Source organism: Emydura macquarii, unplaced genomic scaffold (genome assembly GCF_026122565.2).
Source record: "Emydura macquarii macquarii isolate MOO-44397 ecotype Brisbane River unplaced genomic scaffold, CSIRO-AGI_Emac_v2 contig_2422, whole genome shotgun sequence".
Taxonomy (NCBI): domain Eukaryota; kingdom Metazoa; phylum Chordata; order Testudines; family Chelidae; genus Emydura; species Emydura macquarii.
Window position 1 is genome coordinate 34,557,228 of NW_027132559.1, and position 72,089 is coordinate 34,629,316.

A 72,089-nucleotide genomic window follows, 5' to 3' on the forward strand; every position below is an offset into this window, starting at 1 on the left:
TCTGCAGGCTCTTGGAGGAGCCCTGCACCATGGAAAATCTCTCCAAGGCTGTAGACCAGGCCATATCATGTGCCCAACACTGGAAAAACCTATGACTGTGGTGAAAGGACCCAAAAAGCAGCAAAAATAAACACCAAATTTAGTGTAAGAGCTCTCTTTTGTTGCAAATCAACAAGTTTTAATGGTTACCAACAGTGAGAATCAACATCTCTCTGGGAAAAATAATACATGTACAGATGCACAACGTGATTAAAATCAAGTATTTAAATTAAGATTTCTTGCTCATTTAATTCATGATTAAAATTTGGTACTTTAAAATCATTTTGATTTAACTCAAACCTGCCTGATTGAAAGGAGTTTTGTGTTCTACTTTTGGAAGGGGTATGTGGTGCTTCTAAATGTATTGTGGGGAGGGTGGCCCCTTCTGCCCTTCAGTAGGTCCTGCACACTCTTTGGCTATGTGGTGATATGGCTGGGTGGGAGCAGGGGGGGAGCCTGGTCCCGCCCTCTGCCCCAAGCCCCTTGTGAGGAGTAGCCTCAACTGCTTAGTCTGTGAGCTACTGCCTTCCCTGGGTTGCCTGTCCTTGGTCCCACTGCTCACAGTCTGCCTCCTGGAACATGGGCTGGGGGAGTGCTCCTCCCTCAGGCCTCTGTGCCTAGAATCCCTAGCTATGCCCCCCTTGCCTCCAGTACTTTTGGGTTGTAGTAGCAACAGCAATTGCTCCCTGCCTTGTACTCCATAACTCCCTTTCAGCTACTGCCAGCTGCCTGGCCAGGAGGCTTTTAACTGCTGGGGCCAGCTCCCTGATTGGCCTCAGCTGACCTAATTGCTCTGGAGTAGTCACAGCTGAATCACCCAGGGAACAACAATTTGTTAATCCTGGGGCTAATATAGATACCCTCCACTACTCTCCTGTAGCCATCAGGTTTGGCCCTATCACAGTATTTGTGGTACAAGGAGAGACTGAGAAAGATATAGCTTGGAGGAAGTAGGTCCCCTCTACTGAAAGGTCATTGATTTTGATTGGAGAGGGAATTCAGATTGAATAAGTAGAAATAAGGGGCTTTGCCATAAAAGCAATGAATCTCTTAAGGGCTAGTCTTTGGTTTTGATTTCCAACCCAGAGATCCTGAAGCTTCCCTAGAGCTCACTGGTGGTGCTAGCAGAAGTTAGTGGACTGGGAAGCTGCAGGATGCAGGTTTTGTTATGTTATGGTTGGAGCTATTTAGTCTTTATGAGACAGTCTAACTGGAAATGTGATTCATTGAAATACAAAATGTATTGTTACATTTTAAGTTTGCTAATGTGTCTTTAATTTGGAAGATGCCTAGAGCTCTGGATAGCACCCGAGAAATAGGATAAATAAATTGCGTACACTTCATGGGAAATACATATGAGAAATCACTCAGTTAGATCACTTTTTAGTGGTGTGCTGTATAGAATTCATCTATAATGCTCATTTGCAGACTTTTCAAATGTATTTAATAGTAGACTGTGAGGCAGTGCATCAGTGTGATGGCGCCTCCCCTCTGACCGAGGATAGCATAGCCCCTGACTGCATGCAGCCCAACGGGGTGTCAGTCCATTCTTAGTGCACAGGCGTCCGATGTCCTTCCTTTACTCTCCAGTCCCTCAGGGGTTGGTAGGGCAACCCAGGCCCGCCCATTCCACTGTACTCCTGCTCAGGACCCTCAAATTAAATAAGCAGGGTTGGAACAGGGGGTTCAACTGTGCCAGTGCCCTGAGCTTCTTCCTCCTCAATCTCTGTATACTCCCCAGCCTTCTGGTCATTTCCCTCGGGGTTTGTCTCTGGGGCAGGTCTTTAGTAGCTTGCAGGCAGAAGCTCTTTTCTCCAGCCTGCTAACTCCTCTCTGGTAGCTGCCCTGCTGCTCTGCTTCCCAGTCCTCTAATCCTCCCAGCTGTTGGGAGGCTTCCTATCATCAGTGGCTGGCTGTGCCTGTTTTAACCTTTCGGTCGCTGGGCCAGCATGGGGTACATACACCCCCATGACACAGATGTCCTGTGATTTTATAATAAGTTTTTTTCTCTAATAAGCCTGGTGATGAGTTGTAACGGGGATTATTATAATACAACTATTATTCAGATCATCTTATTAATAGAGTTAGAGCAGACTTGGTCTTTAAATGAGTTCCACAAAGACATTTGGTGTGATACACTGAGCTGCACACAATCAAACAGATGTTTAGCTTGGGCTTCAGTGGGAACTCAGATCTAGAACACAGAAGCCTTTGATCAGCATATCAAAAGGCAATGATAAAGAGAGTGTCCTCACTGTACTGCACTGCACTATACTAGATAACATCAGGTACTTTGCTCCCTTGAAAGTCAAATCCATTAAGCAAAACTGCAGACGCAGTGCTAATTAAAACAAATGCTGTAGAAGTGTCTCATTTTTTTCCCTCAGTATATTAAACTAGCTTCAGTGCATCAGCAAATCTGAACACAGGCATCTTAAGATTTCTTCAAGCATTCTAGCAGTTAGATGTTGCACCTCACCAAGTTAAGGATCTTGCTTACCAGGCCAACTTGGGCTGGGCATGCTGCTGATGCACTAGGCTCAGTTTCGGGGTCTGGGGGAGGGGAAAGAAGGAGAGACAAGAGCTGGGCAAAATTTTTCAGACAAATAGTTTATTCAGCAAGAAATGTAGTTCCGATTGACCCAAACTATTTGTCAATTTGTAAATTCACCAAATAGTTTTGGCCAAAACAATTTTTTGGGGACTTAGGTGCCATTCACAAAATAGTCAGAGAAGAAGGTGCTGTCTCTTTTACAACCGTTACAACCCAGAGGTTAGGGCCCTCACAGGGGACATGAGAGACCCTGCTTCAATTCCCCCTTCTGCCTGATGTGGAACAGGGATTTGAAGGTCAGCAGCCAAGTGCAGTAGACACTGGCTACTGCGTTTTCTGGAGTGGGTTTTGTTGAGGATGTTCCATTTTGTATAAAATCCTTGAATTGTCATTAGTCTAGAGAATGATTTTATGGGCTGGTGGTGTAGGCATTCACCTGGAAAATGGGAGGCCCACATTCATGGCCCTACTTCAATGACTGTTTAATTATTTATACACATCTTCTAGATATTGGAAGTTGTATATTCATCCAAAACAAATTTACTGTTAACTCTTAATATTTAGTCTTATTTGAGATACTGCAGTTGAATTTCCTTGTCTTGAAAACTGAAGTTTTAGTATGGCATGTGCCTATCTTCCAACAGTTTCAGTGACACTCAGTACTGACTGCAGTTCTGAAGACAGTAGTATCTGAAGTGTAAGTTTAAGGACTTTCAACATGAGTACCGTGCGCTGAGACAGTTCCCTCATGCTAGTCCATGAAACTAACTTGCTTTTTTCAAATATGTGCTGATGGAGGCTGTTTTTTTACTAAGATGCTATGTCTTAACAAGTTAACATTTGTAGAGTTACTGCACTATACATATTCAAAAAAGGAGAATTTCTTCTACTTGTGTTTGAAATATGCACTGTCAGTGGGATACAAAACCAGTGAAATACAATTTCATTGTGAGGAGGGATGTGAGTGACAGAATATTTTGGAAGGGACACATGAAATGAAAATAAAAGGGGCAATTGCAACAGGCGTCTATTACAGAACTCCAGTACTGAATTAAATATTTTTGGGCCATGCCTTGACTTTCTTGAAGATACAGAATAGCACACTTTTGGGCACCCTTAACTACACCTCTATTAAAATACAGCAGAACAGAGATGAAAACTTCCATATCCAGATAATAGAGACTCCAACCAGAGAAAGCATCCTGGATATGCTACATCTAACCAACCATCCTGGGTTTTACCCCTGAACTGCAGTAAATCATTTAATTAAGCACCTCACAAAATCTTCCTTAAAAACAAAATTAGATTATATGGGGTGATTGTCACATATTGAAAACTGGATCATTAGGAATTACTATTTATTTATTTATATTGTGCAATCCAGAAGCTTTATTCAGGATTGAGACCCCATGGTGCTAAGTGCTGCACACAAACACAGCAAGACTCCGTCTCGGCTGCAAAAAGAGGTAATGTTGCAAACTAGAGGCAGTTGTCCAGAAATATGTAAATTAAATTTTTAAAATATAAATTTTATATGTAGTCATAAATGAGGGGAAGAACATGAATGATTTTTTAAAAAGTGGTAAGGGGAGATGAAATTTGTCAAGACAATATTTAATTCCCATAAGCATAGCCGGCACATGACTCCTGCCTTTGGGGACGCTGAGCAGGTGGGGGGGACCAATGCTTGGACTGTGGCCCCTCCCACTGCTTTGACCCCATCCCCAAGATCCCACCCACACTTCACCCCCATTCCACTTGGCCCCAACCCCAAAGCTCCCCTGCCTGCCGCTTGCTCCTCTTCGCCACCTTCCACCCACCACTCACGTCTCTCAGGGGAGAGGGTGATTTATAAGGGCTTGTCTACACTTACCTCAGAGATTCAGCGGCAGTTGACTGGAGTTACGCAAACTACACAAAAAACTTGGGTAACTCCCGTCGACTTCTGTGCTTCTGTTCTGCGCTCCGTCTTCACTGCACTGCGCCGACGGGAACTGTGTTCCCGTCAACGCAGTACTATGCCATGTGAGGAGGTGGTCTTAATATGTCGATTTCTGGATCGACTGAGCGGGTCTTCACTGACTGCTCAGTCGATCCAGATAAGTCGATCTGACGGCAGCGCATTTCCTGCTGTCAATGAAGACATAGCTTAAGACAATGTTAGAAACAATTAAGAATACAAAAAATGCATAAAATTAGTTTTCAAAATGTACATTAGAATGTGCGTGCTTTAAATTAAGACACATTTTAGTTTATGGACACATAAAACATGGCTTTAAAGAGATATTATTTCTTCTAACTTGATTCCAGAATTTCCATTTGTCCTTGTTGGCTGACTTCACATTCATTTTTTCACTTTCTAGTCATGTTTCCTAATGATTGGAATAAGGTGAATCCAAATGTTATGTAAAGATTAAATATGCTATATATTATAGTAGAATTGCTTTATATCCGAGTGATTGCTTTCTAATTGTTGCCAGCAAGTTTCAGGTTTGTAAAGTTTCTTTTGAAATGGATTCATTGGTCCTTAGATAAATTTTGGTCATTTAAGTAGTTATATGAAAGTGCTGATCATCTGGATAGTGTAACTTCAGGAGTACACACCAGCATGGCACATCTAATAAAGTATATGTCCAATAAAAATGAAGGAAGAAGAGGGAAAAAAATCAAAACACTGAGGAAAATAAGTTTAGCAATTTAAGTTCCCAATCTGCACTCTAAAGAAATTTTACACTAAAAACAAACTTCCCATAAAATACTTAACAGTTTGCAAAAGGCCCTGGGGTGGAGATCTGGATAAGATATTAAAACAAAAGTATAAACACGGCTAATTATTCATTTAGAGGCTGCAAATTGAGGCTTGGAAAATAAAAGCATCTTCTCCTTGTGCTGGAGGATGAATTGGATTGACAGCAGAATAAAAAAATTGATATGAATAGTCTCTGGAGCTGTCATTCCTGATTTAGCACTATATATAATTACGATGAAACATTACAAAAATATATATCTAGGCCCAAAGTCTTTGAACACTCACATTCTCTAAAAGTAGTATCAACTATAGATGTATTTTTAAAGTCAGCTCTCCTTATGGATCTTATAAGTAGTGTATGAAACATTTTTTAAAATTAGGGCTTTGAATAAAATGTATCTATCAACCTATTACATGGAATTTAGTAGCATATGGAATTTTTAGAGTACAACAGGACAAACTATTCCCTTATTATACTATAATTACTGTAGAACGACTACACTTCTGCCTCCTAACTTCACAGAAATCCATTATCTCTTTGAGCAAAATTTTGCCTTCAGTTACGCTCATGCAGCTCAAATGAAGGCAAACATTTCTGAATGGTACAACTTTGAGCTAAGATGAGGCTTTTAAGCCATTGGAATTGTGGCTGAGTCAGAATTAACTGCAGGCAAAAACTTAATTGATTTGTCCTACAGTCAGGTAGTTATTGGTGCAATTAAGCAGATGTGTCTGTAAAGCCTAGGAATGTATACCAAATGACCAAATTTAGCCTAGTGTAATTCATTTGACTTCAGTTATAGGCATAAATTTCCAGGCATAAATGGGACCCAATATTATCTGCTTCACTAAGCATACAAATCCAGTGAGGATGACATTCCAAACAGCCACTCTTCAAATCCCAATCCACTTTATCTTGATTTTCCTGTTGATTGTTTTTTAAATCTATAGCCCCAACCTTTTCCCACATATTGGCAACTTACAATCATTTATACCACTTGTAACTTATATCACTGTTCATATCACCTCTGAATTTGCCTGACTTGCATCTTGTGGAGACTGACAGTTTTCAGTGGGCCATAAATCACAACAGAAATTAGTTCATAGTTCTTGATGGCTGAACTAATGTGGTGCAACATAGTTCTGTAAAAAGGAATTTTGAGGCGAGAGATAATCTTGTACGGCATCAGAAAAGCTCAGATGTCTACTTTATACTGTTTTGGTTTTAACTCATCTTACAGCAAGAGCTCTTACAGAGTCACTGATGATTAAAAGACCAATCACAGCTGGGCATTGCTGGAGCAAAGTGGAGAAACTAATTATTCTATCTTTCAAACTGAGTTTACCAGAATTTACAAACTAAATTTTGGTAGAGCTAGGCAAAATTTTTCAATTGAAAGTTTTTTGGCAAAAAATGTAGATTCAGCAACACCTGAATGTTTTGGAAATTTATGCAGTGTTGTTGTAGTCTTGTCTCTCAACAACAGAAGTTGGTCCAATAAAAGATATTACCTCATCCACTTTGTCTCTCTTGCAAATTTCTGTTGGTTTCACCAAATTGTTAGTTTTGAAAAACCAATTCCAAAGGGGTCCAAATATTTTGAAAGGAAACATTGAGATTTTTCTGTTAAAAAAAAGTTTCACTTCAAATTTTCCTTTAATTTGATTTTTAAAAATTCAAAAATACTTAAAAATGCTCAAAATCAAACAAATGTTTCATATTGAGTCAAACAAAATGTTTTATTTTACCCTAAAATAATTATTTTTAACTTTTTGAAAATACCAGTGAACCCAAAAAATTAAAAAAAAATAAAACTGTTATTAGCCCAGCTCTAAAACTTGGTCAGTTCTTGGATAGAGACCTCCAAGTCTGCAGGAAGTAGCATTGTGTAGTTAGTGGTACTTCATTTCCACACTGAACCACTGATCCTTACTGCACTGGGAGTACTGTGCTGCTGAACGTATAGTCTTTCAGAGGAGATATAAAAGTGAGGTCCTGACCTTGTCTAGACATTAAGATTCATATATTGTTTTCTAAAAATTTGGATGTTAATCCCAATGTCCTGGCTAGATTGCAACATGAGTATTTACATTTTACCTATCTAAAACTTCACCTGCAGTGTCAATTGGATATGTTATTGTATTTTACTCTATTCTAAATTTCTCTGCTGCTGTGCACTGTGAAACAGCTGCTAAATTCCACCCTGGAGGTAGTTACATTGCAGTGTTAGGTGACATCATCTCAGACTTAATTAACAGGGGTGCTGAAAGGCTTACATAGTTAATGTTTGTAAAGACCTTTGAGATCCTCAGATAAAAAAGCCACTAAAGGAGCATGGGGTAGTATTCCTACTTCCTATTAATTTCATCAGGTGACCCCTGGTTCTTCTATTATATGAAGGGATAAATAATGCTTCCTTATTCACTTTCTCCACACTATTCATGATTTTATAGACTTCTGTCATATCCCTCCTTACCTGTCTCTTTTCTAAACTGACCAGCTCCAGACTTTTTAATCTCTCCTCTTATGGAAGCTGTTCCATACCCCTAATCATATTTGTTTCCCTTCTCTGCACCTTTTCCAATTCTAATATACCTTTTTTGAGTTGGGACTACACAGAACTGTACACAGTATTCAATGTGTGGCCCTCCCATATATTTATATAGTTGCATTATGCTATTTTCTGTCTTAACTATCCCTTTCCTAATGGTTACTAAGATCCTGTTATGTTTTTTGACTGCTGCTGCACACTGAGCAGATGTTTTCTGATAACTATCCACGATGACTCCAAGATCTCTTGCTTGAGTGATAACAGCTAATATCATTTTGTATGGATGTTTGAGATTGTTTTCTAATGTGCATTACTTTACATTTATCAGCATTGAATTTCATCTGCCATTCAGTTGCCCAGTCACCCAGTTTTCTAAGACCTCTTTGTAACTCTTCGCAATCATCTTTGAGTAGTTTTGTATGATCTGCAAACTTTGTCACCTCACTGTTTACCCTTTTTTCCAGATCATTTATAAATATGTTGAATAGCACCGGTCCCAGTAAAGATCCTGATAGTTACCTCTCCCCACTGTGAAAACTGACCATTTATTCCTACCCTTTGTTTCCTTTCTTTTAAGTAATTATTGATCCATGAGAGGACTCTCTATCTTACCCCCTTGACTTCCTACTTTGCTTAAGAGTCTTTGGTGAGAGACCCTGTCAAAGGCTTTCTGAAAGTCCAAGTACAATCCACTGGATCATAGAATCATAGAATATTAGAGTTGGAAGGGACCTCAGGAGGTCATCTAGTCCAACCCCCTGCTCAAAGCAAGACTAACCTTAGCAAAACTAAGTTCTTCAGCTATATCATCCCAACCAGGGCTTTGTCAAGCCTCAGCTTAAAAACCTCTAAGGATGGAGATTCCACCACCTCCCTAGGTAACCTATTCCAGTGCTTCACCACCCTCCTAGTAAAAAAACTTTTTCCTAATGTCCAACCTAGACCTCCCGCCCTGCAACTTGAGACCGTTGCTCCTTGTTCTGTTATCTGCCACCACCGAGAACAGCCTAGCCCCATCCTCCCTGGTACCCCCTTTCAGGTAGTTAAAGGCCGCTATCAAATCCCCCCTCACTCTTCTCTTTTGCAGACTAAACAAGCCCAGTTCCCTCAGCCTCTCCTCATAAGTCCTGTGCTCCAGCTCCCTAATCATTTTTGTTGCCCTCCGCTGCACTCTCTCCAACTTGTCCACATCCTTTTTGTAGTGGGGGGCCCAAAACTGGACACAATATTCTAAATCCTTGTCCACATGTTTGTTGACCACCTCAAAGGAGTTTAATAGATTGGTAGGCATGACTTCCCTTTACAAAAGCCTTGTTGATTCTTCCCCAACATATTGTGTTCATTTATGTGTCTTACAATTCTGTTCTTTACTATGGTTTCAACCAATTTGCCTGGTTCTGAAGTTAAGTTTACCTGCCTGTAATACCAGGTTTGCCTCTGGAGCCTTTAAAAAAAAAAATTCATTATTACAGTTGCTATCCGGCAGCATCTGGTACAGAGCCTGATTTAAGTGGTAGGTTACACACCACAGTTAGTAGTTCTTCAATTTCATATCTGAGTTCCTTCAGAACTCTGAGGCGAATATCATCTGGTCCTGGTGACTTAATACTGTTTAATTTATCAATTTGTTCCAAAACCTCCTCTATTGATACTTCAGTCTGGGACTGTTCCTCAGATTTGTCACCTAAAAGAATGTCTCAGGTGAGGGAATCACTTCTGTGTCCTCTGCAATGAAGATCAATGCAAAAAATTCATTTAGCTTCTCCACAACAGCCTTGTCTTTCTCGAGTGTGCTCCTTTAACACCTCAATCATCTGGTGACCCCAATGATTGTTAGGCAAGGCGTCCTGATTCTGATGTACTTTAAAACATATTGCTGTTAGTTTCTGTATCTTTTGCTAATTGCTCTTCAAATTCTTTTTTGGCCTGCCTAATACATTTGACTTCCCAGAGTTTATATTTCTTTCTGTTTTCCTCTGTAGGATCTCACTTCCAATTTTTATAAGATGTCTTTTTGTCATTAACCACTTCTTTTAACACTATTAAATTTCACTTACACCCCTACTCTTTCTTATCAAATTGCCTTTCCTTTTGATAAATGATATTATGTTAGCCTTGAGTACTTCATCCACAGCTTTCTGCACATCTTCAGCGCTGCCCCCAGCATATGGAATATTTTCCTTAAATGATCCATAAGTGACACTTCCATCACTAATTCTTTACTCTTGTAAATCCCTTCTCACTTTCACTTTCATGGCTACAAGAAATTGGTCAACTATATTTGTACTTTTTCTTAATTATGGCATATAGAGTGATGTCTTATAGTGATAGACACAAGGAATTCAATCTATTTAGTTTAATACAGAGAAGTTTAAAGATTGACTTGATTACAGTCTATAAGTACATATAGGGAACAAATATTTAATAATGGGTTCTTCAACCTATCAAGGAAAAGTACAACATGATCCAATGGCTGGAAGTTGAAGCTAGACAAATTCAGACTGGAAATGAGATGTACCTTTATAACGGTGAGAGTAATTAACCATTGGAACAATTTATCAAGAGTTATGGTGGATTCTGCATCTCTAACAGGTTTTAAATCAAGATTGGATTTTTTCAGAAAGATTTGCTCTAGGGATTATTTTAAGGAATTTCTATTGCATGCATTATACAAGAGGTCAGACTTGATGATCACAATCATGCCTTCTGGCTTTGAAATCTATGAATTTATAGTTACCCCTTTTCAAAGAGACAGCACAAGGCCTGTTAGGTGCCAGTTAAACCTGGCAGATGGTTGCAATGCTTCCAAATTTTCTTGGAGGCAATTAGTATTGAAGAGAAATCAGAATGGGTGCTACAGTGACATTGGAAATCGGCAATATGCTCCAATGGAAGCACGAAGAGAAATACCAACTGCTAGATAAAATCATTCAGAAATTTCAAGAACACTTAGATTACGCAAAAAAATGTCACTCGGGAGAGCGAGACACATTTTCCTCACAAGAAACCAAACTGTCAAATTTGGTGACTGATCATTATGCTACAGACCAATAATGTAGCATAACCTAAATCACATGAATTTGAATCATCAATAGATTGATTAACTAAAATTATTTCATATGATGAGTAACAAGATCCAAAGGTTACTGTGAAAAATGGACTTGACTTTGCATGATTAATGAAAACTGTGCTCCCCAAGCGAATGTGTCAGCAAGAAGTGAAAGGACTGAAATACACACTAAAGCATAAAAACAGAAAATCAGGGCAAATAAGTGGCAGAGACCATATTACAACTTAATTTATTTCAAGCCACTCGCAGTATCATACAAAACTCTGTCACCAAAGAAGTGGTTTGTCATGCATGCCATAGAAAGCAATCATTTCACTTCAGTGTATTGCTGTTAGTACAAACCATAAGAAATACATGTAGCCCAGCTGTTTTGGATGTTCCAGAGAGAAAGACCTGTTCTAACACTGGAAGCTTACCCCAATTGTGAGTTTAATTGGTAAAAAGTGGATAAAGGTTCATGAATTGTCACAGTGACCTGCTATATAAAATTGTTTAAGAGAAGATATAAGGAAGAGACAGAAAGACTGAATAAATTTAAACACAGAGGATCTGCTATGACTGTGTTAAGATTATAACTGGTAAACAAGAGAGACAGAGAACCAGAAATCAATGGACCAGAATTGAAGCTTCAGAAATTATGCCTATTTGCTAGGCAAAATAATGAGACAATGGATTGTTACACCCATCACCCCTTTCTGGGGCCCTTAAAAAGAGACTTAGGAAGCCAGGGAGGGGAGGACTTCCACGACCAGTGCTACTGCCACTACTAAGGAAATTTTCATTGGAACATCCAGACCTCGGCACCCATTGGAAACACCTGGCTATCACCACTGCACCTGCGAGCACCCCAGCCTGATACATGTGATATCCTGCTCTGTCTTCCTCTTCTATCCACTACTGTCTTCCTCCTATCCTATCTCTCACTCTCTCCACTTTACACCTGATCCTGAGACTAACTATAATGCACAGCTCCAGCACAATGGCCCGGGAGATGGCCCATCCAGTTCTGCCTGGCCTCAGAAGGGCCAATGATAGAGAAGAACTTGACAAGACCAACCAAATCACCTCCCTGACCAGGGAGGTGAGCTGGGGTCCAAAGCAACAGCTGCAATGGGCAACCTGCCAGACCAAAGCAACTGTCCATGACAGACTAGCCACCCTGTATCCTGACAACAAAAGTATAAACAAAAGCTTAATCTCCCCCCCCTCATTTTCTATCCTCTCTCTTCTCCCACTTGTACCCCTCTGTTTTGTTAAATGGAGGAAAGTGAATATCATTTCTGACCCAAAACTGAACTACAGATCCAGCCCTTTCTTACCCACCAAGAGGGACTGCTTATCATAATAAAGATTCTAAGCAATGAGCAATCTTTCTGAAAAGGGAACTTTGATAGGTTTTAATTGTTTGTTTTGCATAATCATCCAATTTGAGTTTCAATACTTTTTGACTAGTTTTGACTCTTCCTTTTGTGTATCTCAATCAACAAATTTCTAACCCGTGGCATGAATTTTCAAGAGTGTTTTCCATGATACTAACCAGGCCATGGTCTATGTACTCAAAGTCCTGAACCATCTTTATTAATGTTCTATAGTACGAGGGTCATGTTAGCATCTTTGACCCTCTGGGCCCATTTATTCAATCAAAATGAATACAGTAGAACCATAAGATCCCAGAGATCTGCCTACTTGGGTGCCTGAGACTTGAGCAACATGTGAGGAGCCTGACTGGCTCGTGAAAGCAACCAGCTGCAGACCAGGGAAAGCCTGCACATAGCTGGGACCACCCATACATGTGAGCTGAGCCAGAGAGACAATGTCAAGGAGAAGGGAGATGATTGCAAGGAGTCAGCTTCCATAAACGAGATGAGACTCAGTCTCTCTGTTGCTCTTAAAGGGAAGAAGAGAAGGTGCACAGGGAACACAGAGCTCACTGGTCCCCAGCAGAGCAACAGAGAGCCACTGTGGACGGAGGAATGAGTGGAGGAATTCTTCCACTCTTGGGGTGCTACTCACACAAGCAAAATGCATTTATGAAAATGCAGCTGGAGGACAAAGCTCTGATGATGACTTTCCTGGGTCTCTCAACTACATAAAACAAATCTGGGTTGAGAGACACTAGACATAAATGAACAAAGATTGGATTTCAACATAGCTGGAGCTTAACGCAGCCTGAGCACAGCCAGTGTAACTGGAAATATTAATGACTACCTGGTATTAAAGCCGATAACAAAGCTTATTCAGAGAGCAGATAGGCACAAAAGGAGCCCATGTATCTTTCCTTTCAAAAATCTCTAACTGGGAAGAGAACGTCAAGACACAATGCTACCTGGTGAACCTTAGGCTACACCACAATCTGAGCTGTGATTGCGGCTCAAGCAGGCATAGCATCACCGAGGCTAGCTTTCATCTAGCTAGCTTGCTAAAAATAGCAATGAAGATGTGGCAGCCTGGGCTGTGCAGGCCCGCCTGGTTCCCCAGGTACATACTTGTGTTGCTAGCCCATGCTGAACCACATGCTTCTGCCTCTTCACTGCTGTTTTTCACAAGCTAGTTGGATTAAAGCTAGCACAGGTATACCTACCCATGTGGTGCAGACAACCTCAGAGGTAAGCCCTCATGGGCAGCAGATATAAGAGGCTAGGGGAGGCTAAGACTCTTGGCTACCTCCCTTGCTCTGCCTCTTCCCACCTCCCCTCCACTCTTCACAGGGCAAGCTCTGGGCAGGGGGTCTCAGGGAAGGAGGCAGAACAGGGGTGGGAAGAACCAGAGCGAGGGAGGGAGCCAAGAGGAGTGAACAGCGTGGGCAGGGGGGCCTTGTGGGTGGGGGCTGAGGGGGGGGCAGGGCCTGGGGCAGGGTGGCAGTGGAGCATGGGGAAGGAGGTAGAGTGGGGGCAGGGCCTTGGGGTGGAGCCAGCCTCCCCAAATTCAAGAGGCACGCACCAGCAATGAAGGCACTCCAAGCCCCTTCCCCCACACAGCTTACTGTGGGAGGGTACAACTTAGCTCTTAAACTTTCATTTAAAGAGTAAAAAAGCATCCCGGTGAGGGCACACCTATATCTTAAAGCCAGCTTCTCAAAGGCATCATGGTTATGCTAGTACCCTGAATTAATTTTTTTAAAATTCTTTATAATTGATATTTTGTATCTATTTACACAAGAAGCATTCAGATGACTGCTGCTTACTGTACCAAATACCAGACTGAGAGGTAAATTAGAAATTTATATAAATTTTTGATTCAGTATTCTAAATCAAGTTAGGTGGAGAAGAAAGTCACATTTGAAGTTTAAATTCCTTACAAGTAGTTAAACTGCAACTGATGAAACCCAAACAAGAAAATGTAAAAGGCAAGCTTTGCTGAAAGATAGACATTCAATGACAGGATTGAAGAGATTCTAATACACAATCCCCCAGATAGCTCTTGGCAGACAAATTCCATTAAGGGAAGAAGACAATGAGACTAAAAACAAACTTCAAGAAACTGGTAAATAAGAATGATTTCCTAAGTCCATTTCAGAGGTTTCAGGAAGATGATCATTCTGTTCTCATAGCAGAGCTGTTTTTAAATGCAAGAACGTTTTCCTTGTGATAGTCATGAAAGTTTATACCCTGCAGAATAATTCCCAGTTTACCAGAATAAAAGCTTGTAACCTGTGGTCAGCTCTGCATATATTTAGCTTTAAGTAAATCCAGATTTCTTCAGGATGCCTGAGTTTGACCAAAAAAAATATTAGGAAACGTGTCTTTATTGAACAATGTGCTAAATTTTCTTAACTGTTCTTTAACGAGGCACCAAACTCTCTTCCCTGAAAACAGAAAAGTTACCATTTGCTCTGTGTAAAAGTTGTGAACTTTCTACATGAGAGGTGGCCCCTTTAACTCCACTATATTTACAGGGGTTAGATTGAGCCAATTAGACACAGCCCCAAGCAGCGATGGGGTGCAGGCTACACCACCCCCTGAGGATGGGTTGTGGGATTGTGCATCAAGAAGATACAATTCTTCCCCAAGTGCTCTGGTGCACAGGTATGAGCTCAGGCTGCACTTTCTTTTAGGATATCATAGGCCACTCTCCCTAATTAATGCAGCCTGCTCTATGAGCCTGGATCCTCCTCCTCTCTATGCCCTTTATTCAAACTACACCACCGGAAGGGCATGCAGTAAGCACTCTGTGCTGCTCTGGGTTCAGATAATACAGTTGTTCATGTACCTTATGTGGCACATGCAGAATTCCCTCTGTCCCCTTTCAAGGGCCAGGAAGAAATCAAGATCAGTAGTCAAAACACCTCGACATTCCAGAGTCAAAACATTTTGGCTTCGCTCAGCATTAATCTGTAGTCTCCTGAGCTGCCACGGTGCCTCATGTAGTTTGGGTCCCTCATGTCCTCTACAGGCTGGAGTCTCAGCAGGACTACATCTTGCATGAAGGATCATGATCATGGAACTCCCATAATGCCTGACACAAGTTCAAGCAGTCCACAGTGCTTAATGGGAGATGTAGTCCAGCCACACAGTCCAGCCCATCGAAGAGAAGGGGGGCACATATGAGGCACTTCAGTAGCATGAGTTGACCTAGATTAATGGCAGACTGGTCCAAGACAAATGAAGTGTTGCAATTCAGTTTGACAAACTAAATAGTTTTATTCAGGTCAACCAATAATAAATTTTTTATTTTTCTGTTGAAAAATCAAAATGTTGGCAAAAATCAAAATGTTCCCATGTAAAATTTTGTTTTTGTGGAAACTGCAGGGTTGATCAAAAGAACATTCCCACCCAGCTCTAGTTTTCAGTATACAACGCTGCTCACTGGTAAGGATGGTGAAATGTACACCTGGCTCCTTATATATGACTCTATCAGCCTTCCAGTGGCTCCCACAGAGGGGAATAAGGTACCTGCTACTGCTTCAACTAAAGGAGCTCTCCTTTTGCTCAAGTGGTAATCAGTGGTTTTGGAATTGAAACATCAGGGTTCTAGTCCCAACTCCCCAAACAATCCTGTATATGTGAGTTTCCTAACTCCATCTGTTTGCAGTTCATATTTGTTACTACAGGCCAAAGTTTACTCTCAATATGATTTCCAGAAAATTTTGTATTCATTTAATATTTTCATTTTCACCATTCCCTTCAAAAACCGGTTAATATAAAATTTCTGCTCTCGTATGAGCTCCATGACATCTCTAGCTTTGTGATTTAAAGCAGAGTTTTAGCATACCCATCTTCCAAAGTCTTCCTGCTGTTGTATGATTTGCTCCTTTTCTACAGAAGACCTCCATACCCAATGGATTTTTTGTTTGTTTGTTGTTCTTGCTCTTGATCCAATAAAAATAACACTCCATGGATTCCAGAGCATAGTGAGGTTTAGGAAATATATTAAATCTGTTTTTGAAACAAATGAAATATGGAAATATTTATATATATTTTGAAGGGATCTAACCTCATTTCCCTACTTCGGCTCCCAAAATCCTTAGGATTTCTCTGGTAGTGTAGTGTATAGGAATTGGGTAGTATCCCTTTAAATAATTTGTAAGCCCTTTTGTGGGCCTTACCATCTTCTGTGTTTCAGAAGCCGCCAGAGCAGCAGTGTATATATCAGGGGTGGCTAAACTTACTGACCCTTCAAACCACATACAACAATCTTCAGAAGTTTGAGAGTTGGAGCTGAAGCCCCAAACCCCAGCAAGTATGCCCCACAGGGCTGAAGCCCTGAGGCCTTCCCCCCCCCCACTCAGTCTAGTGGCCAGAGAATGGGGGGTGAGGGCTTAGAGGACTCCATGAGCCACACTTCAACTCTAAAAGAGCCACATGTGGCTTGCGAGCCACCGTTCGGTCACCCCTGGTATATATGTAGCTAGGGTTTGCATGTGCTATGTTGTTAATCAACATGGTTATTTGGACTCTACTTTGCCCAGTTGGTCCCTTGATATTTTGTTTGGTATGTAACAGCAAAGGACTAAACATGCCTGTTTGCTTGGAGTAATGTTTAACCCTATGCTTTATATCAAAAAATCCAAAGATTCAGAACTGCAGAGAAAGAAAATGTATATTATGTGTGCAGGTACTTTTAAAGAGAAAAGCTATGCTTTTCTGATGAACTTAAAGTCTAAAGACAAAGGGAATTGGGAAGGAGATATAATTACACACACATGTGAGCACACACAGACACAGAAGTACATTAGCAGAACATTGCCAAGGTTACAGAGTCACGCTCACAAGAATAGGGAACACCAAAATTAAAATTGCACGTGCAGCCTTATTTCAGTCACCTTGTGTGCATGCATTATAACACGGTCTTTAAAATACAAACCCAAGTATTATAACTGGCTGCATGGGGGAGTTACAGGTGTTTCCTTTAGGATTTAAAAAAAACACTGGGTGGTGGAGGGGAGGTAATTAATGGAAATCCCTAAGCAGGTCTCAAGTCTGAAGAAGCCTCATCACCCTGGGGAAAAACTGTGTATACTAGTTTGATCTGGTTGGATGAACCTGGCAAACAAAGAATTGAAAAAAACTGTATAAAAGTGACCAACTTGGTACGCTAAGATCCGTGCATAAGCTGCTTGTTTTAAAGATGTGTTTTCTTGCTAACGTTTTTGTTCTGTATAAATAATACTTTGCTTAATGAAGACCAGTTAGTTCTGTCATTGATCCTGAAGAACAGGACAGCCATCACTGAATTAAACTCCAGCTTGCTAAAGTGACCACAGTTACTTGCCAAATCCCCACTCTAGAAGGAGAGTTTAAGGACACCACCCCAAGAAAGTTGACAGCTAGAGGCCTAAGACCATAGTGGAATTCCCTGAGGGAGTCCACAAAGGGATCAGAGATGCATTTATCTCAGGAATTGTAATATAGTCATTTAAAAACTTAGTGAAATACCATTCACAGTAGACACAGAATTTATCAGATAATACAAATAAAGACTTTGAATATCTAAATGAATATATTCAATTAATAAATGCACTGAATAGTATTCAATCAGCTGGCACAATAACGTATTGGATTGGATTGGATTGAAATTCTTTAATTACAGTCTTATCTTTTTCAATAAGAAATTCAGATGTGTGAAATGAATCAGTGGTTCCAGCAGGGGGCCCTCCCTGGGATGGGGAAAGTGAAAGAAGAATTATAAGCTTGTAGTATTTGGTTTTATATGGAATAAACCATTAAGTATTAATCTGGTGTAGTTCTTTTGCTACTGCTGCAATTGGAAGGAAAAAATAAATTTCAAGATAACTGAACATTTAAGTGCGGGTATTTTTGAGGCATCATGCAGTTATTTAGAGGAGCAGGTTGTCTGGGTGTCACAGGGTTGTATATTTTTGTCCACTGGAATTGTATTGTCTGCTTTTGTACATCAAAGTACACATGGCTTGAACAGTTTAATTATTTTTGTATTTTATTTAACCAAATATTCACAGTGCTACTTAACACAATAGCTAATTAGATCATGATGACAAATGTAGAGCATAGCACTTGTCATTTTTTCCTGTATTTATAGCAATATTGCTATTGTACTTGCCTACATACTGTAAGGCATGTTGTCAACAAACAAGACTCATTGCACAAGGAAAATAAAGTGCTTGATGAGCATAGGAATTGTCTGCTATATGGGTATTTCAGTTCTGTATCATGAAAATACAACTGCATAAGCATTTAAAAATCACTTAAAACTGAATGCCTGCCTGCTCTCACTCTGAATTGCCATCTATATCCTTTCCCTGCTTGAAAATTACTGAGACCCACTGGTCACATGACACTGCATAAAGGGCCAAATCCTCAGCTGGTGTAAATCAGCACAGCTACAGATCCATGCTGATTTATGTCAGCTGAGAATCTGACCCAAATACTTCCTTCTACAAAGAGTAAGGAAGGTGTTAGCATCTTTGCCTCACTCTCTTTGAATAGAAATCTTTTTATAAATGCAATGTTAATTTACTATTGCAATAAAACGTTGGTATAAATGCAGAGCTCCTTCCATTTTAACCAGCATGTTTTGATTTATTGCAAGGATGGAGGCAAAAAGTAAAGAAATCATATAAAGTAAATTAAAATTTCAGTTTCAATTAGTGATACCTTCTTATAGTCAGAGCACTGCCGTTGGCCAATTCCACCTGGAAGAAGGTGGTAGGCTTTCTACTCCAATCAGCCTGAGGCTGTTTAGTTGCTAGGATGTTAAAGAAGAAAAATCCCAGGTAACTGCTACATTTGATACTTCATATAAAGACACAAGATGCAGGCAGAAGGGGTAAACATGCTGTATACCCATATTATAAGATAAATGGCAGAAAAAAATCTAAATTTATTATTCATGACAAAATGTAGTGAATAATGTCTTGAAATTCACACTGCTTTCTCCTACAGGTATAAAGAGATTAGTTTGTTGAGGTGTGTGAAGTGTGAAGTTTCGGAAGGTTTACTAAAGAATTTTAAATACCTCTGCAACACTGGAATGAGTCATATATTTCCCTTCAGAATGGTTCAGTGTTGAACCAGCAGCACCATGCTGATGTGCTCCAGCTGACAAGCTGCCTCATATGCTCCTAAAAGATGTAGTTCATGGTGCAACACCCAAATGCAGGTTCAGCTACAGGTAGATGTAGTATTCTGTTTAAAATCCAAGCACTGTGCTTTGATCATCACTCATAACAGTGCACCTTCTCATTAAGGAACCCAGGGGAAGCCCCTATGACATTAATAAACCAAATGCACAAAGGTTAACTTAGGCTTCTGTATATTTACCTCAGGATATTATGACAATATCGAGCATCATTGTATAAATGCTTGCACAGGCAGCATGCTTCCTTCTAAGCAGATTCAGTGTCTGCATTTTCCTTCAACACACCTCCTAAAAAATAAATATCTCCTGATCATTATCCTTCTGTAAAAATGACAATACAGAAGACCTCAGAATAGCTCTTATTATAGCCTCCTGTTTTAACACACACTGTAACTTTCCAAACATTTTCCTGGGGACAGATTTCAATTCAAAAAGAAAGTCTGAGGAAAAAAATCTTCAGTCCAACACTCCCCACTTCAATGGAGGTTTGAACTTCAAAGTCTATTTGGGAAATTTAACATACTAAAATTATTTAGAACAGGTAGTATCTTGAAATAAACTCCAGAAACTGCTGTTTAAAAAAAACCTCTGTTAATTACAGTTGAGAATGCATAGTGGAATCACAAAATCAAATACAAAACTTAGAGTTCCAGCAACATCAAGGGCAAGATTAGGGCCCGTTGAATAAGAAGTTTAAAATCTTTGGCTGATAATCAGAGGAACTCAATTCAAATCAATGGAACTGTGCTAGTTTACACCAGTCAAGACTTGTGGCCATGGCGAGCAGTTGCTAGATAAGCAAGATGGCTCAAATTCAAAAACAGCCTCTACATTTCTCCTCCTTGGTGACTTGGTGTAACATTTATAACCATGTCACCATCTAAATTATGGGGTGTAACATGGTTCGACTCACTGCCTTGATGCCTCCTGCTTGCTATCTGGGGAATCAGCTCTCAGCTGGGCAGATGCCCCTCTCTGCGGGGTCTCGCCTTCTGTCCTGTCCTGCTGGATCCTCCTTCTCATGACTCGGCCCTCCAGATGAGTCACAGTCCATGTTCCTCCCTTCTGGGTGATTCTGCAGTTCATTCTCGCTACTTCCCTTCATAGCTACCACTGCCCTACCACCACTCTTATCGCAATCTGGGGGCGGGAGAGAAGGATCCCAAGTCCCGGCCCAGGGGAGTAGTCCTCTATTTATATCACTAGGTCTTCTTTTGACCCAATAAACAATAATAGCTTTTGTAACCAGGATAAATGATTGAATGAACAAGATCACCACAACTGGGTGAATGAGAATATTCCATGCTTCAATAAAATTGGTGGGACCTGAAAACAAATTTTCCCACCAAATAGCAAAAGCAGACTCTTGCCGTATTTTTTTTAGAATTCTTTTTATCTTTTGGGGAAATGATGAACTGTCACCATTACTTCCTTTCCCTGATGTTCCCATTGCCTAAAATGTTTCTTAAGGTCAGGGTGTTTCATTCGTTACATTAAAACAGTAACATTCACTCCTAAATTTATAGGGTCGATGTTTGTACAGTGTATAAGAGGTGTGAATGGTTTGTACAGTGACATTTTCATAGTGAAATTAACACCACACCCTACAATAGAATAGATGGAACAAATGCACAAGTTAACATGAGGATCATCTACTATATTATAGAAGTGATTTACTATGAATTTCTTACACCAACTCCTTAAACACAAACAATTAGCATTTATTAAAACAACAGCTGAATGATTGGTATCAGTGGAACACAGTTGGTAATGGCATTTACCAAATATAGGGATCAAACAAATATGGGATCCTTCAATTATACCTGACTCACAAGAGTATCCTATTCGTTTTTACAGGATACACAATTCAGATTAACACTATTGTAATGATCATTTTGTCTATGAACCCACTTAGGTATTTCTACAGGATTCAATACTGAACCATTAAGATTCAGACCAAGGGGAATTAGAGGATAAATCCATTCCTCTTGGGCATCCAGAATGAAAAGTACATATTCAGTGATGCTTTGATTGTGATGATTGTACGAAAAATTAACAAGCTTCCACCATGCCTGATGATGCTTTTCAAATCCTGTGGTGGAATCCTCCCAAACTATTTCCGCAAGTTCAACAGGAAGTATGCCATTTAGTCCATCTCTAATAATGCTTTTGGCTATATTGAAGAGCCAGCTTTGGGCTTGAACACATGCTAGTGACATAGAAGTATTGGCTTATAGGATGTCTGTTACATCAGCAATGTGCATATGATCTTGTTTCTGTAACTCCTGCCAATTGGGTAAGGTTTCAACAATGTGATATTCCCAGGTGCTGAATTGGTTAGGGGATGTTACTAATGGGTTTGACAAGGATGCCACATCCTGTCCGAGAGTACCAATTTTTCTGGCCAATACATTCTCATCAATAGCATTTAGCACACATAAACCTCCCAATACCAATACCTCCCAGCAAAGAGGCTAATACATCTTGTTTTACCTTAGATTCTTTCTTTTTAGGTACCACACACAGGGAACCCGAGCATCCCCTCCCATGATCAATGGAACAGTATATTGTAAACAATCAATCTGAACATTTGTTAATGTTAATTGCAAGGTCATTATAATCTTCTCCAACAAGTATAAAGGATTTAAACAGAAGCAATCTCTTAATACCTTGCTTCACTATTACAGGTCCCACATGGCTAATATAGGGCTTAGATATGACCATTACATGAATGGTTTCTTTAGTTCCATAAAAAGAAAAGAGAGTCCTGTAGCACTTTAAAGACTAACAAATTTAATTTCTGCAGGCATAAGCTTTCGTGGCCTGCAACCCACTTCGTCAGATGCAAGAAATAGAAATCAGATAGGGGGTATATATATACATCCAAGGGTAAGGGTGTTAGCAAAGTCCGTTCAGTTAGAGTAGATGAGGCCTATTCACAACCATTGATTAGAAGGTGAGAATGTGTGAACAGTGACAATTACTTCTTGTAATGAGATAACCATTCCAAGTCCCTATTCAGACCCAGTTTGATTGTGTCAAGTTTGCATTTGAGTTCCAGTTCTGCAGTTTCTCGCTGAAGTCTGTTTTCATTATAATAATCTTTACTATTGTTCTTTGTACCATTATAACATTTCAGATTTACAATGTCTGATTCAGAGGGGATATACACATTTACTCTCATAGTGCTTATTTTAAACTGCAATTCCATGTCAATTTATATGGTAAATATTCCCAGTTGCAACCAAGGTGGTATATTAGAACTCAGATATGCACACTTTAATGGATCCTTCACCCTCAGTACCTTTGAACAGCTTTCCAAAAAGTTGTTATCAAATTCCCACTGTCATGTGTTGTCAAACTTTATTTTACCACGCTGTACCGTTTCTTACTTTTATCAGCTACCTGGGAGCCATTACTTAATGGGAATGCCATCATTGAAGGATTGTCCACTTCGTCCCTCCAGATGAGGTATCCATATTCATTTTCCTCATATGCATATTGTCATGCTGGCTGGATCAGGGGGGCCCTTGAGGTGTATTCAGGAGCTCTGATTACTCTCTTCTACACCAGTCTAGCGTTGGGGGTGTCACGCTGGCTGGATTGGGGAGGGCATTTATTATATTATGTGACATCAGTATGTCAAAATCATAATAATTCATGTAAGATATGCCATGTCAGGTACTGTTAGAAAGTTTATAATGTGCTAAGCCATATGATAATACTTTTGTTCATGTGTTATATGTGTAATGGAAGTTATGGATATATTTGATATACCTGTATTTCAAATTGTGCTGTATGAGACACACCTTAGACAGGGTGGTGGCAGAACAACAGCCTGCTTAATGGCCCATTGAGACATCCACAGATGCAACTGGCCCAGGGGTAAAAGCCAGAGGTATACCTGATTTGTCACCAGGACTTGCTCATGTGACTCTGAACTCCACTTTGTTCCTATAAAATTCCACAAACAGCATGGGAAGGGCCAGGGGGTATATAAGGCAGAGGCCTGGGAATCCTTTTTGTTCTTCAGTCGGGATTCAGCTTCAGCTACCAACCTACCTCTGGATCAGCTCATCTACAACAGAACTGAAGTTGTGAAACAGAGGACTGAAACCCATCCAAGTACTGGATGTATACCAGAGGGACTATACAAGCCTGTAAACTCCATAATTCATCTAGAAACCTGAAGTATATGGACTTTCAAATCATTTGTATGTATTTGATTGCTTTAATCCTTTAACATGTCTCTTATTGCTTGTTCCTTTCTTTTTAAAATAAACCTTTAGTTTTAGTTACTAAAGGATTGGCTGGCAGCATGGTATTTTGGGTAAGATCCAAACTTATATTGATCTGGTACTGTGGCTAACCCTTTGGGGTCAGAGGGAACCTTTTTACTAAAGAGCATAGAGTTTAAATAATGGGTCTCTTTACTGGACCTAGTGACTGATTGGGAGCCAGAGACTGAAATGCTGTAAAGGGGGCTGTGTGCATTTGTGTACTGGCTTCTTGATAACTGGTTTGGGGAATCAGAAGCACGATTTGTGGCTGGTTGGGAAGTCTGGCTTCAGTGCCACCCACCAGTGCTGGGAGAATCTGCTCTCCTTTTACAGACTGCCCTGACCATGGCATTTTCAGGTGGCTGCCCTAGGCACGAAAGGGTCACACACATATTGCCACACCTCCTTTAATTTCAGGATTGGGCAACTCAAAACCCAGACCCAATACCACCTTTTTCCATCAGTTACTCTGAGTTTGGTTTACATCACAAAAATAATCTTCAGCCTCTTTAATCATTAGAGCGAGAATACCACTAATCCCCATAATCAAACGAAATATGAGCTGATGGGTGATTCTTTCCTGAAATGTAAACAAACATAGGAAAGGTTACAATTTTAACATTTCCTCAAGTCACAAAGCCCTTCCATTCCTTGAAATGGTTCCATTCCAGCCTGTTGAGATTCCTTTTGCCCTTCCCTCTTAATTCGACCTGGTAGACTGTCAAACTTGCCTTGCTGACAATGGTCATTGGACCCACCCACTTGGGATTCAGTCCATGTCTTTTGAATTGAATTTATAGAGAACTCTGTCTCCTATATTCAACTCCTTGACCTTCAATGATTCTCCAAGTCTTTTCTCCATGAACTTGGAGTTACTCTTAAGTTGCAGAGCAACTTGTCTCTCAGAACTGCTTATGTTATTCAGCAACTTATCCCTAAATTTGTCCATGGCAACTTTCAGTTGAAAGTTGTCAGGAGGGACCCCTCTTAGCCACCTTTGCTCTGGAATGACCATAGTCCTTTCTGTTAGCACCTTGTTTGGAGTAAATCCATGAGTGGCTATCGTAGTTCTAAGTACCATAAGCGCGAGGGGTAGCTTACTGTCCCAATCTTTTCCAGAATCTTTTATAATCTTTCTCAGTGCTGTTTTTATATAAGTTTAGGTTTAGCATGTTTGTGATGAGATTTAATTGTAACTGTTATTTTTAAATGAGAAATTTAGTATTTTATTGATGATTTTAAAAAAATATCAAAAAAATCTGATTTAAAAAAAAAATTCAATTTTTTTTAAATCATTGATTTTTATCCACCCTGCTTTCTCCACACCATTCATGATTTAATCAATCTCTATCATATTCCCTTTTAGTCATCTCTTTTCCAAGCTGAAAAGTCCCAGACCCTATCTACACTTTCCTCCGAGATTTGGCAGCAGTCGACCGGAGTTGCGCAAGCTACGCAAAAAACTTGCCTAACTCCCATCGACTTCTCTGCTCTCTTCTGCATGCCGTCTTCACTGCACTGCGCCGACGGGAACCATGCTACGCCACTTGCAAAGGTGGTTTTAGTAAGCCGATTTCTGGATCGACTGAGCAGGTCTTCACTGACCGCTCAGTCGATGCAGAGAAATCAATCTGACGGCAGTGACTTTGCCGCCATCAGTGTAGCTGTAGCCCCAGTCTTTTTAATCTCTCCTCATATGAAATCTGTTCCATAATGCCAATCATTCTTGTTGCCCTTCCCTGTATCTTTTCCAATTCTAATATATATTTTTGAGGTGGGGCAATGAGAATTACACATAGTATTCAAGATGTGGGCATATCACGGATTTATATATTGGCATTATGATATTTTCTGTCTTATTATCTATCTCTTTCCTAATGGTTACTAACATTCTGTTAGCTTTTTTGATGGCCACTACTCATTAAGCAGATGTTTTCAGATAACTATCCACGATGACTCCAAGATCTTTCTTAATCATCATTTTGTATGGATAGTTGTATAGATATGTTTTCTAATATGCATTACTTTGCATTTATCAACCTTGAATTTCATTTTATTTTAGTGCCCACTCACCATTGTATTGCCCAGTCACCCAATTTTGTGAGATCTCTTTGTGACTCCTCACAGTCAATTTTGGGCTTAACTATCTTGAGTAATTTTGAATCATCTGCAATTTTTGCCATCCTACGGTTTACCCCCTTTTCCAGATCATTTAAGAATATGTTAAACAGCACTGGTCCCACCACAGATCCCTGGGGGACACCACTATTTATCTCTCTCCATTCTGAAAACTGACCATTTATTCCTACCCTTTGTTTCCTATCTTTTAACCAGTTACTCATCCATCTTATCCTCTTATCCCACAGCTGCTTACTTTGCTTAAGAGCTTTTGGTGAAGGAATTTGTCTACATGTTTGTTGACCCCCTCAGAGAATTCTAATAGATTGGAGAGGCATGACTTCCTTTTATAATAGCCAAGGTGGTTCTTCCCCAACAAATTGTGTTCATTTGTGTGTCTGGTAATTCTGTTCTTTACTATACTTTCAACTAATTTGCCTGGAAATGAAGTTAGGTTTAGTGGCCTGTCATTGCCAGGATTGCCTCTGGAACCTTTTTTAAATTTAGCATCACATTAGCTATCTTCCAGTCATCTGGTACAGAAGCTGATTTAAATGATGTGTTACATACTGAAGTTAGTAATTCTGCAATTTCTTATTTTTCATATTTGAGTTCCTTCACATGCAAGGGAAGAATAAATCACTTCACCAAAAGAAGTGAAGTAACTTAGTTCTCCCTCAAAGCCAGGATAAAGCAGGGGATAAATCATGACTGAGTCACAATTAATTCTCTGGTCTGCTCTTGAAGCACTATAACTACATACCACATCTGAGACACATTGTGAGGTTACATACTCTAGGCTATAATGTCTGACCCACCACAGCCATTGGTGAGCAAATGTCAGCTGTATTAATCATTAGCCATTGATCCATTCCTCAACTGCAGCACTATAAGGTTAAAACAGAAAAGGGAGAATACAATATAAAGACAAGGTGTTGTGACCTATTTAATACTTTGTTACTGGAGCATCTTAAAGTAAATGATGTATCAAGCCATCTCTACTATAAAGCTACTTTAAAATAGAGGCAATCCATTTAAGGATTCTCCCAGTGGGTCAGGAATTACTATATGAAGATATATAATGCTGTATTTGTTGGAAGGATTGGTATATAATAAAGTTTGTCTTTAAAAATGCATTATCCCTTCAAGTCATGCATTTTTGTTTATCTTTGTTTTGGAGATTTGTTTTGTTGTTTTCTTATGTGATGTATTAGTTCTTCAGATATGACTAGAGCTGAAAAGCAATTTTTTAAATTAATAAATGTTGGTTCAAAAATTAGTCTGAAGGGTCAGTTGACTTCTAACTTGCCTAGTACATTGTGTGGAGAAATTCCATCTGGGGTAAGCGACAGGTACTAATACCTTTGATTGCAGTTACTGGGGAATGCTCAAAGTTGGGATAATCAACTTATTAGGCGTTAGGTTTACTGAATGGTAGAATGGGGACTTTAAGAAAAGGGAACTCAGAGAATTTACAGAGGAGTCTATTCCAGATTTAAGACAAAATGTCTAGGCCAAGAGCACTGAAGAAGTGCAGGGAAATGGTCAGGTGTCTGATATGCTTGCAAGGCAATATATGGAATGAAATGTAAGAAAGGAGAGAAGGACTGTCCCATGGTGCAGCACTAGTGGAATTTCATAATGTGTCTGGAGACAGTACATCCCTGACATCTTCCTGCTTGAAGAGACAGCAAAGGTAACATGAAGTAGAATCCTGGGACCAAGGGCCTGATTTAATTCCCATTAAATGCAGTGGGAGGAATAGCTCTCCTACTAAATATGGTATATTTCACACGGTCCCATGTAGTGTTATTTGTGCATGTAGCACAATGACAATAACTTCTCCCCATAAAGGAAGAGGATAAAAAAACTGGTGTCAAAATCAGAGCACTATGTGAAGTAGCAGAAACTCTTTTACTATATGAATCTCTTCCCTTCTAGAAATGCATTCAAGTGAATGTCAGAATTCCAGGATACCGTGTGAAGTAAGTGGCAGGGATAAAATTAAATATTATACACTTATCAAATAGGTTTAATAAAGTGGTTTTCATAGAGATTGTATTTCATTTTAAAGTTGTTCATTGAAGACTTCAAATATGTACAATACTGTGATGTTTCTTAGGGTGCCCAGGATTGTGAATCACCTTGCAACCCTCTGGCCTCAAGTGAGAGGGAGAATTACTTGTGCTTAACTGGGTGTCATCTCCCTGATATCTCCAGTAATCCACCCAAGCAATCTCCTCTGGGCTATGCCAGCCCTTCCTTTGTCTTGTAGGTTAACAATAGGTGCACCCCGTACCCGATCCCTTTTGAAGCATCCCCCTGTAGTATTCAGTCCCTTATCCACTGAATATTAGGTATGCTGTCCCCATGGTATATGCACCGGCTTGAATTATTCAATACAGAATCAGTTCCTTGTACAATACCACAACACTGAGTTATATTTATAGTGAAAATAATCATAAATTTATTGTAAGAGATTAAAATTGAAGAAACAATGAGTAAGGACTCACAGACTCATAGACTTTAAGGCCTAAAGGGACGATTATGATAATCTAGTCTGACCTCCTGTACATTGCAGGCCACAGAACCTCACCCACCCACTCCTGTAATAGACCCATAACCCCTGGCTTAGTTACTGAAGTCCTCAAATCATGATTTAAAGACTTGAAGATATAGAGAATCCACCATTAGTTACAGAGAATCCTGCCATTAAAGATACCATTAAGGATAATGGAAACTGAAGGGTTGCATATAAAATAAAATCATAGCATGATTCCTAGAGACTAAACTTAACTTTAACAGGCTGGCCAGCTGTCTAAAGAAGTTTATCTCACTCTTGGGATCCTGTTTTTATTAATGTAAACTTGATGTTCCTTATGTCCTTGGTGCAGGATGAAGGGTGTTTTTTTGCCTTCCCCATATATTCCCCAAAGTTAATTGTCCACCCCCAGAGACAGGATAAGCCCCCATGGTTCAGTCTCCAGTGTCTTGTATCCCTGTTGCCTTTGTATGTAAAAGTGGCTTCCATTGGATTGTCTTACAATGCTTAATTTACATGTGAACCAAGATAGACGAGGGAATAAACATCCTTTGTCCGTTCAGAACTTCTTTGTCAACTTTGCCTTGATTCAGACTTTAGCATCATATTTTCATTATACAGACATAACTTTTTCCACAGCATCTGTCCATATATTTCACAATGATATTAACGATCAGTGTGATCCTGGCTTTCATTTAAGATCACACATGATATTCTTTATGGATAAATACTATGAAAGCAGTGGGTTAAATGTAGTGAGTGTCATGCCAGTTAGGAGTTGCTGTTACAGAACAGCTGGCAACAACAGGTCTCTGTGTCACAATAAATAAATGCCAGATCAGATGGTTGGTGTCCACCCTGTCTAACCAGCCCCAGCACCATCACCAGCGATGCAATCGTTTTCCCCTTAGATACCTCACAAAATTAGCAGAATACACCCCTTTTAAAAAAACAGTGTGTTGCTTGCAATGGTAAAAAGTGCTACCAAGTTAAGTTTTGCTGAGTCACTGATTTTTATATTAGAACTACAAGCCTTATATTATAGGGCTAAAATGCAAATTTAAAGAAAACCATTACCATAAGGATTCTGTTATTATATACAATTAACATTCAGTCAAATTAACTTTATTGTAGACTGCTATAAAGGCTAAAAGTTCAGAACAGATGCTTAAAATTTGGTATTGAAATGAAGTGTGGTATCTATTCCAGCAGAATTTGAGAGTGACTGTAGAGGATGAGATGACTCAAGGAATTGGGAATTTGGATATAGAGCCTTTTGCCTCTCAGGTCATTGATTCAGATCAAGCCCTTGCCACACTTGTTAGCAATCTCCATAGAATCCAAAACTTGAATGGAAATGAAGACTAAGGCTTCGTCTACTGTAATGAGCAGGCATAACCAATGCCATGCCTCCCTCAGAGGCCAATGCCAAGGGACCAACACACCCCACCTGGTGGGCAGAACCAGGTGAATCATGACTCGCCTACCGGAAGCCCAGGGGGTGAAAGTATAAAAGCCAGGCCCTGCAGCTCAGTTAGGGGAGAGCCACTGGAGGAGGAGGATGTCTCTCGCCTGCTGTGGGAGCGGACCCCTGCTGTCCCTCTCTCAGATCTGATTTCTGACATATTGCAGCCAGTCATAGCTGGAGAGATGATGTTGCAATAGTAGAACAGCTGCTGCCTATGCCTATGCTGTCTATGTTCTCTAGCTAATTAGACTTTATTCTCCAAGGCTGTCACAGGTAAGTACACTGACATTTTTTAAATTTTTGAATAAAAATCATGGCTCTTCTTTACATTGCTTGAAAATTACACTGTGCAATTATTGCTAGCATATGAAGAAACAGGAACTTCTGTATGCCTAATAGCAAGATGTTTTTCAACTTGTGTAGACCTAAAACAGAATTTCTCCATGTTAAAATGAGGAAACCTAGCGGGAGAGATTAAAAAAGCATCTATTCAGTAAGGAATACCAGGACTCATCACCATCTGGCCAGATCCAATTATTATACAATCAAGGAATCTCCTGCTAGCAGCACGACAGAGAAAATTCTTAAGAGGGCCGCTCTTTACCATTTATAACTGCAGCAGGGAATAAGTGTGCTATACGACTGGCATTGTGTGCCAGATTCACAAATGCGTGCTTTAGATACATTTATTATGCCAGGGCGAGAGAGATACATCTGGGTAGATTAAAATACTTTAATAAAGAAAAACAGCAGATTTTCAAAGTTTGAGTAGGACACACATGAACTATACACAACATTTTATCCCCTTTAAATTGACCACAAGAGCTCCTAATGCCAACTTAATTGTAAACTGTTTCTTTCAAACAGGAGACGCTTCACTGTTTGTTTGTCCCCTCACAAGCTTTAGAAATGAAAAATGAGTTGTGGCATGCTGGCTCTTCAACCCCATCCATTCTAAATAAATTTCAGAAGCTCTTATTTTAATTCCATTCCATTAGTATCAGACAAGTTTTCAGAAGGAGCAGAATGACTGCAAAAATACAGTGATATGAAAATGTCTAGTTGTCATCATTTATCAGCATCTGGAGTGATAATTTTCGAACCATAGGAACAGTAGATCCACCTACTGACATTTTCAGTGGCAGCTTGAGTGTGGATGGATAAGGAGAAAAGAATGACTGTTGCTCTTTAAATTTCCAAAATATTTTCATAAACTCAAGCACACAGAACAAAAAACAGGAAGAAAGGCATAGGCCATCCCTATATTTGATTACACATATCTCAAAACAAAGGCTTATTGTGAAAGAGTCTCCTAAGAATAATTGTATTGGTACTACTATAACATTGTAATAAACGGAGTTGGATCAATTAATATTTTTTACATTAGGTGCCTCATTGGGATTCGTTTGATTGTGTCAAGCTGATGTTGTAATTTGCTTAATAGATTTTGCTCATTATGGTGTCAAGTTAAAAGCTTTCAAAATTATAATCCTTTCCCATTTGAAAATACAGTGCCTTGCACCTAACAGCAATCTTTCTAGCTATCATTCCTTCCCTCTCCAGACAGACATCATCTCTGCTATAAAAGGCTGCTAGTAGAATAATTCTGTTTCCCTCCCACTCATATAGACACCACATATAGCAACAATGTTTTTGTCATATGTTAACTGAATATGCAACAGCCAAAATTGCTTCAAATTGCCACCTCCACACTTTAACTGTTTCTCAAGGATGCAAATTAAGGTCAAACAGATGAAATCCAGATGACTCAAAAGGAAATTGGAGCTAGACATATGACAGATGATTGCATTTTCAATCCTCATCAGATTTTCTATAATTATCAATTCTAGGAAAAGAGCCTGTTACAATTACTGTGGTAGAATTTGATTTATATTACCTGCTAATATATACAATTCAAAGGCTAAAAGTTAAAAAAAATACCTACGTTACCTAGGTCTCATAGACTTTAAGGTCAAAAGGGACCATTATGATCATCTAGTCTGACTTCCTGCACAGCGCAGGCCACAGAACCTCACCCATCCCCTCCTGTAATAGACTCCTAACCTATGACTGAGTTATTGAAGTCCTCAAATCATGGCTTAAAGACTTCAGGATACAGAGAATCCACCAACAAGTGACCCATGTCCCATGTTACAGAGGAAGGTCCCTACGTCTAATTGAAAATCAGTGGAATTTAGCTGGTTTGAAAATTTTGCCCAAAGTCTTTATTAGTGATCAATTTCCTCATAGCTTAGGTCCTAAATCCTTGTGTGGTCACCCATGTATCCACGCTTAGCAGTTATAGACTGCTCTTGGTGCCTGGGTTCTACTATCGAAAGATCTGGGCAGATTGTTTTGCTCAAGATTTCTAAGTTGAGGAAATTTCTTCCAAAAAGTGGTTCACTGCAGTCAGTTTGGAGACTAGTGAAAGTTATTTCAGTTAGCCTTTATTACTATTATACTTCTTTCTTCTTTCCCTCTTGCTTTTATGTCTACTACACATCTGCTATAGGGTTTGACCTGCATTGTATTGCCTGGTTGGTGCTATTTCTTGCAATAGTTGCCTGGCTTGTGAAATATGTGGTGAGCTATTATGGGGGCGAGCAATAGCAGGTTTGGGAACGGAATTGGACTCTGTGTCCTGCTAGTCTGCATTGGTCTAGGTAAGAGAAATGGTGTGGTGGGTAACTCATTCTCTCTGAGAAGGATTGCCATGCCTCCTGTGGGCCTATTTATGTTTCTTCAAACCAATCTAAACATCCTGAGAGGTTCAGCATTGGTTCAATAATCTGGACTGCTGTTTGGGCCAGGGTTTTTTTTTTTTTTTCTTCTCTGAACTGGTTCTGCCATCTCTGTGGGCCAGTCCCGAAACTAACGATTAAAATGAATCCCAATAATATCATTTGCTCACATTATGTTTATTTGAAATTACAAAATATGGACAAGAAAATGAAAATACTTATCACTGCCTTATCCTTCCTTTGACCAGGCAATCCTAACTTTGCTTCCCTCTACAAGTGCATTAGGATCTTAAAGAAGAATTTTAAAAAAAATACTTACATCCTTCTCCTGCTAGGGTTGCATCTTCAGCCTTCCACCCTTTACTCACAGACTCTTTCTGCCCTTCACCTGGAGAATGTGCATATACCCAGACATGGGATAAATAGAAGCAAGTTGCTGTCTCTCTGATACAGACTCACACTGCTGTTGCACTTACATAAATGCCAAATGAGTGTCACTTCTGCTGTCTCCAGACATCAGAGAAGAAGATGAGTGGGGTCTGGGTAAAATCTAGATGGGGTGAGAAAAGAAAAGGATGGCATATGTCAAATAAGAAAAGGAGGGCAAAGACTTCAACATGGTTCAGATGAGTAATGAAATTCTTTGGCATTTCCCTAAATTTTTTGAGATTCATGTGAGGGAGAAAACAAAGAATCAAAGCCTTGACTGTTGGTTGGGAAAGGACTGCAAATACCAGAGCTCAGTGTCAAAGCTCTCAGAGATTGCAGAGACTATCAGCTCAACAATCAATACATGTCTCGTTCTTCAGCAGCAGGAAAAAAGAGAAAAAAATCCACTCTTATACAGCGTCTTAACACACATACAATTTCAGAAAATGCTCTTCCTCAAAAACAGAAAATTGCACTGAGTGAAATTATTTTTCATTTCACATTCCTTCTGTTAGCACAGTGAGTCTGACAGACAGCAGTAGCATGTGTGGACTAAACACACACATGCTAAATGGTTCTCCAGAATCTGTCCCGTTTCATGCCACTGAGTAAATCAAGAAGTAAAGCACACAGGTGAAATGTAGCTTAATACTTCAATATTTTCTCTCTTCTTTTGGAATTGTAACGTATCCATATGCCAAAGATATGGCAAATTGAGTGGCAAAAAAATTCAGAGTTGAGGTTGTCCTTCAAATAATTGGAAATCATGACAAAAGTGCTTTCACACTCAACAGGTCACATAGCTCAAGTAATTATTAATTAGAGATAGTCAATTATAAAATATTCATATATTTTTCCATTTTTCAACATTTCAGTATATTTGTGAGTTCTCCTCCTAACTGCATTAACTAGGTGCATAAAAATAACTTCCCTCTCTCCGGTTCGTAATATTAAGAATGTAAGCTTTTGAAGGCGGGGATTTTGCCTTCTTGTGTTTCTGGAAAGCATCTAGACATTAAAAACAATGAGAGTCCTGTAGCACCTTAAAGACTAACAAATTTCTGTGGGCATAAGCTTTCGTGGGCTGCGACCCATTTTGTCAGATGCAGAAGTGGGTTGCAGCCCACGAAAGCTTATGCTCGCAGAAATTTGTTAGTCATTAAGGTGCTACAGGACTCTTGCTGTTTTTGCTGTATGCAGACTAACATGGTTACCCTTCTGGAACTTTTCACCCAGACATTGTGTACTGTATCAGAAACAAGTACCTAGGAAATTTTTTAAAAAGGAGGGGCCCTCAGTGGCTGTAGCTAATTACAACAATGCATTCTACTTTACTGGAGGTACAATCAAGAAAAGGGGACTGTTCATTCTATGAAAAAAAAAAGTGTTCAGAACCCTTTTCCCCACTGTAGAATTGATATGTCCCATGTGTTTGGGTGCACAATAGATCTTTTGGTGCCCTCTGAAAAGGACCCTGCAGATCTGCCACACACCCTTAGTGATGACCCTGGGTGGAAGTCCTGATGAACCAAACAGCAACCTAAGTTTTGGGGGTTAATTCCCAGGCAGGGTTCACAGTCAGTTCAGGAAGGTGGGAGCTAGTGAAGTGCTGCTGAACCTGTGTGAGTTCGGTGCCTTAGAGTGGAGTAAAATTACTCCCAGAGGAGAGGGAAATGTAGTTGTGTTGACCTGACTTGACCAGAAGGAAGATGTCAGGAAGCAGAGGAACTAACATATATAGTTTGTATGTTGCAGGGGTTTTAAGTTTACATAGAATGTAACATAGTAATTCCAGAGCTTAGTTTCCAAGTATGCAACCTTTATAACAAACTTCAGCTAAATTACTTTTCAATTTTTAAGTTTAAGCAAAATGTTTTGGGAAGTTTAGTCAAAGTGGACTTTTCTGCTGTCCCTTTTGCACCTGCATGACACACTTGCACATGGCGTCTGGGGAGTATTTTAGACTGAAATACGTTTCTTAAAATTGACACATTATAAAAAATAGTTTGTTAGTCACAGGGAAGTTTAACTCCACACATTATCTCAGTTCTACAAAGCTTTCATGTTCCCCATAGATGCCGTAGTCTCTGGTTGATGAGACAGTATTGCAGACTAATTACGCCTTGAAAATATTTATGTAATTTACTTAGAGGCAAAATCTGGAAAGATGATACAAAAGATAAATTCATGGCTGGCATATTTGAAACTCTGTGTAATCTCCACCATCTCTTAAATCGTTGGATAAGATTATTCAGCAATAAGAAATGCTCTAACAGCTGGAAGCTCTCTAAAAATACTGCATTTTCTTTGAGTGAACTGTCAAAGTTGTAGAATTAATAATAAGACATGTGAAATATATTTCTTTTAAGTCCTTGGCCAATTTAATAAACATCTGACACCAGTACTATTACTGGGTTTATTTTGTTTTACATTTGAGCTATTCTGAAGGAAGGCCTGTCTCTGACTTTTCAGTTCATTGCAGTTCTTCACATTAATCACATGCAACTGACAGAAGGAGCTAAAAACATTGCCTTTGCTTATTGAAGTTTGTTGTTTCCTAGACTCAATTGTTAGATTAACAAACCTCAGCATTTTGAAATTTATATGCTATAGTTTATGGAATGTGAATCCTAACTGAATCCAAAATATCCTTGTTTGACTGCTTCTGGTTAGATTGTTGTTTATCTTCCCAATTGCCATCTGTCATATTCTTGAGTCATAACATTTGGATCCATATTTGATTCCAAACTCTCTGACCCTTCATGGCTATTTGGATTCAGAGTCTTGCTCATGTTCCTATGCAGTTCCACATGCATAATGTGCTCAAAAAATAATATTATGCCTGAAAAAGGGTTAAGATTTTCAAACGAGCCTAACAGAATCAAGTGCTCAAATCCTATTCAGTGAGATATGGGGTATCTAAATCACAGAGTCCTTTGAAAATCCCAAAATCAGGAAGCATAATGCACAAACAAAAAGTGTTACAGTAAGACCTTAGGCAAATATACCCTTCCCACATCTGGACATGATGATTACTTCCTCCAGCATTTTCATCATCCCTTTACCATGTGTTGCCGGTGCTGTGTTGGTCCAAGGATATTACCTCACCCATCTTGTCTCTCTAAATTCCTTTACCAATTCATTCTTATATATTTGCAGTCTCATTTCTCTATTGAACTGTTGTTTATCCAGACTAAAGGATGGGCTCCAGTCAGATACAAGAAAATAATTCCATGAAGGGGTTGTGTTGATTTTGTGTTGTTGTGTCAATTCTGGTTGAGGATAGCCTGTGAACTTCACGGTGGCATTCTTTATTGGTTTAATGGCTAATGAGAGACAGTCCCTAGAACAAATGATGAGAATGAAACAAAAATACATAGAAATTGCTTTGAGGATAGTGGAAGAACTGTAAAATCTTTATTTAGTTTACAAATATAAGCCTTAACTCAGAAAGCTAATTAAGCATGTGCCTATCCTTAAGCATGTGTGGAATTCAATGCAAGTGTCATCTATAAGACTACTCCCAAGCTAGGAATATGCCTAAATCACTTGCTGTATTCCATGAAGTGCACCTGTGCTCTGCCTGGAATTGGCCAGCATTGATGCTCATAGTTTGTAAATCTGGTGGCCTGAAGACTTTCTAAGAGAACAGCTCTCTATTGTCACCAGTTGGTGAAATGGGAGAAGAGCGGCCCAGAGCTGCTTAAAGACTCCAGATGGGCATGGGCTCCTTTGGGAAGCTCTGTTGGAGAGCAAAGGGAATTGACTGAATGAGCCAGGCCTCATTTGCATTTTAGTGATGTGACATCTGGGGGCATTTGGGTTAAAAGACAGTTGCATTTTGAGTTTTGGGGCAATAGCATTTTTTGTTGAGAAATACAAGGATAAGACATCACCACTGAATGTGTCTGGGGTCACCCTGACTGAAACTGGCCCCGTTGACAGCTTTAGGCAACGGATGGTGCGGAACAGTGGGGCTGAAGCAGAGTCAAAGCAGATTGGGCAGAAGCCTCAGAGAAAGCAGAAGCCTACCTACATGATTCTGGTGCAGGCCTCACTACCCAGCAATTAAAGATGAAATCACACCAGCTGGGTTAAGTAGTAGAGCCTGCATCAGCACTGGCCAGCCAGAATCCTTGGACTTCTCCAACCCAGGTTAGCTAATCATGAGTTGGGAACTGGGGAGGAGGGAAATGGCCAGAATGCACCACCCAGGGGTGGCAGCCATGATGATGTAGCCTCCGTCTGCTCTTCTGTATTTCCAAGTCTTTTTCTTTAGGGACCCCAAAAAGGGAGTGATGTGTGGAATAGCCTATCCCATCATTATTTTGTCCAGCAATTACGCCTAATATCCAGTTTGGATATTCTTCTGGGCCCACATTTTCTTGTTTACAAGGCATGATCTTAACAGAGTCCTTGAGTTATATCAGCAGGTCTTTTTGTTTCCTTTTTGTAACTTTTCTCATCATCATTTGTTATTAGAGGTTATTGTGACATTTTATGAATTTCCACATACTTTTTACAGTTGAGTTCACAATTAGTGTAGATTTGTGGGTCCAGACATCACAGCAGGTACCCCTAAAGGGCGATTCTTCCCCCTTCACAAGCACTGTGTTGAGAGGTTTAAAACAAAAGAAAGTCTATTTTGTGGGGAAGGAGGAGGGGCAACAGAATAAACTTAGGAAAATTAATAAATCAACAAATTAATAAATCAAATAATTCTATGAGGTAAGACTCCCACTTGCTAGAGGGTCTCAGTCATCCTGATCATGAAAGATATTATGACTAGACTGGCCCAGAGAGAGGTACTCAGATGACCACCCCACCAGCTCCAGCTGAAGCCCAGACACCACCTAAAATGAAACAGGATTGGAATTTTACAGCAGGGCAGCAACCAACAACACCTCCAGCCCATCACAACAAACTCCTTCTCTTTTCCCCCAAAAGGACAGTTATTACCATCTCTGATACCATCTAAGAGATTGTCAAACCAGCGGGATTTCCTTCTAAAAACTCTTTCCAGCTAAAGCGAAAGGGAACAAGAGATGTTGTTAAAATGAAAGCATTATTTAATTCTTTACATTTCAAATGTTTAACTGTTTTTTCCTTCTTCTTCTAATGTTTAATAAAAGGTTAAAAGAATGGGACATTTAATGATGTCATGGTACTAAGCAGGCAGAGGTCTCTGTACACCAAACTCTGGACCTTGTTTAACATGGTTTAATGTTGAACAGTGACTTGGTTATATTAATACCTTGGACTGGTTTATTCCATCTAAATTAATACAACACATCCAGGGTGCTAGATATAGTTCCCTAGATTTCTGGGTGGGGGTTTGAGCCAGTGTTACTTAAGATTTTAAGAAAAATCCTAGAAAATTGAACCCAGTTCTTTTTGCGGGTTCCAATATCTAGCAGAAGGATTACACTTAAATACCTTAAGATAGCATCAGCATATATGTAAGTTGCAGAAGCAGCAAGATGAAGACATTGCTTCATCAAGGGAGATACATGACAATGTCATTTGAGGGTCTCTTCGGCCTGCATCTACACAGCATGAGAGGGAGGACTGAGTCAGCTGTGTGATCTCTTAAATTTTAAATTAAAACTAATAACAGCTCATTAAATGGACAAACATTTTGTAAAAATTTCCACCTTTGTGCATTTTTTGTCTTGCTCAAAATTTGAAATGTCAACAAAACAACTGAAACTTTGAATTTTGGCCAACTCTATTGCTAATCTGTCATATCTACTTGAAAAAAACAACTGCTTGGATTGAATCATGCAGAAGTAAATCTAACAGTCTAACCATTCCGATCTCAATTTCTCTGTTTTTTGGGGTTTATACTTTAAAATGCCCTAGGCATGGGCACCGGGTAATGTAGGCAGGGGAAGGTTCAGCCTTCCCAAAGAGCCAGGTGTGGCCCCGTCCCCTCCTGCTGCCTCTGTAGCAGAAGCTTCCCAGGTGCTTCTGGGGCAGCCTGGGTGCCACTTCGGAGCGGCTGGGGCCGGCCGCCACACTGGGGCCACCGGGGTCGAGTGTGGCCACAGCTCTGGGGCCACCAGCAGGCAACGGGGCCACTGCACTGGGGCAGCTGGGGCTGCACTGGGGCCACTGCTTTGGGGCAGCTAGGGTTGCCACCCCAGGGCCGCCAGAAGATGCTGGGATTGGTTGTGGCCCCAGCTCCAGGGTGGCTCAGGCCACCAGCAGGCCCTGGGGCCACACGTGACTGCCTCTCCGGGGCAGCTGGGGCCACATACAGCTCAGACCACCTGTCTGGTGCTGGGGCTGCTTGCCGGGACTCTCAGGCAGCTGGAGGTGCCGGCCGGGGTGGCCCTGTTGGGACTCAGGGCTGCCCGGGTCTGAGGTAGGTGGGGCGGGGCTCCACCAGCTCCAGGGGAGCTCCATGGTGGCGAAGGAGGGGGGAAGGGGGGGCCTCAAGTGGAAGAGGAGGAGCCATAGGCTAGCCTCCCCTAAGGCGCCCATGAACCTAGGTAGCTAACAGTTTTCTAAACCTATATTTTGTTATCATTCACTGTAAAGACAGTGTAGAAAAAATTGTATCGTAGAAAAACAATAATAGAAAAAAATCCCTGGAATATCTCATTTAAACTTATTAATATTCTTCTAATATTGGAAAGGGTTTGTAGCCAGGTAGAGAGTTTACTACACAGCTTAAAAATCCTATGTAGTCTGTGGATCCTCAGGAAAATCAGCTCCATACTTGTGAATATTGGTCAATACAGGCATCCCATCTGTGCCCCAGCAGCATGGCTCACCTGGCTGGTTACCTGTGCTATAAAGAGGCTGCTGTGTTCTAATGGGATACATTATTGTTGATGTAAAAGGCAGCATCAAACCCAGAGCTTTTTAGATGCCAGGTTGAATTTTCAGAGTTTGTAATTAAAAAACAAATAAAAATCAAACTTGATCAGGAAGTTATTTACAGATAATAAATATGGGGAGGAGGTTTTCAAAGGCACACAGGGTAGGAGGCAGGCCCTATTAAATCCATTGTGTCTTTGGAGATCTCCCCTACTGAACCTAAACTGATCCTATTTTTCAATTAAAAAAAGAAAAACCACTTTTGTGGCAATGTTTTTTACTCAGACCAAAGATAAACACACACTTTTTTAAAGTTCTGGAGTATCTACTTCCAGCTTCTGCCTCAGCAGCAACACATGTATATTTCTCAGTGTGGAGGCTTTTTTCTAGGAACTTATTTATCATGAAGCACACAACGTGTGTTGCTAACATTCATTTTGAGCAAAATAGTAGCTTTGATAGGGTCTATACTCATTCAACTTTTCTCTGCACTCCAAAGACTGCTCATCATGCTCAGCACTTCTACCACTGCATTACTGGTTGCTGGTAAACACAGAGCAAGTTCTTCTTGGTGCAGCAATGCATGTTAAAGATTTTGACATTAATAATTATTTACATGAAAATGGCACTTTCAGTTCATAGAATCATAAAAGATTAGGATTGGAAGGGACCTCAGGAGGTCATCTAGTCCAACCCCCTGCTCATAGCAGGACCAACCCCAATTAAATTATCCCAGCCAGGGCTCTGTCAAGCCGCACCTTAAAAACCTCTAAGGATGGATATTCCACCACCTCCCTAAGTAACCCATTCCAGTGCTTCACTACCCTTCTAGTAAAATGTTTTACCTAATATCCAACCTAGATCTCCCCCACTGCAACTTGAGACCATTGCTCCTTGTTCTGTCATCTACTACCACTGAAAACAGCCCAATTCCATCCTCTCTGGAACCTCCTTTCAGACAGTTAAAGGCTGCTATCAAATCACCCCTCATTCTCATCTTCTGCAGACTAAACAAGTCTAGTTCCCTCAGCCTCCCCTCATAAGTCATGCACTCCAGCACCCTAATCATTTTTGTTGCCCTTCGCTGGACTCTTTCCAATTTGTCCACATCCTTTCTGTAGTGGGGTGCCCAAAAGTGGACACAGTACTCCAAATGAGGCCTCATCAGTGCCAAATAGAGGGGAATAATCATTTCCTTCCATCTGTTGGCAATGCTCCTACTAATGCAGCCCAATAGGCCATTAGACTTCTTGGTAACAAGGGCACACTGTTGACTCATATCCAGCTTCTTGTCTGCTGTAACCCCCAGGTCCTTTTCTGTTGAAATTATGCCTAGCCAGTCGGTCCCCAGTCTGTAGAAGTGCATGGGATTCTTCCTTGCTAAATGCAGAGTCCTGCACTTGTCCTTGTTGAACCTCATCAGATTTCTTTTGGCACAATCCTCTAATTTGTCTAGGTCACTCTGTATCCTATCCCTACCTTCCAGGATATCTACCACTCCCCCCAGCTTAGTGTCATCTGCAAACTTGCTGAGGGTGCAATCTACCCCGTCCTCCAGATCATTAATGAAGATGTAGAACAAAAGCGGCCCCAGCACCGACCCCTGGGGCACTCCGCTTGTTACCGGCTTCCATCTTGACATCGAGCCATTGATCACTACCCATTGAGTCTGATGATCTAGCCAGTTTTCTATCCATCTTATAGTCCATTTATCCAACCCATACTTCTTTAGCTTGCTGATAAGAATACTGTGCGAGACCTTATCAAAACCTTTGCTAAAATCAAGATATATCATGTCCACCGCTTTTCCCACATCCACCGAATCAGTCATCTCATCATAGAAGGCAATCAGGTTGGTCAGGCATGAATCCAAGTTGACTGTTCCTGATCACCTTCCTTCTTCCAAGTGCCTCAAAATGGATTCCTTGAGGACCTGCTCCATGATTTTTCCGGGGACCGAGGTGAGGCTGACTGGTCTGTAGTTCCCTGGATCCTCCTCCTTCCCTTTTTTGAAGATGGGCACTATATTTGCCTTTTTCCAATTATCTGGGATCTCCCCCAATCGCCACACGTTTTCAAAGATAATGGCCAATGGCTCTGAAATCATATCAGCCAACTCCCTCAGCACCCTCATGCATTGCATCCAGACCCATGGACTTGTGCATGTCCAGCCTTTCTAAATAGTCATGAACCTGTTCTTTCAGCACTGAGAGCTGCTCATATCTTCCCCATTCTGTGCTGCCCAGTGCAGTAATCTGAGAGCTGACCTTGTCTATGAAGACAGGCAAAAAAAGCATTGAGTACTTCAGCTTTCTCCACATCCTCTGTCATGAGGTTGCCTCCCCCATTTTGTAAGGGGCCCACATTCTCCCTGACCTTCTTCTTGTTACTAAGATACCTGTAGAAACCCTTCTTGTTACCCTTCACATCCCTTGCTAGCTGCAACTCCAATTGCAACTCCACATAAAGTGTTCCAATTGGTCCAATAAAAGATATTACTTCACATACCTTGTCTTTCATGATAAAACTGGGGCATAGTGACTTTTCACTGTCATTTTTAGAGCTGAACCTCACTTTGAACACTATTAGAAAACTAAAGGTAGGCTCCAACAAAAAGCTTTGGTGTTTCTGATAAAAACAGAGCTTGGAACCAAACCATCCCTAATATTGCAAAATATAAACCTGGCCATCTTGGCCTACCTCTGTATCACAGAGATATGATGAGATCTGAGGCTGGGACTTAATGAAGCCCCCACTCAAAAGGAAGGACAATTACCTGCTAGACAAAAACTTTGGCTGTTGTACTTAGTTCTTTTATTGCTTTATAACAAAGCACCCAGTAGGAGTTCTACCTCCAAACAGGTTTGGAGAAAGTCTTGTCTTGTAGACAAAAAAAAAAAAAAATGGTTTTCAGTTAATTGAAAACAGGGGAATTCTGGAATTTTCTGGTGCATTAGCAGAGACTACATAGGATCATATCTGTTTTCTGTTTCACTGAGGGATATATCAATTGAGATTACGGAGATTAGATTGGTACCTATAATGCATTTACAACAAAGATGAAATTATGATTTTCCCTCACATAATATTGCTCTCTGTTAGTCCAAGAAAACTACAAATATTAGTAATTAAAGTCTGCTTGGTGACATATATGTTATTTAAGTAGAAGGATGAATTTAATGCTGCCACTGAGTTAGTGAGAGTTCCCCAAATGATAAATATACATCTCAAACTTAAGCTTTACAGTGCTGAGGTGTTCCTGGCACAATCTGCTCATCACAGGAAGAAAGAGAATTATCAGAGTGATATAAATAGGACCTGAATGGAAGGGAAGGGACCTGAATCAGTGCAGTTTTCTTTGTTACAAAATGAAAAAAATCACCTAATAAATATGACATTTTTATGTAATAAAATATGAAGAGAACACTAATGGGGCAATTCTTGATCCTTAACTAGGGTAAGTAGTATGTGTTCACATAAAGCATTCATAAGAATGGCCGTGCTGGTCAGACCAATGGTCCATCTACCCAGTGTCCTGTCTTCTGACAGTGGCCAATGCCAGGTGCTTCAGAGGGAATGAACAGAACAGGTAATCATCAAGTGATCTATCCCGTCGCCCATTCCCAGCTTCTGGCAAACAGCAATCCCTGGCCATCCTGGCTAATAGCCATTGATGGACCTATCTTCCATGAACTTATCTAGTTTCTTTCTAAACCCCATTATAGTCTTGGCCTTCACAACAGCCTCCATCAAGGAGCTCCATAGGTTGACTATGCATTGTGTAAAGAAATACAGTCACCCAATTTTGTGAAATCCCTTTGTAACTCTTCACAGTCTGCTTTGAACATAACTATCTTGAGTTGCTTTTTATCATCTGCAATGTTGCCACCACACTGTTTACCCCTTTTTCCAGATCACTTATTAATATGTTGAACAGTACCGGTCCCGGTACAGACTCCTGGGGAACACCACTACTTATCTCTCTTCATTCTGAAAATTGACAATTTATTTCTACCCTTTGTTTCCTATCTTTTAACCAATTACTGATCCAGGACATTTACTTTACTTAAGAGCCTTTGGTGAGGGACTTTGTCAAAGGCTTTCTGAAAATCTAAGTACACTATGTCCACTGGTTCACCCTTGTCCACTTGCTTGTTGACCTCCTCAAAGAATTCTAGTAGATTGGTGAGGTATGATTTCCCTTTACAAAAGCCATGTTAACTCTTCCCCAACAAATCGTGTTCATTTATATGTCTGATAATTCTGTTCTTTACTATAGTTTCAAGCAATTTGGTTGTTACTGAAGTTAGGCTTACCAGATTGTAATTGCCAGGATCACCTCTGAAATATTTTTTAAAGAGTTGGCATCACATTAGCTATCCTCCAGTTATCTGGTACAGAAACTGATTTAAATGGTAGGTTACATAACCACAGTTAGTTGGAGGGATTGTATGATGGTACAGCCTAATTTGGCAATAACTGATCTTTAACTATTAGTGGTAAATATGCCCAATGGCCTGTGAAGGGATGTTAGATGGGGTGGGTTCTGAGTTAGTACAGAGAATTCTTTTCAGATGTTTGGCTGGTGAGTCTTGTCCACATGCTCAGGATTTAGTTGATGGCCATCTTTTGGAATAGGGGAAGGAACGTTCCCCCAGGCCAGATTGGCATAGGCTTTAGGGGTTTTTCACCTTCCTCTGCATCATGGGGCATAGGTCACTTGCTGGTGGGTTCTCTGTACCTTGAAATCTTTAAATCATTATTTGAGGACTTCAGTAACTCAGTCATAGGTTAAGGGTATATTACAGGAGTAGATGAGTGAGGTTCTGTGGCCTGCGTTGTGCAGGAGGTCAGACTAGATTATCATAATGGTCCCTTCTGACCTTACCTTAGAGTCTATAGTAGTTCTGTAATTTCACATTTTAGTTCCTTCAGAACTCTTGGTTCGATTGAAGTTGTACACACATACTTCTGCCACGTCATTCCATAGCCATGTCTTTCCCCCAGAGCCACCTTTAAAGTAGGGTTTCTCCATAGTAGGGATTGCTCTGCAGAAAAAGTAATGCAGCCCTCAGCTGTATTTCATTTCTTCTTTGATTTATGAGTCTGGTTACTCTTACCCTGACTGGAGACTGCCAGGTCCTTCCCTCTCATGTAGGGCCTGATCCAGAGTTAGTGGGAGTCTTTTCACTGACTTCTTCAATGGTCTCTGTACTAGCCCCATAGACCGTTGGGCCCACAGACAGCACTCTGCAAAGTCCAGGGTATACTGGAGTAAGCAGATCCATCTAGGGCCTTCCCTAGATGAAAACAGAATACAAGGGGCTTTGTAATGCACATTGTGTTCGTATAATACATTTCTTTGTTAGTGTGTGCTTTAAACTGTACTTCATTAGAACTCATATTACTTAACCTATAAGAGACCATTAGCAACCAGGATGTCTATGACCTTTAGGAAAATAGCACAATAACTGTTACTTCTGAGAGCACACAGTCACTTTATGAACATAATCTTAAGGGAATAAAATAAAACAGATTTCTTACTTTGTTGTAACAGGGCAACAAACACTGATTAACACATTTTGTTCACATGAAAGATTCACTTGTACTGCAAAACTTATGTTATGATGTGGCATAATTCATCTTACACATACCAGCACCATCTAATTACTGCAATGCCACAAGAAATGTTAAAGACATACGTACTCTGTCAATTTCACCAACATTTCATTATGGAGGGAAGAAAAGCTCTGACAATGTCAAAACATCCTTCTTCTACATTTTTGGAACTAAATGTTTTGATTTTTCCTTTTGAAACATCTGTTTTACAAAAAAAATTATTTTGTATAAAATATATAATAAAACAAAAGTGGAAATTGCAACAAAATTTTTCAATTTTTGTCAAAACTAAACATTTAAATGGATGCAAAACAAGACAATGTTCAGAATTTTCTTTCATTGAGAATTTCAAATTTTTTGGATTTTGTTCCTAATCACAACAAAAAGAAGTTTCAAAATCTCAGCATCAGAATGAAATTTCCATTTTCTGCACCATTCTACCTAGAAGTAACATAGTAGGTTACTGTCAGGTGTAGCAAGACCAACAGAAAATAACTCTTACAATAACTTCTGCAAGGTGCCCTGCTTTTTAATAAACCTCTCAGTGATGGTTGGTACTCTTTGCCACCTTTGATTAAATGCCTTTGATGTCATTCTGTGCAGCACAGCACCTTCCACTGTAGACTTTCCAACTCCAAACTGATAAGTCTGTGATAGTTCAGCCTGGCCTCTCTTTTGGGAATGCACTGCAGAAATTACTACATTTCCGAGGGAATTATAGTTTGACTCTTTTTACCATAAGTCCTTTAAGCTCCCTCAAATTTTATTTCATTTCTACTTACTGTCATTTCAGATTTTTTTGTTTAAAAAAACCCAACAAAATGGTATTTTATATTGAAACTAAACAAAAGAATTTCATTTCAAAATGTCAATTTGAAACAAAATTTTGTTTAGAAATTTCCTGTGGGAAAATTTTTAGTCAAAATTTACATTTTTCCATGAAAAAAAATGGTTTCAACAAAACCATGTTTTGATGGATAACTTTTCACATAAAATTTAGTTAACTCCAGAATTTCATAGACCTCCATTATGCTAATTTGCCTATGAAGACCCTCTTCTGCTCAATTTCAGCAAATGTATAAAAATATAAACAGATTTAGGTACTATATTAATATAGTGCCTGAGTTCACTCATTTCTCTCATAACACAGAAATAATCTCCTTCAGCCTTATGCTACTTGATCACTTTTAATCATGAAATATCCACAAGAAAGAATATCATAAACCCAAATTTCAGCCATTACAATTAAATATGTGGGTCTTTAAGACACAAAATGTTCCTAAATTAACCACATCTACAAAATTTTGAGGGACTCAAAGGAGATGGCGTAAAATAAAGAGAGAACACAGTGACTGAAGTCCAGATTGGATTCTGTGACATTTACAAAATGTTGCATTCTGTAGCATACCTGACATCTGAACACAAACGTGTGCGTCTGCTCACCGCAGATTGTTGTAGCATAATGACATGGATTCTTTTTAAGCAATGGGAGGAGGCTGTGATAAAAGATTTCCCTTATCAGCATTCATGTATCTAATTACTCATTAAAAATTCAAGTTTGTAAACTCCAACTCTCTTACCAGAAATCACTGGCCATCTGTTGTGTTTAATGAGCTGCCAATGAAAACAATTTTGATCATTAATTGGACTTTAACATGTATATTTCTTAGCAACTAACAAGTTAAGAATTCTGAGTCTTTGTCTATACATCATTATTTATTCTATGTGTCTGCATTAATCCATTTCACATATGATTTACTAAGCATCTCAGTCCCTCTTAATTATGCTCTTTTTCTGAGGTTTGATCTTTTTTCTGTTCTCACATCCCTTCTGTAATTGCTGCCAACTCAGGGATTATTTTTAGATGAGAGGGCAGAACAAACAGTTTCTTTGAAGACAGCTTTGGATCACTAACAGAAGTATGTTCTAAAATGTGGAGCCACTACTAACCTTCCCCACCTAAGAATGAGAAAGTATAAGTAGATTTCAGGCATGTTCTGAAATACTGGACTTCATTGAAAAGAGGTTAGTATAATGCTATTAAATCTGTATATTAACACTGGAGACCATTACAATGTATCACCAGGTATTTGTAACATTCATGAATGCTCTTGAGCAGCATGTATAACATGGCTATTAATATGTTTAGAAGTTGTTTTCATCTTTCTATATGATATAAATTGGAATTACTGTCAGGATGCATGTCATCTGTAATTTAAGGTGATCATAAGGGGGGAGGGGAACTGCACCCTATTTTTTGGTGCTTTTGCTTAAAAAGGCCTGAAAGGGCTTGTTTTTTGGGGGTGGGTGTTTTTTTTTTTTCCCTTCCCCATTAAAAAAAAGCACATTTCTTGTTTGATTTTTAATATTAGAAGTATCAGAAAGATCAATGGTCTGGGGTCCAGCAGTGGTCTACAGAACCCTTCCTGAAACTCAGCAAAATGAAACATTTTGAGACCCAAATTCCTCCCCTTCTCTTTGCTGGAGGACTAGAGAATTGAAAAAGCAGTTCTCTCTGTCTTCCATTGAACTGGTGAACATGCAAGACTTTAACAAGGATAGCTTTTCTCCCAAGTGCATCAAGAGTTTGAATTAATTAGTTGTGGGGGGAACCCGTTATAAATAGTCCGATAAAAATCTTTTCCTATCTGAGTTTTTCAGATTTAAATTTTTTGCCTCCTATAGGGTGAAATTCAGGTGCTGCTAAAGTTAATGGGAGTTCTGCCATAGACTTTATGGAGCCAGAATTTAATTTGCAATATTGTGATTAGAGCTCAGGAAAATTTTCCAGCCAAAACATTTTTGGGGGGCATAAAATTGCAGATAGGGGTCAATCAAAACACTTTGCGAATTTGTGTCAATTCTGGTGAATTATTTTAGTCAGAAAAGAATTTATTTTTTTTTCAGAAATGCCGTAATGTTTCTTTTTGATGTTTGTGAAACAACAGTTTTGATTTTTTTTTTTTTTTGCTAGATTCACAAGGGGACTTAGGTGCCACTGGTATGCATAAAACCAAGCTAGTAGTGGAACCTCCCCTGTAGCCCAGTGATTAAGGCATTCACCAAGGGAGAGGGGAAAGGATAGAACTCAGGTCTCTTCCCCCTCCCCAAGTCATAGAAGTGTCCTAATCATTAGGATATAAAGGGGTCATTGCTATCTACTTCTTCATTTTGTGAATGCCAGTGGCACCTAATCCCCTAACTTGTTGCTTTTATTTTTAAAAAAGGGTAAAAATGCCCAAACACAAAACAAAATGTTCCACAGTGGGTCAAATGATACATTTCATTCCATCCTAAACATTTTTTCCGACTTTTCAATTTGCCAAAAATTCCACCAAAAGTTTTCCTAAAAGATTTTATTTTTAGATTTTTTTTCAGAACTGCCCGTGAACTGAAAAATTAGTTATTCATGCAGCTGTAGTCATAATCCTATTAGTCATCCTGTCAATCTTAGAGGCCACCAACAAAGAAAGAGGATAGACAAGTCCTTATGAATGTTCAGGCTTTTCCTATCCGTCATCAAGAAAAAGAGGAACAATTTGTAATGGCATATTGAGAACTACAATAAACTTTATTAATAAAGTACAAATTTACATTTCAAAAATATATGCTACAGAATGGAAGGCAGAACTTGGCTGCAAGTAGCTAGCATTAAATTAGAAGTCTGTACTGCGTATGTGACAATCATGCTCTCCTTAAGTCAATAGCAAGACTCCCACTGACTTAAATGGTGCAGGATTGGTTTTATCAGGACACATAATGCTAATGTCAATAGAAGATGTGTGTGTGCATTGAGAAAAGAATAAACCTATTAGTTTGGCTGACAGAAGGATAAATAACCTCCATGGTTATGCTTCATGGGCAGCTGTATTAAATGTCAATCTATGCTATATTTTTATGGAATTTTATATTGAATTGCAAATTATGAGCAATGTTGGGAATGCTACATTTTGACATAAGAGAAAATTATTTTAGGACAAACATTGCTGGTTGATTAAAGTACATGGATTCTTAATCTTTGGCTCAGAACGAAAATTGTTATCTTGTAATTTAAACATTGTATAGCTTGAACACTGATGCCACCATTTCTCAACTATTGTTCATGTGTTGTTATTGAAAGCAAGACTGCCTCAACTGTGGAAGTCTCTCTTAAAGACTCACGTCTTCAAAGTTTCTTCTCCATCATCCACTAACTCCTGCTCTCATGCCTCACTCGTTTTACATTACTGTTAAATTTTAACCTACTAATTAAACAGATTAGAACAAGCCACGCATCACACTGAAATAACAAATACCTTTATGTTCTTTCCTTTGTTTTATAAGTATTCAGCATTACACTTGTCGTCTTTGTTATGTGCCTGTCAGTAAATCTAAGGATACTATGTGCAAAAAAATTAATGTTGCCAAAGTATTTACTCAGACAATTATGAATAAGCCCTCATTTTAACATGTTTAGTATTGTTGAGCAGGAAACAGTTTTCCCATCCCATGAAACATTTTCAAGAAGTTTCCCATTTCATATCAGGACAAAACCAAGACCTTTCAAAATGTTTCATGAAGACCCAAAGAGTGAAACCCGCCCCACAATAAATTGTAAATTTTTATCAGTGAAGATAATTAACCACTGGAACAATTTACCAAGAATCGGGGTGAATTCTCCATCACTGACAATGTTGAAATCAAGATTGGATATTTACCTCAGTCTCTCTGTGGGCAACTCTGAGCAGGGATGAAGGCCCCCCCTACTCCAGAATACTCCTAACTCACTTGTTATCCTTTTAACCCATAGTCATTGCAATTCACTTAAACATATATACAATTTATTTACACCAAAGCCGTTTCTTTGGGGATTAAAGAACCCTACAAAGCATGGTGAGGAAATGGCTTGGATAAGGTTCAGTGCAGCAGTCTCTATAGTGTAATAAACTTTACAGTTACAAAAAATGTATGAGTCCACTGTCTTCTCCCTGGACCTGGATGCACTGATGCTGCAGATGTCACTCCCCAAAGCTGGATTTGGACTCTATATGTGGGCAGAACCCGTTCTCCACCTTCGGTTCTGGCCCTGCTGATATTCCCCTCTGCATCTGGCACTTCATGTCCTCTTGACAGAATTTGGGCATCCTCTTCCTCTCTCCTTGGAGCAGCTCACACAACTTGCTGCAAGAACTGGAGACTCAACCCACCACTGTCGCTTTCATGCTGTTTCAGCTGTTACTGTGGCTGCTCTGGCTCTGGGCTGTGGCACACTCCTGGGCTCTGCCCTGGTAACCCTAGCTCACATGGAGGACAGGCCCTCACTGACCCTCTCCTTGGCCTGTTCACCCTGTCAGTCTGGATGAGTTGGAGTGCTGGCCTCTGCCCGATGGACCTGGGAACCTGTAAGTCCCAGTATCCTGACTCCTCTTTGGCCTTTTCTCTTTCTCCTGGTATTGGGAGAGGGCCAACCAAAAAAACACTAAATTTCAGCAAGGAGCCAACAGCTGTTCCATGCTCTTAGGTTATTTCTCTCTTTCCGCTTGAAAATTATATAGCAAATGCTGACTTCTTACCACACTGTTTCTGCAGATAACAGTTTCTAGAACAAACCATGCTTTGTGCCAGTAGTACCCAACGGTGCAGGATATGCTCATTTTAGTTTGACAACAGCAAAGTCAGAAATGGAGGTTTCTAGGAGTTCATAGTGAAGGATCTTTGATATTTTCTTGGCTTTTTATTTAGACTCATAGACTTTAAAGGTCAGAAGGGACTATTATAATAAACTAGTCTGACCTCCTGCACAATTCAGGCCACAGAACCTCACCCACCCACTTCTGTAATAGACCCCTAACCTATGACTGAGTTACTGAAGTTCTCAAATCATGGTTTAAAGATTTCAATATACAGAGAATCCACCAGCAAGTGACCTGTGTCCCATACTGCAGAGAAAGGCAAAAATCCCCTAGGGCCTCACCAATCTGCTCTGGGGGAAATTCCTTCTTGACCCCACGTATGGTGATCAGCTAAACCCTGTGGACAAGACTCACCAGCCAGATACCCTGGAAAATATTCTCTGTAGTAAATCAGAGTCCACCCCATCTAACATCCCATCACAGCCCATTGGACATATTTACAGCTAGTAGTCAAAGATCAGTTAATTGCCAAATTAGGCTGTCCCATCATACCATCCCCTCCATAAACTTGATAGAAAAATAATTGGTATTTGTAATTCATACAATTGTCTTTATACATCTTCAACTTTAATTTAGTTACACCCCTGCCTTTGCTGCATCACTGTTGTTTACACTGTACTCCATTTTTTAAAATTGTTTTTTGGGGGAGATTCAATTTAAAATTCCAGCTCACTAATTAACTAAAAGAAGTTATTGTATACAGACTGACTGACTATTTGGGAAATATTCCAAACTGGAAGCAATTTATTTCAGGAGTCCTGACTGGACTGGAAAATGTTTGTTGTTGTCATCCCATAGAGTCTTATTTTCAGAAGTGCAGAGCACCTGCAACTCTAGCAACAATCAATGGGATCTGCAGGTGCTCAGTACCTCTGAACATCAAGGCCATGCTGTACCTTTCTATAATAACATCTTTCTTTTTTGCAGATGATACAAATCTATCTATTTACTCACCTCCCTTTCTGGATCACTGATTGCTAATGAACACCTGAATTAACATGGAAACTTGTGGCATCCCATCGTTAATCTTTTGCTATGATGGAAATTGACAAAAGATGAAAGATAAAAAGAGAAGAAGAGGTATTGGGGCACTTTGGAAATTTCTGGAAGTTGAAGCTAAACTCATTCAGAGTGGAAATAAAGTGAGGGTATTTGATCACTGAAACCATTTACCAGGGGTTGTGGTGGATTTCCCATCAGTAGCGATTTTTAATTCAAGACTGGATGTTTTTAAGAGAGATGCTTTAGTTCAAACAGGATTTAATTCAGGGAAATCCTATGACACAGGAGGTCAGACTAGATGATCACAGTGGTCCTTTCTGGCCTTATAATGTATGAATCTATGAAATATAGCTGATTAAGAATTTTGGTGGGGTTCTTTTCAATTTTTTTCATTGAAGTTGCTTCAAAAAATTGAATTTTCAGCCTATTTTGACTCTTTTAAGCTGGTCAAAAAATAGCAAATGTTGTTTTTTCTGCAAAAGGTTTGTCAAATTTTTGAAAATTCAGAATTTTTTGTAACACTAAATCCCACATAGCACTTCCATGTCTTTGAATAAGTCCCAGATGTTTTTCAGCATATAAAGTAATACAATATGCCCATCACAGTCTACTCAATTTCACTATAACACAAAACCTTACCTCCAACCTCCTAGTACATTAACATGTATTAGACATTCTTGCACCACTGAAGGGCATGATGCATTATTTCTCCATTGGGAAATAAGAAGTTAGAGTTTACAGAACATCATTAACGAAGAGATTAACAAAGAGGGGAAGCTACTGAGGGTGCTGTTGGGGGAAAAATAAAAAGAGCTACATATACATAGCTTGGCACAGTGAGGATAAAAGAGAAAGGTGGAACAGGAGAAGAGTCTATAAACATCAGAAAGGAGCAACCACTAAGGAAGAAGAAAATGGGAATATGCCATCTCAGGAAGACAGGAATTAAAAATAGACAAAAGATAACAAAGTTTAAGAATACTTACCTAATGGAAAAGCGAGGGAACAGTAAGTAATCACAGAATGGCCACTTTATTCACAAATTCAAATGGCCTAAAGCCTTCTGCCATGCCCTGTCCACATACAGAAAGGCATGCAGGGGAAAGTTCCTATAAATGGCAACTTTGCATTACAGAAGGCTATTAAGGGCTAAAAAGGTGGATGTTGATATCCTTCTGCATCCAAACTATATCACAGAGAGGAGTTATTTAGTACCATAAAACTAGTCATAATAGTTGAAATTAAGATATGGAAAATTTTTACTAAATATCAGAAAAAAACATTCCTGTTTGTGAGGTCGATTAGCCCGTGGAATAATCTCCTGAGAGAAAGGGTGGAAACCCCAGTGGCACTTTTAAAACTAGTCTGTGTACAGTGAACTAACATTTTTACAGCAGGGAGCAACTTAGAACTGGTGCAAGGTTATCTAATAGATCTCTTCCAATGTTAAATTCTGTGATCAGATTCCTAGTGCTACAGCTTAAGATGGGATGTGTATTAACATATCTGATACATTCCAGAAAATCGATAATAGGCACAAGTATCTAGTCAGATATGGTTAATGTAATAACTTTTGTCTTGTTTATGCATGTTGTAATTTACAAGCCAGATTTTATAGATGTGTAACACTGCTAACGAGTATACTTTGGTTGAAACTGAAGGCAAATTAAGATTTCATTCTCCCTCAGCTCTTGGCCAGAGAGAGAGAGTCAGAACAATGCTATTGCCCCATGGTTGGCACTCGCCCTACTCCTCTCCTTGACATTCACTATTGGTTAGCTTAGGCAGCTCCACTCTTAGTGTGCTGGCTTCTGTGAATCCCATTCTTAGATCCCTAATTGTCCCCAAGCATTGTACAGGGAGTCTGGGTGCCCGAATCAGGGCTGTGGATTCCACTAGGCAGCAGGGTCCCTAAAGTTACATTAAGAGAATATAAGATATTATTACATATCAATATGAACAAGAAACAAACTTTAAATTCTCTCTCTTTTCAAGACCTTTGCTAATTTTGCAAAAGAGCCAACATGGTGACATTACCATAGCCCAGTGAAATCAATATACAGCATTCTGCTTGGCCTTGAGTGTATGAATTGCTTTCATTTACAGTTTTAATTTCTTAGGAAAGGAGTCCTGATAGAGCATCGCTAAAAGGAAAATCCACTCTTCAACTCACTAAATCTACACCATTGCAGTATTATAGACCTATGTGAACACAAAATATCTCAAGAATGCTTTAGGGGATACAAGCTTCATTAGAAAGATAATCCACTGCAATATGATAAAACATAAGGTAGCTATTCTTTCTACCACAGCACAGATGAGGACTTTATTTTAAACCCATAGCAGATTGAATTTTTGCATGAAGTTTTCTTTAAACTGCCTTGCTTAATCTAGAAATACATTAAAATACCCATCTGCCAGCTGTGCTAGTTTCAGTGGTAGCAAATTGATGATTAGTAGCCTCCGACATGATTTTCTTCACATGGAATAAAAAATGACTGTCTCAGGATTACAGTGGAGGGAAAAAAACCCAAAGTTCATTATGTTTTGTCTTTTTGAATTGTTTTGGTAATTAACAGGTGTGCTACTATTAGGCAGAATGCAAACTTCACTAGGGCTGATATTTTCAAAGATTCACGCAAAAAAAGTCACACCAACAACCCACTGTTAACATTCAAGCAAATGAATTTGTAGGTGGATTCTGTTCTACTGCTACATAAAATGGCCAGGCTCCATAGCAGAGCCCGCTTTCCTCATCCACTGGCTAGTGAAGTGTGTGTGTGACACATTAATCGTCCAGTTCAGCTCCTGGACTTCAATAGGAGAGGCACCACTAACACTAGGGCTGATTTTGGTCTTCAGTTTCCAAGGGCACTTCAAGATTCCCCATTGCTGGTAGTGCTGGTTGAGTCACAAAGATGGATTGTTTATCCGCAAGATACACCTTATCCCCTCACACTCCTGGGAAAGCATTAAGTGGTCAACCCACTTGGACCAGAGAAATCGATTCTTTCTTTCAGGAGAGTAACTTAGGTTTGAGCTACAAGAAAGTGTTTTTAAGGATGAAGAGAAGGAGTGTTGTTTTGTTTTCAAGGATTTATTGTTTGGAAGAGATGCTGGCTTGATAGCCCTAGAGGTTGATGTCCTTAAAATTTAAAGTATAGCACAGGCAGTAGCAGTGCAGGCTTGCAGGTACACATGCGTGAACACACAGTTATAAATGTCCATCACCCCTGACCTGCAGGGATCACTAGTGTGGATCAGCAATAGTACAGCCTCCATGTCTATTCAGTCCTTGGCCATTCTGTTAAGACTCCCAATGAAGCACCAATAGTGCTAACTCTGATGGTAGTTTTGTGATGTGGAAACTTGTCCATTAGGATTCAAACTAGTGGCTCATTTCACACATCATCAAAAAGTCATTGGATAGTTTTTGCTTACTTATACCACTGAGCAAATATGAGCCAGTAACCTTGAGAATAAGTATAATGAGAGAGATGCTGTCTCTTGTGGCATGCAGTAATCTGGGCAGATCATTGAAATAACCTACTATATTGTTGTTTACAAAGGTACAGTTCCTCCAGGTAGCCTTTGAAATGACTGCATTTTAACATCAAATTGTCACAATTTAGTCTTACATACACAGACCACAAAAAAAGAACATGAACCATATCTACTCTGAAAATTAAATGTGTGTCTTCCTCCTTCCTCTCCTTATGTTCCCCCACCCCACCTTCAGAGACATGCTATCGCATGTGATCACAAAAGGGAAATTGCAGAAGAAAGTGAAATAATTGGAGAACAACTGGAAATACACTTAGGTACAGTGTTCATTGAACAATCTGGAATCAACAGAGTCATAAAATAATCAGTGTGTTTGCAAATAATTAGCAAAAAGAAAAATAATACCAGCTTCATCAACTCAGTTACTCTATGAATATATCACCCAGCTCCACTTAAGATCTATTACTGTATTCTTTCTATAAAGGTTGTGCATTCTAGGTGGTTATTTTAACAGTCATCCCTGGGTGTGAGCAGAATGTATGTTATAAATACAGTCAAATTAGTACAGAGCGAGTGAGTCAGACAATATACCTGGGGAGAGATGGAGAGTATGATATAATTACTACTATGGATGATGGGAGGTGGCTGTATCAGTAATATTTCTGTCACATTACTGGAAAACTAAATTAAGCAGCTATTCAATAATCTTAGAAACTGTAAAAACTAACAATCCCATAAGGGAAAACAGAAGCAAGAACTTCTGCAATAAACATGAGAGTAAAGTAGGGACATTCAGGTGCCTTTTGGCTGCACTATTTTCTCCAACACAGTTGAAAAATAATGAGCCTCTGCTAAATTGGAGCTAAAAATCTAAAAAAATACACTGAATTTGTAGGAAATGAACAACACCCCTCTCCCAAAAGAATAATTAGAAAAAGAATATTAGCAGCTAATATTTTCAGATGGAAAGCGTCTGTGTGGCCTGTGACAAGCATAGTATAAGACTCCAGCTCTGAATCACTTGTAAACAAATCAGTCACAGTCTTTAATGTAAGTTCTTTACATAAAACTAAAGTATGTAGATTGCATGAGCAGTAATAGCTTTTCTTGACAGACGTGCATCCTAGATTAACCCTCTTGTAGCTTGTACAGAGGAACCACATAACTCATCACTCTGCTATAGATCCACTTGGATTCCCAGTTTCAGATCTACACACTATCAGGCATAATCAGGTCACTCTCCACACACAAAGGATGAAATCCAGACTTTTTCACATGGCTAAGAGGAAGGTGGCATTAATATGTGTCACATGGACCCTTGATCTCACAGGTCAGAGTAATAGCAACTCTCTCTCTCCAATCAGCACAAGCTGAGACTTTTAATTTAAAGGCACATCATCCTAGTCAAACTTAGTAGCATTATTATAAGGTATACAGGCCAAAACTTTCAAAACTGGGAGCCTAAAGCTAGGTACCTAAGTAAATGCCCATCACCTTGGGGTTCACTCATTTATTAGGGTTACTTTCCTGGAAGGGAGTGTGTGATTCTATTAATGTACTGCTGGTGTTACTTGGGTGTTCATATGGCTACAAGTCCCCTCCCAATGGAGCTATCCTGCTGGACCTAAGGTTTTCAGAACTGGACCCAGCCCCAGATTCAAATAAACCCCCCACATATACACACACATTCCAGATTAACCAAGTGCGTCTGAGTGGACCGGGCTATCAGCACTCTCAGCTGACCCCTTATATGTCCCTGAACTCAACAGGCTGGGTGACACAGCACTTTCAGCGGTCACCCTTATATGCCCCTTTGCACCGCACCAGAATAGAGCACACTTCTGAGCAGGCTGGGTTCAAACAGCACTTTTCAGCTGCCCCCCTTATTTGCCCCTGGACTCAATCAGGCTGGGTCAAACAGCACATTCAGCTGCCACCCTTATATGATCCTGGACTCTATAGGCTAGGCAGAGCAGCACTTCTCAGCTGCCTCCCCTGTCACTCCACAATTGTTCCAGCAGTAACCCCCTTGATGAGCAAACCCCATGGGATTTTTGAGCACTCCGGGGATCTTTGGCTTAGGTAAAAGAAGCGTTGCTGCAGAGCAAGATAGGAAAGCCAAGAGCACAAAGGAGTAAATGAAGTTTGGAGAGAGAGACTGGAAACCAGCGTCATTATAAGAGTTATTTTATTGCCAGGTATATAAAACTTATGATACTAATAGTAATACCATTCAAGGAGAGAAAAACAATCAAACGTTTACAATACTACACAATTACAGTTGGGGTATTGGAGAAGGCTAGCCCAGGTTTGATTACAAAAGTACAAAGTTATACTTGGACTAAAAGATAGAGAGAGAGAGAGAGTGTGTTGACGGAAGATGTGGAGAGCGGCTCACCACTCCGTGCAGTTCAGAGGTTTCCAGGAGACAGGCTGTTCAGCTTAGGGTCCGGAGTGTTTGAGACAGGCAGAGCCCCCAACACGATCCGTCAGGAAAAGGGGAAGTCCCAGTGGAGCTGATGCAGCATTTGGATCCAGGCATCAGAACCAGATGTTTGAACTTGGGTAGGGGTTTTTGGAGAACACCAGGTTTGTTTATGGGTAAACAATGACTCAAGGGAGTATCCCAGAGTGGTTTTCTTTATCCCGGACAATAGGAGCTGATCATTCCTGGCTATGGGCAGTGTTCCTTGAGGGAGCTCACAATGCAATCAGGCAGATTCAGTGTTTTGCATATCAATAACTAGAATGGCCTGATAACTGCGGAGCTGGGTATGTGCAGGGGTGGGTTCATTTACATCAGGAGCAGAGATCTCCCATCATGCAGTGTGTCCCTGCTTTGCCAATCCCATAGTTCAATGCGGTTCCTGCTTTGGAGCTTGGTTCTCCATTCGCTATGCTAATTCTTGTTCCATCTTCGATGTAGATGAGGTTTCTGTTCTCCATTCAATGTGCTAATTGAGATGTCTCCTTTTTACATCTTTGATGTAGATGAGGCTAGGGGAGTTGCCTTAATCCTATCACCCTTGTTTGGAGGGGTTTAGGTGTGTCTCCCACTGTCTTTTCATTGCTTTTGGTTTCTGGTTCAAGCAGAGGGGGGGGGGGGGGCGGATTCAGGTGAGCCAGAGAGAGAGAGAAGGGGTTTTGCGCCCTGGTTCCCCAAGAACACAGAGCTGACAGGCAACAATAAGGCCTGGAGGTTCACAGCACATCTACCCACTTTTATTTAGATTTCTTGGTGTGGATTTAGCTGCCTAATTTAGGCACACAGGTTTAAACATGGTCTCTAGTTTATATTTTTGATCAACAATAAAAGCAGCAGTTATTTTTGTTCAGTTATTCAGGGAGAAATGTATTTAACAGAAAAACCAACTGCTTCAACATGAGGAAGATTTGTTGCCAGAATATTCATTTTTAAAGGAAAATAAATAGTTAAGGTAAAGACTACTCAGCAGTTACACTTTATTTAATCTTATTTTAGGTGCTCAGATACCCCAGGGATAGGCACAGTATAAGAACCTGAACTATAGAACAGAATCCAGTAAAATGTTTTCCATGTATGTTAAGATGTATTGTAAATTAGTGATTTTGTTTTTACAAAAAACATAACAAAAACAAATTCATTTTCTCAGTTCTAACAATGTATTTCAGCCCATGTAATAGCTGTCTTATAATAATGGGACAGCAAGACATTTAGATATCTTGTTAACTTGGTCACAATGTCAAGGACACCCGATATCTGCACAATTTCCTACCTGAGACAGAGGAAAAGAAATAGTGTTTGACTAGTAATATTCTGTAGCACAGGCTTGTTCATTTCTCTCACTGACATCTTTACAATGAGAAGTTACCAAGTTTGCTCATTTGAGCTACCTTCTCAAAATCCAATTAAAATTAATTCAAAAGTTTCTACAGGTATCTGTACAGAGGGTGGTTGCTGGATGTTTAATATTGATCTTCATCTGGATTAAGTCCTCAAGCCATCTTGAAATGTTGGGTGAGACCTAGATCCCTGTCATTGTCAGGTGTAATACTGGCCTGCGTTTGACTGACAAATGATCAGATACCAAAGCGAGGAACACAGTATAAATGCATAGACAATACAGTCAGATCTTCAGCTAATTTAAACTAGTATGGATAAAATTTTCAACAATGCCTAAGTAGCCTAGGGTGGGATCCATGAAGGGAGGTAGGAAGGGTAACTATCTTTTGGCATCTATAAAATCGCTGGAACGACACTACAATCTACCAAGCCAAGTCAGGCACCTAAGGCCCCCTATATAGTGAATAGGGTGAGATAGGCACCCCACAGTACCATCCAGCAACCCAGCATGCTAGACAGGGAGCTGCCTAAGCCATCCAGGGCTGGCATAGCCCAAAGAAGTGTGCTTGACTGTCTAATAAGCTGGTGGTGTTAGGTAGCTGACACCAAGTAACCACAAGCAAGACTCCCTCATAGTGGAGGCAGGGGGTAACAAAGATGACTCACAGCCCTGCATACCCTGTGAACCATCACAATCACCCCCTCCCCCTATTCTCTCTTTCACTGCTTCAGTCAGCTCTTGTCCAATGTCTTAGTCCCTGTCATTCAGTCCTATCCACCCCATGTATTGTCCCCCTAGCTTCAGCCCTTTCCCCTCCAGATCCCAGTTTGGTCTTTCCCCTCCCACAGCTCCTAACCCACTTTCTAACCCACATCCTTCCTGCCTCCTTCTGTCTGGCAGCTCTTCTCAACCACAGAAAAAATCATTCTGCTCCCCACATTCCTTATCCTAGTTCTTCTCCCTAGATCCACCCCCTCAGCAAGTTGGACCCTCAACACCCTCACTTCCCCATAGATTGCCCCATCTCCACTGAGACCGTACCTGCCATTCCCCATCTCCTCACCCAATGCCACCCCATTGCCCTTCCATCCACATTTTGCTGGTTTAGTGGCTAGAGAGCCCAACCCTGGCAGTGGAAGCTTTTGCGCATCCCAGGCACTCCTCCGGGGTCAGCTTGGGGAGATGTGCAGAGACTGGTGGGACCCACCTCTGCCAGCATCCTGGGCTCTCTGGCCACTACACCAGCAAATCGTGGAAGAAGGAGGGATTGAGTGGTGGGTTTATGGTTTTATTACTTCTTTCACTGATAGCCTGAATCCCTACAGCACTACCCCTTGATAGCCCACCCCCAGTTATATATTTGGATAGTAATTTTCTAAAATGGGTACCATTACTTTTCTTCTGAGCTTTATTTTACCGTCATTCTTCATATTAGTTAACTGTTGTTGTTCCGAGCATTATTTTGTTGTCTAAACTAAGCCTGATTTTGCCATTTATTCTCTGAGAGCACAATCTATGCCATCTTAACTCAGCATGACATTTGTAGTGTTTTAACTCTGAGCGTGTTTTAACTTGGAACAGTTTGTGTTTTTAGCTGCAAGTAAAAAACCATATGGCATTTCAAGTCAATGTTTTCTTTTTTCTTTTTTTAACTAAGTAGTGTTTTAACGTGGGTTTATGTTGATGTATATTTGTGTTACCCTGCTTTGTTCACTCTACTATGCACCTTTTAAATTATGTAACTGCTGTCCCGCCACCAAGGCATGCACTTTGGAATCTGGCTGTCTTGTTTGCTAAGAACAGATACCGGCTGATGGTCTAAAACATCGCTTTCAGGAGTCATTCCTAGAGTCTCCTTCCTTGGTTGACAAGGGCCAGTTGACTTTGTGTCTATGCCTGTTGTGGGTTGCTGGTGTCACCTCTTCCTTGGCAGCCACACCCACCATCTGCTGATCCTCCTTCACCTTCTCTTCCCTTTTTCCTGTGTGGGTGTGTGGCATTGCAGTATTATGTAGAACATATCATGCAAGGAAGATCTTACACTAGAGTACAGCCCCAGAAAGGCGTGTCAGTTCAGAAGTGTGGAGACACTTGCACTGCATCTTTAAGATGCCGAAGGCTCTCTCTCTCACCGACTGAATTGTGGCATGGGCACAAGTGTACCACTCCTTTGCCTGAGTTGAGGGGTGCACGATGAAGGAGATGAGGAACCATAAGTGCAGGAGATATCATTTGTCATCGGTGTAGAGGATGTATGCAAGAGGGTTAAGACACCTGGCCAATCTTATTGGGAGGATAAGGTGGGGTCTGAGTGGGCAGTGATGGATCGGGCAGGCATGCCTTGGATGGGGTGAGAGGGGAACGTGTTGGATCTGGTGACGTGAGGAAAGGGAACTTCTACCCTGATCTTCCAAGGCATGTAGGATTCTGATTTCCCATGAACTCAATGGAAGCTAGGTAAGACAGAAGTAAGGCCATGATCCTCAAAGATATGTAGGCTCTTAACAGCCAACCAGGGGGCAGCTCTCCACTGATGAACATCTCCTGCTGTCCCCACTGTGACCCTACAGCCATGTTATGGTGAAATCCTGGGGACTCAGCCACAATACCCATAAACTGTAATCTGGTGTTTCAAACCGCATCATATCCATCCCATAAGTGCAGTGTCTTTTGTAGGGCTTGTGGTTTCCTAATGGTCACGTAGGTCCCATCTACCCCTCCAAGGACACCTGGGAAGGACACATATTTTTCCTCTTGGTAGCTGGGTTGGAGGAGAAGAGGGTGTAGTCATGCACATGACTGATGATGGCACCCCCAAAATTGGTCCAGGGCGCTGTAGGCCATAGACTGGTTGATACCAGTAATGTAAGAAGTGACCCACTGGCAGGATCCAAAGGCCAGAATGGCCAGGGCAGTGCTGGCCCATGGAGGCACAAAGATTGGCTGGCTCCTGTGCATGAAGTGGGAGGGGGCCCTCCTTTAGAATGTTACACAACTGATGGGGTGTGTGGGGCCAGCCTGCAGCACTGGATGCAGGCCTGCTGCAAGCTCCCCCATAAAACTGCAGTGGGGGCGGTATGTTTGTGGGATTGGCTGCAGATGGTTACTAGCTTCAACCTGGGGTTTGAGCGAGGACTGTCCTCTGCTCCCATTCCTCCTCCTCCTCCTCCTGTTGCCACAGCAGGTTGCTGCAGCACAGAGGTGCTCTTGTTGGAAACTTGCAATGCCAGATTGTCACCGATCGGGGGAAATCAGTTTGGAGTTGGAAAATCCACTGGGGGGGGGGAGGGGGGGGCATTGTCGTGCAAGTGTGTAGGGCCATTAATCATCTCCTGATTTGCAGGATTGAGTACCTGAACTGCAGTGGAGCAATGGATAACACTTACATCCCTATTTTGGCACCAGCCTGCCTTGCCCCAGACTATATCCACAGAAAAGGCTACTTTTCTATGGTTATGCAGCATTAGCGCATCACCAGGGACATTTCACAGATCTCAGTGTTGACTGGTCAGGGAAGGTGCATGACATCTGTATCTTTAAGAAACAGGACTGTTCAGAAACCTGCAAGCAGGGCCTTTCTTTCCCAAGTGGCAGATCACCATGGGTGATGTTGAAATGCCAGTAGTGATCCTGGGGGACCCAGCCCACACCTTGTTCCCTGTCTCATGAGACTGTACAGCAGCCACCTCAATAGCATCAAGAAAAGAGTCAGCTACTGGCTCGGCCAGTGCAGAATGGCAGAGAGTGCTTTTGGTAGATTGAAAGGACGATGGGGTTGGTTTTTTTCCACAGAGATCTAATCTGGTGAATAAATATCCCACTGCTTACAGCAGCCTGCTGTGTCCTACATAATTCTGTGAAGCGAAGCGGGGAGGGCAGGGAATTGCTGCCAGGGTGGAGGTGCAGGGACTGTCTGCTGAGTTTGAACAGTCAGATATGAAGCTCTTCAAGCTCAACGCAGAGCTATACAGCTGAGGGAGGCATCTAAAGATAATTTTAACAGTGAGCCCCAGCAATATATTGTGGTGGCCTGTGCTTGACCTGCAGTTTTGGGCCTGTTAGGAATTGTGTAGCGCTTGGCATACATCTATAATTGTTACACTGTTTGTTACTGATCCTATGAGTTCTGTCACACTGTGCAACAAGTAAGTGCCAGTAGGTACTGTGACCCATCCTTGCCTAGGGTAGCCACCTGAAAATGCCAAGGTCAGGGCAGGCTGCAAAAGGAGAGCAGATTCTCCCAGCACTGGTGGGTGACACTGAAGTCAGACTTCCCGATGAGCCACAAACAGTGCTTCTGATTCCCCACACCGGTTATCAAGAAGCCAATATACAAATATACACAGCCCCCTTTACTGCATTTCAGTCTCCGGCTCCCAATCAGCCACAAGGTCCAGTAAAGAGACCAGTTATTTAAAACTCTATGCTCTTTACCAGAAAGGTTTCTCCTGACCCCAAAGGGTCAGCCACAGTACCAGATCAATATAAGTTTAGATCTTACCCAAAATACCACGCTGCCAGCCAATCCTTTAGTAACTAAAACTAAAGGTTTATTATAAAAAGAAAGAAACAAACTTTAAGAGAAATGTTAAAGGATTAAAGCAATCAGATACATACAAATGATTTGAAAGTACATATATATCACGTTTCTAGAAGAATTGTGGAGTTAGCAGGCTCGTATAGTCCCTCTGGTGTATATCCAATACATGGATGGGTCTCAGTCCTTTGTTTCCCAGCTTCATTTATAGATGAGTTGATCCAGAGGTAGATCGGTGGCTGCAGGCGGAACAGGATTGAAGACAAAATGGATCCCGGGCACCTGCCTTTTATGTCCTCCGGCCCTTGCCATGCTGCTTGTGGAATTTCACAGGAACCAAAATGGAGTCCAGAGTCACATGAGCAAGTCCTGGTGACTCATCTGGTATATCCCTGGCTTCTCCCCCTGGGCCCCTTGCACCTGTGAATGTTTTAATAGGCCATTAAGCAGGCCATCCCTGCAGCCATCCTGTCTGGGGCGTTACCCAGACACAACACAATTTGAAATACAGGTATATCAACCATATCCATAACTTCCATTACACATATAACACATGAACATATCTTACTAACACATTATCATCTTACTTAGCGCATTATAGCCTTTCTAACAGTACCTGACATGGCATATCTCACATGAATTATTATGATTTTGACATACTGATGTCAAACAATATTCTAAATGGCCCCCCCGAATCCAGCCAGCGTGACAGGTACCAGTAGGCATTCTGCAGTATATGTTGTGAACAAATAAGATTATTTATTCTCCAAAGAATAAAATTTTATCGAGTACCAGTGCAAAGAAAAATCTGTGCAACTTATAAGCAAATACATTAAAAACCCAACAAATTAATGGAACAGAATTTCACAAGGGGAAAAAACATTCATATCCATTTGCTCTACACATAGAACAACCATGGCTCTCACAGGCCATTGTATGTGAAGTATGGTTGTTGTTAATGTTCCCTGCTGTGGAGTGGTAGAGGTAGGGATATGGCCCTTGCTGCCATGTGTAATGTGGAGGGGTAGAAGTGTTGGGAGGTGTTATACTGGAGTTCTCCATGGACTGCAAAGGGAGGCAAGCCTATGATTATTGAATCTGTAGGTCCATAAAAGTCTTCAGCTTCTGCCAGAGAAGCCCCATTATGTCCTGGTGCATTTCCCTCTCCTTTTCCTGCTGGGAATCCTGGGCCTTTTTCCATACAATCTGAAATACACACCCTCTAGCCCCTCTGCTCATGGTCTGATGCAGCACCGGCTTGCAGGATCTCTCTGAACATGTTGTCCCAAGTCATCTTTTTCCTTATCTGGCTCAGGTGTTCTGTGGGTGTGGAGAAGGAACCTCTCAAGGTCTCAGTGGGCAGCAGCAGACAAAACACACAGAGGTATTGTCAGTATAGTCACAATGGAAAGCAAAAGTTAATGTTCAGAACTCCCTTCCCTTTCTCCCTTACAGTTGTAAATAAGACATGCTTATTGACATTTCTGCATCAGAACACTTGTGCATGGCCCCATCGCAGCTCCAGCCATGGGGCATATGGCCTGCTTGTGGTGAGGGAAATGAGGAGGGAATTGCTCAATTGTACAAAACTGAGTAAAGAGCAATGGCACTGAACACAGACCCCATTTTCCATAGGCAGTGGTGACTTTTAGCTGATATCTCGTTTCTGAGGGTAACAAAGGCAGAGAAAGCACAGATACTACTGGTGCCCTGAAGCCACCTGGGCCCATATTCTGCTAGCCAGTGTACCGCAATGGCCTCTGCCGAAGTTATTGCAGACTGGACAGACTGTCCTACTGTGGAGAAAGAAATAAGTCTGTCCTCCCTAGTAACTTTTGGAAGAGGTTGCAGGGACTTCCATGAATGTTTCATCAAAATCTCTCAGGAGGATTCAAGGCACATCCCTGTGTACGTAATCTGCTCTGCATGGCTCCCCTACCTAACTCTACAGGGGAATGAAAAGCTGATAGCATCTCTGGCTCTCTTTGTTGTACCGCTACTTCTTCTCGTATGAGTACATTAATGAAAAGTTGATAGCAGTGTGCCTCATTGTAATAGGAAATACATTTACATACTTACCTGAGGTTCCTTCCCCTGCATCAAGCTGGCCTGTGCTCAACTGACTGGACTGCAGTGGATCCAGGATAGTGGCATAGCTGGACTGCCTACCCCCAGTTACATGTCCCCCATCGCTTCCTCCCCGCTGTTCATGCCAGGGGTCTGTATCTGGGGCTCCTTGGAGGTATCCATGGTGATCTGCAATGTGGTGGTGGTTTCTCTGCTAAGTATGGCATGCAACTTTTTATAAAAGTGGTAGGTGTGTGGCCCGGCACTGGACTGACTGTTGGCCTCTCTGACCTTTTTGATAGAGTCATAGATTCAAGTTGGAAGGGACCTCAGGAGGTCATCTAGTCCAACCCCCTGCTCAAAGCAGGACTAACCTCAGCTATATCATCCCAGCCAGGGCTTTGTCAAGCCACAGCTTAAAAACCTCTAAAGATGGAGAGTCCACCACCTCCCTAGGTAACCCATTCCAGTGCTTCACCACCCTCCTAGTGAAAAACTTTTTCCTAATATCCAACCTAGACCTTCCCCCCTGCAACATGAGACCATTGCTCCTTGTTCTGTCATCTACTATGCCTGCTGCAGTTGCTTTGCTTTCATGTGGCACTACTTCTGGTCCCAGTCATACCCCTTCTCCTGCCCCCCCGTCCAACCTGCTTGTATATGTCCACATTTCTATGGCTAGTCCATAGCTGTGCTTGCACAGCCTCTTTTCCCCTCAGGCCAGAAGATCCAATATCTTCTGTCTACTCTGTGCTGGAGTGAATCTGGACTGGTCAGCTGGGCAGTTTCATACAACAATGGGAGCTGCTAGGTGTGCTTCCTAAGCTGAACAATCAGGAAAAGGCATTTCAAAATTCACTGGGTTTTCAGTGGGGTGAGGCAGTTTTCATTCTCTGTGACTGCTGGGTAGTGGAGTTTGGAACAGTGACCAGAGTGGTCAGTGTTGGGCATTGTGGGACGGCTGCTGGTGGACTTTTAGGGTTGACAGAGATAATACAATATCTACACTTGCATTGCATTGACCTGAGTACATCAACCAGGGCTCTGTGTCATTTGACTGTTACTGTTTCGCTGTAATAGCGTGCTTACATCGGTGGGAGACAAACATAGATATAAACCCATGTACAACTGGGTCGACGCAAGTCAGTTTATGTTGACCTTGCTTTGTAGTGTAGACAAAAACCGAAGGGCTAGACGACACTTAAAATTTACTGTAGCTCAGCTGTATTGGTACATATGTATGAGCACTTGTGTAGTCGCATTATGTCGGCAGAAGAGAGCTCTCCCACTGACATAATAAAACCACCTAAATGAGTGATGGTAGCTATGTTGGCGGGATAGCCTTTCCTGCCAACAAAGCACTGTCCACACAAGTGCTTATGCCAGCAAAATGTATGTCACTCAGGAGGTGTGTTTTTTCAAACCCCTGAGTGACAAAAATTTTGCTGGCATAAGTGCTAGTGTATATAAGGCCTTAGATAATGTATTAGGAGAGCAAACAGTTTCAACATGTTCACCCACTGTGAGATACAATCACAAGGCCAGTGATTATAACTCATTGTCTATCTCTTAATGATCCATTCAGTCTCAATGGCAGTGTAAGTAGCCTTAATGGTTCTAGCCAGGTGTCATGGAAGAAGCACTGAAACCAATTTGAATGGGAAAGGTCAATTGGGGAGAGACAGTCTGACAAACTGCCTCACAGGAGGTATGGAGATGGCTATGAGAATACAAAGTGGATTGCAGCCCACGAAAGCTTATGCCCGCGGAAATTTGTTAGTCTTTAAGGTGCTACAGAACTCTCGTTGTTTTTGCTGTATACAGACTAACACGGCTCCCCTCTGGAACTTTTCAAGTCTGTTCTTGTAACTTAAGAGGAAAGTCTACCTAACTGAGCTTGCAGTGAAGTGTAATATTAGAGGAGACCACATATGTGTGCAGGTGGCTTGTTGTGAAATCCCTTTTTCTTTAATGCTTTGTTTCAACTACTAAACCAAAATACTTCATTTTAACAAGGATGTTGGTCAATATCACAGGTTCTCCAAGTGAGAAAATGTAGGTACCTAAAACCCAGTTGGATCTGCAGATTAATAAGAGGTTGGTACACTGGTCAATGCACCCTCATTTCAATCTAAGAGTGGAACAATCATGTGACTCCATGTCCATGACAGGTAAGGACAAGAGACCTAACACCTGAGGGCCTGCACTCAGATACCAGGAAGGGGCAGAAGAGCAGCTAACCCTGTAATCAGCACAGGTTCCTATGTCTCTTAGGGAATTTTGAAAAAAAAATCTTACTCTATAGCTCTAGTGCACTCAATGGACATACATCTATTTACAGCCACTGATGAGCTGGTCCATAGTTTTCATCTTTGTTTAATTGTGGTGAATATAAAGAGGTATTTGCCCATTCGAAAGTGATTTCCTTCTGTTCAAGAATGTTTACTTTGTCTTTTTTCCCCATTAATTATCTAATCTATAATTATGTGCTGAAGAAATACTATAGCAATGTGCTACTGTAAAGAGTTCTCCTCCATGTCACAATAAAAGTCAAGGACAGGCACTTGCTATTGTTGTTGATGACATGTGGTGATGAGCGATAAGGAGAGAAGGAAGCAAAAGGCACAGCAAGAGAAGAGATTTCTGTGTGTCCATACCTGTAAACCATTCTCTACTCCAGAGCAAAGGGCTAGAAATATGAGCGGTAGTGCAAAAAGTTTACACCAGCTCAGCCCACTGAAAAGCCTGCCAAACAAAGTAACATTGTTACTTGCAGTTACAGGGACATGAGCCATTTGCATTAATAATACATTCTGAAAGGTAAAGATGATAAAAATATGACATTAAGAAAGGAAACACTCAAAACCTGGCTGTTGACCACACTAGCAAGAAGAGGCCTTTGTTACATTTTCTTTTACATGAATTTTAGGCTCAGAATAACCTAGTTAGCTTTCAATTATTTAAAGAAGCCTCAACCTGGCCTCTGATTTTTCAGCTACACTCAATTGCAGTTGCAGATAATTGCTTAAATGCTATCTATCTATCTGATTAGTGGGTAAAATTAGACCATTAGATATCTGAAATGCTTACAGTTGCACCTGCAACTGATTGCAGGCATAGATTTAGAAGCCGAGTTTCCTTTGAAACTGTGAGCCACTATTAGTAATTAGGGAATATGCTTATCAATAACCAAATCAGAGGGAGGTTACTGCATAAGCCAATCAAACATGATGTAACAACAAATTTATTTAATGAAGAAAAGAGAATATTTGTACGGTATGTGAAAATTTTCAGATAGTGCTGGAACATGCTTTTCAATAACAGTTGGTGCAAAGGCCACAGCTGAAATGACTGAAGTGTTAAAATTAGCATAATTAAATTAATAATGAAGCACAAAAGACTAAGGTAATGCATTATTTTGACTATACAGTGCTGTCAGTTGAAATACCAGACAAAAGAAAAGCCAGCATCTGGGAAAACATGCAAAGTGTTTGAAAAATGTTCTTTATTAAGGGCCTCCTTATACATTGACCTCCAGGGGGGCCATGCTGAGATAGCTTAAACAGGGCAAACTGCAAAGAATTGGCAGACAAAGCCCTAAATACTGGTGATTTCTCTTCCATAAGATATACCAAGCCAGCAACAAACAGGTTCTGATAACCTCACTGGTCATTCAGAAGAGAAAACACAGTTTCCTTAAAACTATCCAGCCTTTGGCTAGCACCCAGACAGCCAAGTCAAATATGATGGAGATTACTGCAAACCTTTATCCATCATATGCAAAAAAGTTCTACCAATCCCAAAGGATCGGACACATTACTAAACAGGCCAATGAATAGTTCAGATCTTAGCCAAATACATGCTTAAAGCCAACACTTATAAACTAAACTAATATTTATTTTTAAAAAAGGAAAGAGAGTAATGGTTAAAAGGTCAGTATACATACACAGATGAAAATAAAGCTCGTAGGTCAGTTTCAAAGTAGAGATGATAACTGAGTTGCAAAGCTCTTAAACTGCAAAATCTCTGAAATTACCCAGACAGCTTGGGGACATCAGTCCTTGTTGAGAGCTTCTTTTGTTAGAAATCCAGTCCAGAGAAATGAAGATTAAATAGTTCATGTACAGAGTTTGTTCAAAGTCTCCTATGAGAATTAGTAGGATGATTCCAGGCTGGTGCTGGGATCCCAATCTTGTGATCCAAACTTTCACTGACAAGTTTGGACAGATTTGAGATAAAAAAGGATCAGTCCACTAGAGTCTTTTATAGATCCATGCAGGCTGACCGATATTTTCTTGACAGCAGGTATCTCCTTGAACAATTAATAGTTGATTGCTTGTGGTCCTAAAGTATCATCTCTTATGTCCTGAGCGTACTGGTAACTAGTTACATGAATACAAATTAATTGGCCCTTTACAACCATTCCCAGGTATTTACTACTTAAACTTCAAAGAGAAATAAAAACAATAGTATTGTTACATTCAAGTTCCATCCAAATGTTCATGTATTTTTTGAACTCTTAATCAATAGAACAGTGATAGACAGAAAGTGGTTTATCTACACTGCTAACCTCTAACAAGATATACATAAACATCAAATAACTACCAACATACACTTGCATATCAAAGCTCTAGTCTACTTGTAAGGAATGACCCTCACTACCATTTGTGTTTTCCTATAATATGTCTTTAAAGGTCAGAATTGGGCCAAACAATTAGTAAAGTTGCTTGGCTTTTCCTGGCCCAGTGTCACAGACGTTCACACAAAATGATGCACTGATATGCATGGCAATGTTTATTATAGCTGAGAATTGATAAGTCATCCCTGAAACTGCATTCTTTGCATGTAGCATTGAAGGGACTATAAATCTATGTGACAGCATTTGCTTAGTAGCGGCCACTAAAGGTTAACAGTTCAGTCACAATTATAACATCAGACATAGGTGTGAACACTAATTTGATAATCATGAGTCATGAGAGAATCTCAGGGACAAAACTCTGCAGGCTCCTAAATCTAGACTTTTACCTTTACCTCTGCAACTGGGTGTGTCCACAACTGCAGCCAGCTGAATAAATCTGTGTAGAGATTTGAGTGCAAAAAATCCACAATCTTTGGAAAATTTGGCCCCTAAAGCCTGAAATATAGAACAAAGGTCATAAAGCAAACTTATGTTGAAAGTACTATTGATACCTCAGAAAGTTTTCGGGAAACTGTCTTTTCTATTTTCCTAATCCTCTTTGTGTTTGAAATGACCAAGAAGTTTATAGCTGGCTGCAAACAACCTTCCTGGAGCCTATAGGATATTGGATTAATAGCCTCCCTGGTGATCCATTGGTGACAATAATAGCCAAAAAACTGCAGCTGAGATAATTTCAGTCTTTGTGGACCCACACGCCCATCTGAATGCACAGAACAGCAATGGAAGGTAGAAAATGAAACTTTTGTATGGACGTATGCAGCTTTATAGCCTCCTTTCAGGATTCCCACCTGTCCAGCAAGATTGTATTTATGTTGGAATTCTCAAGATTAGTCTTTTGGAGGCAGAATTTCAAACAAAACCTCTTTATTTTGCCTCATGAATTATCTATATACTTGAATAGTGCAGTCTGTGATTAATCTCCTCCCAGTACTGCTTGTTATAGTCTTTTAGGATAAAAAAAAAATCCTTTCTCCTTATTGTTTCTGTCACAACCTAGCCCACTCCTGCTCTTTGGATGGACACTAGTCTATCGTTAGTAGACCCAGCCTCTGAATCCCATGTGCTTCTAAGCCCTTGTGGGGGACTGGGCAGTGACTGATCACTGTTCCTAGTTCTGGGTCTCTCTAGCATACTGCCAGACATTTCCAGGTGCAGGCCCCCTGTCTGACACCCTTCTTTGGCACTGGGATCCCCCTTTGGTCACCTTAGACCCTGAAACCAGTGTCTCCAGAGCCTCTAGTT

At 40.5% G+C, this 72,089-nt stretch overlaps 2 long non-coding RNA genes across 2 annotated transcripts; one reads left to right on the top strand and one right to left on the bottom strand.

Moving 5' to 3' along the window:
- Positions 1 to 24,201: 24,201 nt before the first annotated feature.
- Positions 24,202 to 45,062, bottom strand: LOC137162145 (uncharacterized). The gene is made up of 4 exons (XR_010922298.1): positions 45,044 to 45,062; positions 33,146 to 33,219; positions 32,989 to 33,057; positions 24,202 to 24,380 (listed from the first exon to the last, which is right to left on the bottom strand). It is a non-coding gene; the product is annotated as an uncharacterized lncRNA (long non-coding RNA).
- A 2,377-nt stretch (positions 45,063 to 47,439) lies between these two features.
- On the top strand, positions 47,440 to 54,472 carry LOC137162146 (uncharacterized). The gene is made up of 3 exons (XR_010922299.1): positions 47,440 to 47,567; positions 52,142 to 52,294; positions 54,337 to 54,472. It is a non-coding gene; the product is annotated as an uncharacterized lncRNA (long non-coding RNA).
- Positions 54,473 to 72,089: the final 17,617 nt, after the last annotated feature.